The sequence below is a fragment of the Saccoglossus kowalevskii genome, chromosome 7 (genome assembly GCF_978046115.1).
Source record: "Saccoglossus kowalevskii chromosome 7, keSacKowa6.1, whole genome shotgun sequence".
In the NCBI taxonomy this organism is placed as follows: Eukaryota; Metazoa; Hemichordata; class Enteropneusta; family Harrimaniidae; genus Saccoglossus; species Saccoglossus kowalevskii.
This window is the reverse complement of record NC_140647.1, coordinates 9,978,376-10,050,464: the sequence shown is the minus strand read 5'-3', so window position 1 is coordinate 10,050,464 and position 72,089 is coordinate 9,978,376. Positions and strand designations below refer to the sequence as shown.

Genomic DNA, 72,089 nt, shown 5'->3' with positions numbered 1-72,089 from the left:
GAACTATTTGGGGCTAAGTACAGTGATCTCGTGGAGGCAATAGATCTGGCAATGCCACCACAAACACCAGGCTTTTAGTTGGAATTCTAAACTCTGTGCTGTTCTAGAAAGCTGCATTTCGAATGGCGGTATACGCCAAGTGACAATAATTTTGGTTATGTAAGAAAGACAGAGAGTAACAAGGTCTTGAATATTAATACGGTCATGTTGTTTTTGATATAATTACATGCACTAGTAACTGACTGCCACATTAAAGCAGGGGAGTCATCACCTGCGCATACGTCAGATGGCCACAACGTGTCATTGTTTACAAACAAGCGTCTACCCATGAGCCTTTGCGTTTTTAGCGCGTGTTATCGTCGCTTGTGTCTCAATTCCAGCGTGTGCGCAGGTGACGACCCTCCCGCTTTAATTGTGTTGTGTGGAATTATTTATAAACATGTTTTGGGTGCACGCTGTCGAAATATCGTTTACGCAATATTTGTCTTCCAGTTTTACTTATTAGGATACACTCGTGCCATTTGGGGGGGTTAATATTTTGCCATGTCTGCTTTCATTTTTGTCAATTCAAATCCTTGTATCCTTCCTTCAACGGTATGTGTTTGAACTAAGCTTGGCGCCAGTGTCGTAGATGATGGTGTAACTTCATTGCCTGACATCACTTGTGGCGACCACCAAGTAAAATTTCATTAATTTAGATTTTGTGGTAATTATGCATTTTCCGAATCTGTACTTGTTTCCCCTCTTTAGTTTTTATTGTGAATTTCATTTAACAGGAATTGTATCTGCGTTTTTTGACATTTTTTTAATAGTGAGCCAATATAACGTTTCTAGTACTTCAAAACACAGAAAAAATGTCTAGCCATGCCAATGTTAGAAATTCAAATTTGGGTGAAGAACTTTGTTTTACATCTGTGAATTAAAAAAGAATTTGTTGTAAAACATCTTTGGAATGTTTGGCTATTATTTGCATTCCATGTCAAGGAAAATAACACATGAAACAGCAATATATTAGCTAATGTATAAGGCCTTCTGTTGAAAATAAATTAGAATTACTCATAGAAGCTATAAATACTACAATGTTTGTATTTGGGTACGGTTAAATTTAATGCACAGATATATATGCTATGACCTACAATAACACAAATATTCATGCTACCCGACTAAGTAAAAACAAAACGATCTGGGAGTTCTATTCATTGAAAAGTATGTGTTTTTTATCCTCAATATTACTTCAACTGTGTTAATCCCAGTTGTCCCTCATGGAATACATCCAAGTTCCCAAACAATATATATATATATAAGCAACATTTGACCCTGGAAAGGGGGGGGCGACTAACATTTGATAGACCAAAATATTGTAAAAAATTATTTATACATCCCATTACAGGCAAGATAACAAACTATAAACTAAAATGTAAATATGTGGCTTGCAGCCTGTGGTTTAACCATGGAAGGTACTAACGAAAGGAGCCACGACGCCAATCAAGTGGCCACTTAAGCCTCTTAACTGGCTTATTTCCTTTTGTTTCAACCCAACGCCATTGTCTAGCTCATCTTTGATGTCCATGATAGTTTGCGATTGTTTACACAGGTGACGAGTTAGCGGAGTATGATACAACCCCGCCATTTTTTTAATGTGACTATAAAATATATGTGTATTATGAAACTACGGTCATCACACATGCGCACTGGGTTTGTTTAGGTGTAAAAGGTCAAAATACGTATTTCACAACTGGAAATTCAACTGATGAACGTTTGACTTCACAAATTTCCCATGTTTTAAATATTAGCAACTGTAACTAGAACAAGATTTCGAGTGCATACAACAATTCCTAAGGATTCCTAAGAAATATTATCACAGAGAATGTGTCGAGGCATGCTCTTCTTTCGATACTATCTTTTCTGTTGGTGTTCGCCGATGTCCGGTGGTCAAAAATTTCGACAGTTTCGGGCGCCAAACCCACGCACTGACAATGGTACCATTGAATAATGCAATCGTCACAAGAATTCATTGATTAACTCTCATTACCATTACAAAATTCACGATATTTCATCAGAGTTTCTTCAATCAATGTTACATCTGACAATTTTCCATTAAAGTTCGCCTTTTTCAATATTGTGCATGCGAGGTACGACTATCGCTTCCGAACATGCTCCGAATATTACCGAATGCTCGAGATTAGCATAACCCATTGTACGAAGGTGTTAAAAGCTAACAAGAACAATGTTTGTGAACAAACACTAACAAACGATCATGGGGTAAAGTTAAAACAATAGCGTCGTGGCTCCTTCCGTTAGTACCTTCCGTGCAAACCTATTCATAAAGTTTAAATTGAGTAATTGAAATTGCCTAATTTATGTAAATTAGGTATTTAATATCCATGGTTTCAACCTCAAACTGGTCATGAAAGAGGATTACCACCAGAGCACCTACGCACTCACTGTTGAGTGGTTCCCAATAGGAATCAATTTTACCCAAAGAACACAATTCTTTAGAATCAGTTTCTTTTATTGCAAACTGATAATTTACCAATACAGATAGTTTCTTACTTTACCTTCACTGGTCAATCAGGCAGATTCTCTTTTGATAAACATGTGTCAGAATGTTACTACTTTCTTTTTAATAAGTCTAGTGGGAATCAAACCACGCTTCTTGATCATCCACTCTATATCGACTGAGATAAGTAGCTGATTGATGATGGAATGCAATGAATGGCCCATGATTATACATGCATTACATCAGGTGTGCCATGTACATGGGGGTTGAGTTTTCTGAACTGATTGGTCCATTCATTATTCATCCGCACAAAAGGAGAAACATAACATATGCATGCAGCAACCACGAAGGACTTTGTAGAAAATTCACCCAAAACTGGTGATATTGATTATAAAAACTAGTAAAATTCACCAAATTTGTGGTACAACTTAGTATCATACTTGTATTCAAAGATTTACGGGAAAGCATTGTAGCGTTTTAGGTGAAACTCCTCAGCCCTGCATGCCTGGACATGATTTTATTTCCATAAATATCCTCACACTTCTATTTTTATTATCGACAATACTACTTTTTGAATTGTCACTTTCTAACAGCCCTCTAACAAATGGTAGTAGATGATTTTTCTTCATTATTTACTTGGAAAATATTTATTTTTTTTGTTCTCAACAATGCCAGTATACTTGGAAAGTACTCTTTCTTTGTTCCATACAGCACCCAGTTTCATTGTTCTCAACAATACCCATTTATTTGGAGAAGACTGAACTAGGTTGTCACGCGACTCAGATGCAGAGCATAATTTTCCCTTACTATTTAACACATTTTTTATGCAGAAACACCTTTGATTCATACAGACCCTGTACATAACACACAACCTGTGATGGGACTGCAAAAAGCTATCTAAATCTCACCAAATATGCAGTGTGCTGACTCACAAAAATAAATCTGTTTGATTAAAATCGCATTTCCTATGCCTCCTTAATGCCACTGTGTTGAATAATAATTCTATCAATCATTATTTTTACATTGTTAAACAAATCCATCAATCTATGAAATGCTATCACTTTGCTAGATTTGATTCTCCGCCAAAGTTTTACACGAGACAGGTTTTAAGAATACAAGTTTTTGAGTTACGATATTTAAATTTGTACTGGACCAGAGACAGTAAGTGTATTTTGTTGTACATCAAAAGACCCAAGAACAATAACGACGAAGAAGACTATATTGGAACCATGTTTGGTACGAGTAAATGTATACTGCATTCCCAACTAAAGATGGAAAAAAAAACACCCAGCAATTTACATAACTTTTGTTTATTTGTGATTAATCATAGTACTGCAACCTTGTATTTTGAAAAGCATGAATCCTTCCAACACTAAGAAATTATGATTTATCATTGGGGGGGGGGGGAGCAAGCAGTACCTTAAAGGGTCACCTTCCAGTTAAGCTTAATTTCACAACTAATTTACTTTCTGGATTAAAATAACAATGGATAACAAAAGATAGATTAACATTGTAAACAACATAAACAATAGTGATGATTCTTTGGTGCAATCCATGGGATTGAGCGGTTTCCCTTTAAACATCTTAGAAAATATATTATTCATTCAAAAAAATGAAAATCCTATGCCCTTTATCGCTGTCACTACACAGGACAGCACAATATTTTTTTTATAAATGAGACAATATATAAAATTATTTTTATATTTCTCATTGCCGTTAAATCCCATTACTAACCGTACACTTTATTGAAAGTCATATGAGCAAAAATTAAAAACTACGATTTATTCAATATAAACCATGTGGATTGGTGGAATATTTTCAGAGTGAGATGGTAACGCAAAACACATCCCTCCATCCCCATGAACACTGATCATACTGGCAAGTCATTTGATGATTTCAAGATGTTGGCAGATGTTGTTCCAAGTTGGCAGTGATTCTCCCTTCAAATTTAATGTCATTAAATCATGAATGAATAATCTTATCAAACTTCAAAATTTGTAATTTTCTGTGTGGAAATTCTAGTTTGAACTTAAATATTATCAATAAGAAACCACACCCAAACTTTAAACTCACTTTTGTTGTTGCAATAAAAATGTGGTTAATAATAGGATTTTAACGCAACATCAATTCAAATTTTTGTACCTTTCATATATATTCTAAGTGTATTACATTTCGTAAGTTGAGGCACATGTACATTTCATAAAATATGATGGCAGAAATGTACCAGTAAAGGATATTCTGGAGTATATATAAACAGAAAATATTTTTTGATCAAATATATACCGATAGTTAAATTTGTACAAAGTAGTCAGTGCTACTACCTCGCTAATATCATTGTGTTTCAGCTGGTAACATGTCACAGGTAAAAAAGTACACCATTGAGGATAACTACAATTGGAATACACATACAAAGGAGAAGTAATATCTTCGCAGATATTTAATGAATACAAATAAAGCAAGTCCTATTTTATATTGTTAGCAATTCTGAAGAAGAAAAAAAGTACTTGAATCAGTCAAATTTATGGATATACTAGTATTTTGTGCTGCTTGTCTGAAAAACAGGAATAATCCAAACATGAGCACAGCCAACTTTTCCCTTACAACCATATATATTTTACATTCGGTGGGATATTTGCAAATCAGAATTATAAACACCCGTTAACATTATTACCACACGTTATCATCCATCACATGCCACAGACCCATAATTTACACACACCATTGACAAAATAACAGTCCACAGGTTGCTAGGTAATGGTAGGAATGATAGGAACAATTCAAATTCTGGCCATCCAGTATAGAATTGTTATTTTTCTTATAAGATGACCTCTAATATTTAATTACAATGTTGGTTTTTGAGAAATGACATATTTGGATAACCATTCCCATTTACCATAGTATAACTATGTGCAGTTCAGTGGTGATACAGTGAATTGGGGCGACAGTCAAAAAGTTATCTATTATGAAACACGCTACAGTAAGAGTTTACCCATTCCTGCACTAAACCACAGTCTATAGAGGGACTGTGACTAAACGCAAACCAGTTCTTTAGCAGTCAGGGAAACTCGAAACTATTTTTTTTCCAAAAATTGAACTGAAGAAAAATAAGATAGCTTTTTATCATATCTGATTTGTGTGTTTTGAATAACAAATTTAGATATATAAATATTTGTACATTTCAACAAATTCCCAATACCATTTGTCAAGAGAGAAATATCAAATACTGTAAAGGGGGTAATTATTCACTGTGTTTTAATTTGGCTTATTTCGCTGACTGGAAAATACGCTAAATTAAAACTCAGTGAATTAGTAAAATTTAGCATAGAACACACTATCTAAATGATAAAACCGTGAATTTAAAACCCACTGAATATGCCTGAAATGGCAAATCAGTGAAATTTAAACCCAGAGAAAATTAGTCATATTACAGTATCAGCCAGTTTACATAAAAATATAGATTTCATTCCCAACCAAACTACACATTATTTAGAACAAATAAAATAATTATGTCGATTAGAAAATAAAAAATTTTACCTTCCAAGCACATTACATCAAAAAAAAACATTGAACTTAACTGATATAAGAACAATGGTACCGGGGTATATCAAATTAAGAATATCTGCTGTTTGATTCACAAAAAAAACAGTCCAAACAATCAAGCCCTGAATAACCAGTACATTCACTATAAATTATTGAAGTGACATTTTCACATCACGGACTAACGCTAGTGGATAAATACAGGCAGGTAGAAATGCAGCCAATGAGGAATATTTTGGTATTGGAAAAGTGAATTCAATATTCTTAATTGCTCTACAAATTTTGCATAAAAATAATTATCAAATTTGCATTGTGATTTGTTCTTCTCTGTGCACCAGTTCAATTTGGAAGAAACAGATTCTGATTCAGGCAGAGTGGGCGTCAAGGCTATATTAAATAATTTTTTTAGATAAATTACTAAATTAATAACTGTTATTTGGATTTCAAACTAAGAACCTCCAAATCTGAGTAACAATTAAATTCTCAAAGCATATGTAAATGTCACTGATTTCAAGTAACCCCCAGTATAAAAACTTTCAACATCAAAGTAGACCCACACTTCTTGTTTAAAATTAGTTCATCTACTAATATTACTTTCTATGAGTTTTCAAACTGGGTGTATCCAACATCATCTTTCATTAGGCCTGTAAGTAAAACAGGACGCATTTTAGTCATCGTCGTCGTCTTTAATAAGGCCTGTGAAAGTAAATGGAGGGTGGGATTTGACTTTATTGATGACATGCAGCAAGCAATGCAAGATGATCAGTTAGTATTAGGTACATACACCATACAATTAGTAACATGCAAGTAAAATGGCACCTAGAAATCAAGAACTCTGGTAACACACAATACTAAGCTTTCACCACCATGTGTCAGAAAAACACATTCACTTTAGTAGATTCAATTTCATATCATTGATAACACTAATTCTGAGCCGTCTCAATTCCTATACATTTTTCTGTAAGATAGCCAAATTGTGACATTTTGTCAAGCTGAGATTGGTGGTGAAATTTGTCATGGGTGTTACCAGCAGAATCTTTCATTTAAACTGGTCTGTGATTGATCAAATGGGTTGTCTATCAAACTGTCACCATGATAATTATCTCACTATTAGAGTAGAGTAGTGGTACTTAAACTGTAGCTACATGTATACTACCCTCATGTTTTGTACAGGAGTGACTATTACAATGTAAAATGAATTACTTTTACTGCATTCACTGATCATGCTACATTAACACCAAAACTAACTGCAGCACTGTGATTTGAGGAATGGTTTGCAACATGCAGCAATTGTTATAATGTAGGCTACAAAAAACTCACCATATTTTTTTCTGATTTCATCATTCTTGGCCTTGCGTTCAGCACGTCTACACAGAAACACAAATAAACATTAATGAAAATATTATCTGATCATAGACGCATACAAATGGTCAGATTAACCATACATAGTGAATACATAGTTACATGCAACAATTTCAGTAAGAGAATTTCTGATTGGCCAAACAAGATTTTCTATATCACAGTTGATCAGATCTAGCTATGTTGCACATTCTTTTAACAGATTACACATACCCATACCTTTCTTCTTGTCTCATTTTTCTTTCTTCTCTTTGGCTTTCAAGTTTAGCATCTTCTCTGGCATATCTACAATTAAAGCAATTAGGGCAAAAATAAGTAAAGTAGGATCAGTTTTTCATTTCTCCGGCAGTCATGCACAACATAGACTACTGTAATCTGTTGAATTTTTTGAGGCAACCAGTTCATTTTTATATATGCATTCTACATGAGCACCAACCACCCAACCATGGTTAAGACTTGTACTCACTCTATTTTGCTATACCTGCTTGCAAGAAAACAAGAAAAAACCTATCATCGGATTATGTCTTGTGACCATAATTGAAATGTACAAAAAAACTAGATGCATGCACCATTACCGGCAACAGAACTATTTCTGTATTTAAACCAACCTGTACAGCGACATATAATTGGATAAAAAAAGGCAATACAATATGATAAAAGCTATTACTTAATATCTAAAAATTCAGCTCGTGAATAGAATTGGTTCATTTCACACACAAAAAATTTAACCTTCATCTAAAAAGCCTGCCAGATGCCAAAAATGGTTGATTTTTAATAATAAATAAACAATTTAGACCAGAGTGATGGACAACAGACTACATGTCACTTAAAATTATATATCAGTAATATATCAATACAGTTATTATGCAATGCTAATGTACAAGCCCCATTGGTGTTTTGTGAAAGGAGGGTTTAGGATAGGATATGATTGCTAGATAATTCATTTAAATTGATGGAAGACAATCAAAATCAGCATTCAGCAATAGTACCGGATTCAGCTGATACCCCGCCCATCCTAAACCCCACCCATGGGCGATGTTTCAAATAGTAGGCAATGTTTTGGTCCACACATTGCCTGACTGAACCTACAAACATTTTTACAGACCCAATTTTCCTGTCCGACATCTTGTATCGAGCGTACTATTTCAAATATGACGCTAAAAATAATTCACTGTGAAGTCGAAAAGCATAAAACTCCAATAAAACCAATTATTGTTGCGTATTATTACTCGTTAAAATAATTTCACTTATGTTTATTAGACTCGAATAAAGTCTACGCTTGAAAAGAATGTTATTTACGAAGTTTAAAATAGCCAAGCCTTCCTGATTCGAGCCTCTTGGTTGTTATCAGTAATGTTTAATCTTTGTCTGTATCGCATTCCAGACAAAAAGTTCAAGATCGGTAAACAAGAAATGGGTGAACTAAAATGTCTCCTGCATTTCACATGCGACATGATTATTAAAAAAACACAGAGTTAAGCGATCAAGTACGTTCTATAAATCTAATGTGCACACATAATCTTGTATTTACGTGTTTTTTGTCCAAAAAAGATGTTTCCTTTCAGTTAACCCCCAGTTAACTCTTTGCGTTCATGGTATTTGTGAGAGTTGAAAGATTTTTTGAACACATGACAAGTAACTATATTGATTTGCGTCAAGCTGGATGGCCCGAATTTAAATATCAGTGCGTGAACTCTGGAGGTCATTGCCCAATGCCGCACGTAATTCAAACGTGTGGTTATACGAGTTCAGACTAAATGTACGTGAATATTGCGATCGAAGTGCGCTGTCCAGAGTTTATTATATTATAGTAAAATTTAACTTGACACATAGTATGGTTTATATTACATGTTCACTTCATTTCGAATAAAATAATTCACCATTGGAACATCGATGAATCACAAGTATTTAAAATATTTTCTTGACTTTCCGTAGATACGAGACTACTATCCTTTTTAATGATTTAAATGCGCCCATGTTTATGTTTGCGTAATTATTATGAATGCAACGCATTATCAAGTCATTAATATTGAAATATTCACAGACTCAATACCCCGGGTCAGCATCCTAACAATAGTAAAAAATAACTTTGCGTAATTATCATGAAAGCAATACATTACAAAGTTGAAATATTTAAAGCCCGTGAAATATTGTAAACAAATTTGCGTGATTAGAAAAGCAGTGAACTAAGTAAACGACGTTGATATATTCAAAGCCAGTACAGAGTTGCATACAAGTTGCGTAATTACAGTACCGTCGGATATAATAACAATTTTACTAGATCAACGCGCGGAACACAGAAGAAAAAGGTTGCTAAGGTAACGCGCCAGCTCAGTGCGTGACTTGGGGTCAAACATCGGTCAACACACACTTGATGTCAGCATCGCCGCGCAGCAAATTTCGCAAAGAAGTACTTGAAGTTCAATTGCGTCCCAAAATGATGTCGCTGATCACTCAGTTGTCGCAGCTTGTGTTGTGTCATGTCTATGATGCACCCCGTTTCGACTTTGGCTTGCTTTCCCTTCTTAGTGCATGTTCTTGTTCACGTAAAATGCGACTTCTCACCAATGTATTAAAACACTTTGAATTTATACTTTGCATGATTATATTTGGTCAACGCGAAACATTATTTTTTCTAAACATTTTCTGAGACTATTTTTATCAACGCAGGATTATTTTTCCAGACAATATGGGCTTCGTAATATCTGCCAAAACATCGCCCGGGCGATCTTTTGGTCCACATTTTTCTATAAAAAAAATGGAATCCTCCATAAGATCGCCCAGGGCGGGGTATCAGCCGAATCCGGTAGTACTGTAATTGTGCTTTATCAGAAGTGTTTAGGATTACATCAATTACATATCCAGTAAGACAACACACTAGAGATGAGCAAATACAGTAGTTTGTTTGTTTGTTGAACACTTACTTTCTCTTATTTCTACCAGATCTACAACAGCAGCAATAAACACAGCAGCAACAGCTGATCAAAAGTACACCAGCAATCACTCCCATAGATATCAACAGGGCTTCGAAATTCACTGTCAACAAAAAAAAAAATGTATATCTCGTTATTGAAGTTAATAATTTTAATTAGCAAATAAGGGTGCCTGATTTCACACTTGCAATCAATATTAAGAGATATGCAACATTTGTAGTCTTTATAATACATATTATATTTATAATAAATTATAATACAAAGTTATTGGCCAAATACTTGTAAACATTATCTACTCACACCAACATACAAGCCATCTTGCATCTGAAAGAGGACATTGTTTGGTTGGAAGAATATCACCCTTGGGGTAATCTCCACATCCTGTATCGTCTTTATTACACCAGTAACACTGAAACAACAATTTGATGAATTGTTAGAGATAGTGCATGTACAATAGTGTCATAGAGTTGCTGTCCAACATTCTCTTAAGACTACAGTGAATAAAAATATGTGAGGCCAAATAAAATGTATGTAAAATGCATTGAATAAATATATGTATACCTGGTACATGTAGGTAGGTAGGTAGGTAGGTAGGTAGGTACAACTTGTATTTATTGCTACACTATTTGCTCCTTCAGTAGTGCATGCATTTAAATAAACTACAAAAAGCAGCCATTTTGGAATATTTTGCAAAAGAATCCATGTAAATACATTATGCCATAGATATCTTACATATTAATATTCAAAATTCTCCAATTTTTGTGACCCTTATAACACTACAAAACATTTTTTTAGCGTAGGTTACCAAACATAATTTTGAGATATAATGGAATGTTTCTGCCATAGGAACCAATTGTAATCATTCAACAAATTTTTGACCATTTTTCCAAACTTGGTGATCATGTATTTCTATTTCAAAATGTTGAACATTACAGTAATCCAACCCTCTGGCTGAGATTTTCCAAGTATTTCCACTATTATCGTACTTATCCGGGTAAGAGCCCATGCCTGGGCAAACGCCCACCCGCCACTTTAGACACATTAAAGAAGTTGAGGTCATATCCGGGCACACGCCCATGGGGTCTTTTCCTACACAAAAAATAAAATAAAACTATTTTCTATTCGTTGACTATGGTTGTATTAACAGTTGACTTTCTTGAAGTCTGTCGTGATGCTTATAACAATTATTTAAATATAATTGTTGATTGCATAAAACAAGGGGTGAACACGAAATAGCTGTGACAGCTTTCTGCTTTCGGGCATGGAGGTAAATTTCTACCTCCATGCTTCAGAGCAGCGCGTTCACCGCTGATTTTTTTTTCAGTATCATAACAGTCAGCAAGTCTACAAAAATATATATTAAAGCAGAAACGGTAGTTCTCTTTTTTAAATATGTCGTGGCCCTAAAAATGGCCGGTCGTTTGGTTTGTGCTTCCTTCGAAACGATTCAAGCAAATCGTATAATGAGAGCCGCAAAGCAAGTGTCGCACTCGTTCGGCTTTAGAGCCGTCGACAATGAAACCAATGTTGCAATATTGTAGCAACCCGTACCTGGGAGAGTGGTTGAATTAACATTATTTTGGCTTTAAAAAATATTTTGTAGCAGCTTGCGAATCCATAACTGGGGCCAGCAACTGAATTTTGCAATGTCACGCCGAAGAGTACCAACTTTTTTTACCATCTTTCATCACCGCTATTGCATTTCTGTCATAAAAACTATTCTTCTGTCGTTGGATAAAAAAAAAACTTCCTATTTCAAGTCCACCGCGATATCCATATAGTGAGACATTCCAACCGCCGGAACTTGCTGAATGATAACTTTCACCGTGATTGATAAGCGTCGAGTCTGTTAAGAAAGCAATGTCACGATTTGACCTTTATAAAGGTCAAAGATGATTGCTAGACTGTAAACAAAAGCATCGTGTGTCATCGCAGCAGAGCGACCCCATTTTTCTTGTCTCTTTATTGTGATTGAACACGAATGAAAAATGCCAAGCTGACAGACTGCGAGATCCGTGAATTAAAAGTGCTAAGTCCAAATTGTGTGGGACAATATCGAAGAACTTCAGGAATAAGTTGTAGGGATTTTGTTCGACAGCTACAGTGACGCCGACTTGGACTTTGAGGGTTTTGAGTTTGACGAAGATGGCAATGAACGTACAAATAAAGATCTGAGAAGTATTTTCAAACAGCTATGAATTTTTATAATTTTTACTGTGTAAATTTGTAAATTATTATTGATCTTGTATGACAGTTGACTCGTAACTTGTCGAGACCGGAAATCATTTTACGCAGTTCAACCCCTGACATTTTAATTAATTTTGAGTTCACGCGTATTGGGAGTGTATGTCGGCGGGAAAATCCTAATTCAAATAATTCCTCACTGACGATTTTTATTATTTCTGGTTTATTTGTCACATTATAAGCAATACATTAATTTTGTTTTACTTCTAGTGTTGCATATTGTTCATTTATTTCCGTTGCATGTTTCCATTTGCTGTTCTATTCCCTGCCGCAGTTCGATCTGTGTGTTGTCAATTTTCGAGAATTTTCGTTTTTTCTGCCGGGGATCTCCTGGCAAACGCCCACCCCTTCTTTTTGGCAATTTTCCATGTTCAGGACTCTGGGCTTATACCCGGATAAATACGGTATTGTAGCAACCTACCTTAATAGAGGAAATATAATGGTTTTCAATTACTTACTTTAGTATATTTTAAGCATTCATCACAACTTGTCAAAGAAATGCACTCTGAAAAACACAAACAATACAGTGTTAACAGTAACTGAAAATCTCAAGCAACAATCTATGTTTCACGTGTGAGTGTGTAAGATTATTCAGTTTTATGATAATGACATCCTCATACATGTCATATTTTATAGCTGCACTATAGAAGCAGTGTAGGATAGGAAAGTAATGTAAATAAGCTCCAAGTCAGAAAGGCCAAAAAGTTCCCAAAACTCAAGGACCTACACACCAAGACAGAGATGGTTCTGATTATTTTTATCACACAAACTGATATTGAACAGGTTTACGCCACAACCAACAAACCCAGACACTTATTTTTTTATTCACTGATACATGTACATGTATGCACAATAATTTTTTTTTATTGACACAAGTCAAATTTGTAAGAGAACTGAAATACTTGGGTATCTTAAGTTCAATAAATAACAAAACTTAAATAGATCAATTTGATATTTTATTTTGTAAAATATTGCGATCCTATTACCGGTAATATAGATCAAAACTACAGAGACTAAAGCTTAGCAGAATGATTTTCTTCTTGGTGGGGCCCCTTACTAACTTTTCATGGCTATTAAGTGACTGTTTGTCCTCATAATCAATTGGAACAATGATTCTCTGTAGTCAGGCTTCTAACCAGTGCTCCTTCTAAGCCTTATTTTCGCTCAACTTTCTCAGATTCAATTGTAGTTTCTCAGTGAAATGTTGTCTTTTGAGAAACTTTCCATGCATTTTGTATGCAGAAAAAAACATTTCAAGGGGAAAATGGACAAATTTTCACAGTATTTTCAAGATTCAAAAAAAAATAAAGGCAACAGTGCTTCTAACACCAATTTTTAACATCATTTTAGAGTTAGAGTTTCGCCTTGCATTTTTGATGAAGTTCCCAATTTGCAATTTTGACATATCTGCAGAAATACATTTGGGAGTACATGTAGGTGTTTATTTTGCTTACATCATTTTGGTTGTCATTTTAAACATCCCTCCAGTAAACAATATTTGATTTTAATTGGATATTGTATTGTTGATATGAAAATAAGACGCAAGATGTATCTGTTTTTTTCTGGTTGGTGGAGAATTGATCATATGCATGATGCACATAATGCAGCTGAATAGCAACTGTACAGGACATATTTGGAATATACATTTCCTGATTGATAACACTGCAAAAAGTGAGAAAAATTAGAATATATTTTTATAATCTCTCTACACGATTATTAGAAGGATCTATTGTAACTTTGAAAATGCAAGTTTATGGCATGTTTTTTGTATCTGTCAAAAGGTCCTGTTGGTTTTCAAAACTACTGGTCCTACACAAAATCAGTCTGTCTTGGATCTTGAACGAAACAACATTAATTTTCGACACTGTTATAAGAATTTTTTACCAATTTCATTGACTTGAATTCGAAAAAAATATGTCTGACAAAATTACAGTATAAATTCCGGCTGCAATAAAATAATTCATTGCAATATTTTTATAGCAATAAATACTAGTTACCATAAAACGTCTACTATATATCACAGTCATCTGGAGAGTCTGTAACCAAAGTTAATATTGAATGATATATATCACATGAAAAACCTGACAACAATATTTGCACTACAAATGCATATTTGCATTGACCACCACAAAAAATTATTCAACCAGTTATAAATTGAATTTTGTTGACAGGTTCTCATAATTAATAACATACAATAAAACACTATCTTGAACCAAATAGAAACAGATTGAAAGGTAACCTTCCTCAAGATTCATCAATTTTTAAAAAGCGATCAAGGTTCTGTTTGAGTTTTCAAACAGGCATTTAGCAGAAACTACAATATATGCAAAAAAATGTGTTGGATACCGTACATCAATGCTTGATTTTAAACTGCAAACCATGCCAGAACATCTGTATAGACTCCTAAGCTTATCTAACCCCAAACCTTAACTCTTAAATTCAAAATATCACATCATGTGTTTTCAGTAATTCAAAACGACAAGACAACCAACCATATACATGTAACATTTCCAACAGTGAGTTGACATGATAACATCCAGATGTGTACACTCTAGACATGTAATATTGTTAATCATTAAATTTTCACCACTAGAATTGTACTAGATTTCATAATTCGAAGGTTATTGAAAGAACAACATTTTATGAAAGTCGATGTGTACAATCTCCACTGTTTTGATTTTCGCGCAAGTCTGGTTTATACAATGTACAGGACGTGAGTAATAGCCATGTGTACTCCCTATGATGATCTTCAATGTTAAGTCATAATTCAATGCCATGTCGATAGATATATTTTTTCCTTATTTTCTACACGATTTTATACGCAGAAAAACAAGCCTGGTGTGGTAATACGTACTTGTGTACGAGGTGAAACAACTCACTGGGTGGGTGCACGCGTGACGTCGTGAGCCATATGCGACAGTTTCCGGTAAAAGTAAAACGCATTTGGAGTTTGATTGCATTGTTATTAAACAACATCTGTGGAAAAATATCTGCGTCATTCTATCAACGAATGTGCTGGAAATGAATCGTGTAGTATTATCTATGAATACAGGTACAGACAGTGAACCCACGAGAGAATATTTTACAAACGTTCTCCATTTTGAAACGCCCCTTGCTTCCCAACTGACATTTAAAGAATGTTGTTTTAAATAAACAACTGTCCGCGAAAAAGGCTAGAAACACGGAAATATGGCGTAATATCAATAAGTGTGCTGCAATTACAAGGAAACTGTACAATGTAAAGCGAGATATTCGTTCAATGAAAACAATAAACAAAGATGTCGTCATGGTCAGACATGATTGCGATCGCGTGACACTAACCAAACAAAAGCATCGGTAAAACTGTAAATAGTTTGACACGAGGGACTTGTCCGCGGTATGAAATCTCACTAGAGATTATTTTCTACCAATGTTATAGATCAAATGAACGCATAGAAGAAGAAAAAAAATATAAATACCTGGTTCTGGTGTCGGTGTCGTTGACACTGCTGGGGACGATGTTGTGTTTGTCGACGCAGAGTTCACAACCACCCCGAAAGAAAAAGTAACGAATACCACCAGTAAACTGATATGTGTATATCCCATCGCGGCCAATAAATATATAATTAGATAGAAGGCCAAAACGGTAAAAAATCAGTAAAACAAAAAACTTCAGTAAGAATCTCTATCCCTATATGTATTTCCAACGTGACTCACTGTCTGTATGTGAATAGAGATGTTTTGCCTGATCACTCGCGTACTGATATTGAACTGCATTAGTATTATTTTTGCAAATAATTCACGCCAGATGAAGTGCATTGCAGATAATTTTTCTATACATCATGCTTCTATGTGAATTTTTATATTAATAAATCATATACAACAAATTATAGTGTAGGTCCTTATTTTAATACTGCGGATGAATATACTACCTACGTGGTGCATGAACTCGTTCAGTGACGTATTAGGTCATGTCATAGGGAACGTCCGATTAATGATTGACCGACTAACATAGTTTATTTAATATTGATCGCCCGGTTTAACTGCTCATGCAATATTTGAGAGTCGGTTACTCCACAACTTATGTAGTATTGTGAGCTACGCCCAATATTATTTTATTTTTCATAAATGACTTTTTTGTATCCTTTAATTTATGGCAACGTGTTACTCAAAAATATTAAATGATGTAGTTTTATTATGACTTTTAAGTTTACAAAATTTGAAGAAATTCGCATAATATCATTATCATTGTACATGAATATTAAATCCATTTGTAATGATGCAAATTACCATGGACTAATAGATTCTCGTGAAATTAATAAACATTGATGTAAAACTAAAAAAAATAGTTCAGTGGAAAAATGAAATACTAGTATATGATGACAATAAAAGAAAGAAGAACGGAAAAAATAAAGTAAAAAACAAAAAACTTAGTTAAGAGGATTATTTGACAAACACTGAAAATATTGAACTCCAGTAATTAATCAATTAGTAAGTTTCGTCTAAGTAATCATTCACTGAGAATTCAAACAGGTCGCCATAGTCAGTTGTCAGCAAATAAAACGGTACTGTAAATTACTTTATATTAGCTGGATTAAATTTTTGCTGAAAGACTTTTTTGGGTGATTTGTATGGAATTTATTTTCACTGAATTTTGACGAGTTGAGTGTAAAATATAGGGAAAAAGTTGTATTCCGTCGCTGGATTTTATTTTCACAGTCAGCGAAAACAGCAATAATCAATTCGAAGCGAAATTAAGGTATTTTAAGGTACGTCTTCTCCAAGGCGATTGGCACGAGAAGGCGCCGTCCGATCTGAATGAAACGTTTTGAAGTCAGTCGTATGTAGCCCACCAAACAACAACAACGTCTCTCTTACGAACAAATGAAATAATTTAGCGATTTCTTCACAGAATAATTCTTAGCAAAATATAGAAACATCACATAGAAATATTCATTCTCTACTTGTCTATTGTCTATTTTATGTTGGAGTGAGTTCTACATATGATTTTATTGAAGTTGCGTTCAAAATATCAATTTCATACTGCGCATGCACACACACAGTGATTTCTCGAAATGCTTACTAATTCGGTAACTTGTCACTGGTAAAAGTTATTGGAAACATTTTGAGCAATATTACTAGAGTGAAATATCAACGTGCTTCTGCATTTTTCATGAATTTCGTAACTTGCTATAATCACGTTACATAAAACTTGAAAACCTGTGGAGTCTGATAAAAAAAACGTGTCTCAAAAAACACTTTTACATCAGTTTTTTGACTATTTTTTCAGCTCGTAAAAATAGAATCAGCCAATTTAGAACTATCATGTTTGCTATAGGAAAACATTATAGCACAATTTTACTAAAAAGACGAGTTTTCATTGCTCGTGAATATTAATTTATGCAAATGCAACCGATCATGTCATGCAACTCCCCCGGTCTTCTCCGTGACACAAATTAGATTGAAGATGAATCGCATTTTATGATGTCTTGCCCTGTTTGTACCCAACATATAAACATTGGTGTCTTCCAAATTCTTGGATTTTCCGCCATTTTTATTTTTTATTTTTTTTTTATTTTTTTGTTTTTTTGCTTTGTCATGTCACTTTTAGTATTTTTTTGTCTTGTTTCGTTTTGTGCATTGTATCCATTATCATCCATTCAAATGGATGTTAAGTGATTAAATAAAATAAATAAACATTTTGAATTGCAAAATGTTGACAGGTTTAGTTCATTTTACCATTGCTTACTGTTATGTCCAAAATATACATCTCAGTTTAATCATTGTAAGCCTGAAACCATGCATGTTTGGTGATCACGCGTCCCTTTAGTAATCACAGCCAGTATCGCTATAGTTTACGATAATAATAGTTCAATGATTCAACGATGAATTAGTCTGTACTAGTATTTTCTATGTTTGAGGGCGCTATTACCGTTGTTATAAATTTCCCTTTTTCAAGTGGAGCTGTATTTGTTTCGCCTCCGGAATGATAGTTTCTGTGTGAGCGCCGTCAGCGCCGTTCTGTACCCTCGATACTCAAACAGAGCTTGTGGCGCTCACATATAAACGAACACTCCGGGGGTGGGACGAATGTCGATAGCAGCAATAACAAATCAGCTCCTAAAACTGACAAGCGAATTTGTGAACTTCGTGAAATCAAATAAATTGACGATGATCATCACTTTAATGATGTTCTGAATACTTTACAATATAGTTACAACAGAAGATGTAACACTTTGAAACAACATCCAATTCTTTCCTCTCGACAACAAACTAAAACACGTTAACATTTCAGCACTCGTTCTCTTCCTTGCCCATTGAATAGAATACTATCGTAAAGAAAGTTCCTTTTTGGTATATACACGACAATACTGATTTGGTTAGAAAAAAGTTAAAATGTCAGCAGAAAATGTCAAAGAAATGGATGGTGAAATAATACAGTTACTATGAATTTCATAATGAAATAACATATCTACTCTGAAAGAAACTGTTCTTGTATTTCACAGGCTGCAAAAATGTAGTTCTCTCCGGCCTCCCTTTCTTACAGTTTTCCAAGCTTTTTCCTCTTGCTCACGATGACCTCCCGACCTCTTCCAATCATTTACCGACTTTACCTTCCACCAACGGCCCTTCCCAGCAACCACTTGTTTACCGGATCTCTCACTCACTTTACACTTTTCCCAGTCTACGAGCTGTCTCGGGAAAATCCCCCCAGATTTCGAAAAAAATCTTGTTAACTATTGCAGTAGACCACAATTCAGAAGGGAACATTCATGATATACTAGACATTCCGAATACATTGTTTTGATTTTCTGGCGATTTGTATACGGAATGGGTTCTGTTTTTGCTCACTACGTAATGGTGTACCACAAACACGGAGCAAATACAATTAACACAAGACGTTGAAAGATGTCATTGTGAATATTGTCGGCAATGAGTAAATGGCTTAATGACGTCAATATATACTTATAGATAGATTAGCAATGGCAATCCATCTTCTTAATACACCAACTACATGTCCATGCAGATAAAACAGGTATTCAAGATTCAATGGACTACTATATTTTTCCCCTAAGAAACAGGCATGCTGATTTTTTCTCCCTGTTATTGATATATCTCTGCAGGATTTTCCCCCATAATTTTACTTTTATTTTTCAAATCTGCCACCTCATGCCAGAGTTTCTATTTGTCCATATGCATTTTACTTAGTATTTATTTAAGGTAGAAGCCTACTAATATTTTTTGAGAAATTTGGTCATAAATCACATGACAATGTTCATTGGTTTATTATGTAAAATCATGGAGCTATTGTCCCATGGCACCATGAAATAGCATTCTATTGTGTGTTACAGTGACCTATTTTGAGAAACTTGTACTACATTTTTTCAAAAATAGCTATTTTTAGAACAATTCCATAGAGCGCAATGTTAAACAAAAATTGCATTTTTCAACACTTTTTAAAACCCAGATTTTTGAAAAAATTCAGGAAAACAAAAAGTAGGCCATCATTAACAATATATTATTTTTTCAGCCTATGTCACCAGCCTACAATTTGAGATATGGCATAATATCTCTGCCATAGGAACCTATGGTAAAAGCACTATAATACTGCCAAAATGGCCGCTATCCACTTAAATACAACCATGATTTTCTCGAAAATTAACCTGGTGACCCCCATTTTTTTCAAAGTCAATATTCTTATATTGCCTGGAAGTACAATATATTAAAAAATTAAGAAATTCTGGGGTTTTGAAATCATGAGTAGGCTTCTACGTTAATCTATAGCTGTGGTTAGGATACTAATTGTCAATACCACAAGCTATGACAATAGAACTTAAATATTGTAGAATACTTTACGCTTGGAATTTATTTTCGCTATTTTCGCTGAAGGGATGATTCCGTGAAAATGAAATCCAGCGAATATACTTTTTTTCCTATATTTCACATTAAACTCATCAAAAATCAGTGAAAATAAATTTCATACCAAACACCCAAAAAGCTTTTTCAGTGAAAATTAATTCCAGCGAAAATAAAGTATTCCACTTCCTTGGCTTCTACTATTACTACCTACTCCATATATCAATGAGTTACAAACTGTAAAAGTATCATATAATACATTTTATATCACCAAAACGTGTTTATCAATCAAAAAATTGCATTTATTTCATACTGGACAATTAAAATAAGACTTATTAGACCAAGATAACAAGTTCCCAATCATTTTTCCCCCCAAACCCAAAAATAAAATCTGTTATCAATCCCTATCTATTGAAAATGGCATTCCATTCACAGAAAATAGATAATTTTCACAAGTTTTTCATTAAAATAGTGAAGAATTAACTCAGATTGAATTAATTCAAAAAATGTCATTTCAGTTTGATGTCTGCTGTTGTATGTCATGTGACCCTAAGCAATCAAGTGATAATTAGTCACTCTGATCACAAACATCTCACATTTTCACACAAGTGATAATTAGTCACTCTGATCACAAACTGTATTGAGTGTGTACTGTATATGAGAGATACAATAGGGGACATCTCACATTTTCACACAAGTGATAATTAGTCACTCTGATCACAAACTGTATAGAATGTGTACTGTTTATGAGAGATACAATAGGGGACATCTCACATTTTCACACAAGTGATAATTAGTCACTCTGATCACAAACTGTATAGAGTGTGTACTGTATATGAGAGATACAATAGGGGACATCTCACATTTTCACACAAGTGATAATTAGTCACTCTGATCACAAACTGTATAGAATGTGTACTGTATATGAGAGATACAATAGGAGACATCTCACATTTTCACACAAGTGATAATTAGTCACTCTGATCACAAACTGTATAGAGTGTGTACTGTTTATGAGAGATACAATAGGGGACATCTCACATTTTCACACAAGTGATAATTAGTCACTCTGATCACAAACTGTATTGAATGTGTACTGTATATGAGAGATACAATAGGGGACATCTCACATTTTCACACAAGTGATAATTAGTCACTGATCACAAACTGTATAGAGTGTGTACTGTATATGAGAGATACAATAGGGGACATCTCACATTTTCACACAAGTGATAATTAGTCACTCTGATCACAAACTGTATAGAATGTGTACTGTATATGAGAGATACAATAGGAGACATCTCACATTTTCACACAAGTGATAATTAGTCACTCTGATCACAAACTGTATTGAATGTGTACTGTATATGAGAGATACAATAGGGGACATCTCACATTTTCACACAAGTGATAATTAGTCACTGATCACAAACTGTATAGAGTGTGTACTGTATATGAGAGATACAATAGGGGACATCTCACATTTTCACACAAGTGATAATTAGTCACTCTGATCACAAACTGTATAGAATGTGTACTGTATATGAGAGATACAATAGGAGACATCTCACATTTTCACTTCACACAAGTGATAATTAGTCACTCTGATCACAAACTGTATAGAGTGTGTACTGTTTATGAGAGATACAATAGGGGACATCTCACATTTTCACACAAGTGATAATTAGTCACTGATCACAAAGTGTATAGAGTGTGTACTGTATATGAGAGATACAATAGGGAACATCTCACATTTTCACACAAGTGATAATTAGTCACTCTGATCACAAACTGTATAGAATGTGTACTGTATATGAGAGATACAATAGGGGACATCTCACATTTTCACACAAGTGATAATTAGTCACTCTGATCACAAACTGTATAGAGTGTGTACTGTATATGAGAGATACAATAGGAGACATCTCACATTTTCACACAAGTGATAATTAGTCACTCTGATCACAAACTGTATAGAGTGTGTACTGTATATGAGAGATACAATAGGGGACATCTCACATTTTCACACAAGTGATAATTAGTCACTCTGATCACAAACTGTATTGAATGTGTACTGTATATGAGAGATACAATAGGGGACATCTCACATTTTCACACAAGTGATAATTAGTCACTGATCACAAACTGTATAGAGTGTGTACTGTATATGAGAGATACAATAGGGGACATCTCACATTTTCACACAAGTGATAATTAGTCACTCTGATCACAAACTGTATTGAGTGTGTACTGTATATGAGAGATACAATAGGGGACATCTCACATTTTCACACAAGTGATAATTAGTCACTCTGATCACAAACTGTATAGAATGTGTACTGTATATGAGAGATACAATAGGAGACATCTCACATTTTCACACAAGTGATAATTAGTCACTCTGATCACAATCTGTATAGAGTGTGTACTGTTTATGAGAGATACAATAGGGGACATCTCACATTTTCACACAAGTGATAATTAGTCACTCTGATCACAAACTGTATTGAATGTGTACTGTATATGAGAGATACAATAGGGGACATCTCACATTTTCACACAAGTGATAATTAGTCACTGATCACAAACTGTATTGAGTGTGTACTGTATATGAGAGATACAATAGGGGACATCTCACATTTTCACACAAGTGATAATTAGTCACTCTGATCACAAACTGTATTGAGTGTGTACTGTATATGAGAGATACAATAGGGGATATCTCACATTTTCACACAAGTGATAATTAGTCACTCTGATCACAAACTGTATAGAATGTGTACTGTATATGAGAGATACAATAGGGGACATCTCACATTTTCACACAAGTGATAATTAGTCACTCTGATCACAAACTGTATAGAGTGTGTACTGTATATGAGAGATACAATAGGGGACATCTCACATTTTCACACAAGTGATAATTAGTCACTCTGATCACAAACTGTATTGAATGTGTACTGTATATGAGAGATACAATAGGGGACATCTCACATTTTCACACAAGTGATAATTAGTCACTCTGATCACAAACTGTATAGAATGTGTACTGTATATGAGAGATACAATAGGAGACATCTCACATTTTCACACAAGTGATAATTAGTCACTCTGATCACAAACTGTATAGAGTGTGTACTGTTTATGAGAGATACAATAGGGGACATCTCACATTTTCACACAAGTGATAATTAGTCACTCTGATCACAAACTGTATTGAATGTGTACTGTATATGAGAGATACAATAGGGGACATCTCACATTTTCACACAAGTGATAATTAGTCACTGATCACAAACTGTATAGAGTGTGTACTGTATATGAGAGATACAATAGGGGACATCTCACATTTTCACACAAGTGATAATTAGTCACTCTGATCACAAACTGTATTGAGTGTGTACTGTATATGAGAGATACAATAGGGGACATCTCACATTTTCACACAAGTGATAATTAGTCACTCTGATCACAAACTGTATAGAATGTGTACTGTATATGAGAGATACAATAGGGGACATCTCACATTTTCACACAAGTGATAATTAGTCACTCTGATCACAAACTGTATAGAATGTGTACTGTATATGAGAGATACAATAGGGGACATCTCACATTTTCACACAAGTGATAATTAGTCACTCTGATCACAAACTGTATAGAGTGTGTACTGTATATGAGAGATACAATAGGGGACATCTCACATTTTCACACAAGTGATAATTAGTCACTCTGATCACAAACTGTATAGAATGTGTACTGTATATGAGAGATACAATAGGGGACATCTCACATTTTCACACAAGTGATAATTAGTCACTCTGATCACAAACTGTATAGAGTGTGTACTGTATATGAGAGATACAATAGGGGACATCTCACATTTTCACACAAGTGATAATTAGTCACTCTGATCACAAACTGTATAGAGTGTGTACTGTATATGCGAGATACAATAGGGGACATCTCACATTTTCACACAAGTGATAATTAGTCACTCTGATCACAAACTGTATAGAATGTGTACTGTATATGAGAGATACAATAGGGGACATCTCACATTTTCACACAAGTGATAATTAGTCACTCTGATCACAAACTGTATAGAATGTGTACTGTATATGAGAGATACAATAGGGGACATCTCACATTTTCACACAAGTGATAATTAGTCACTTTGATCACAAACTGTATAGAGTGTGTACTGTATATGAGAGATACAATAGGGGACATCTCACATTTTCACACAAGTGATAATTAGTCACTCTGATCACAAACTGTATAGAAGGTGTACTGTATATGAGAGATACAATAGGGGACATCTCACATTTTCACACAAGTGATAATTAGTCACTCTGATCACAAACTGTATAGAGTGTGTACTGTTTATGAGAGATACAATAGGGGACATCTCACATTTTCACACAAGTGATAATTAGTCACTTTGATCACAAACTGTATAGAGTGTGTACTGTATATGAGAGATACAATAGGGGACATCTCACATTTTCACACAAGTGATAATTAGTCACTCTGATCACAAACTGTATAGAATGTGTACTGTATATGAGAGATACAATAGGGGACATCTCACATTTTCACACAAGTGATAAATAGTCACTCTGATCACAAACTGTATAGAGTGTGTACTGTTTATGAGAGATACAATAGGGGACATCTCACATTTTCACACAAGAATGATCAGTGAGCCTATTTATTTTTTTGGCTCATCATTGAATTGACAACCAAAAAATTATATTGATAAATTATACATGAAGAATGTATGAAAACTACCATGTTTTGATAACTTATTCCATGTTCTACTAAACCACCCCACACTTGTCACCTTCTGAGGCATGCATATCATCAAAATCACACAGGACACACATTAGCTGGCGAAGATGAGGCATGTATAGTCCAATTCATTTCTTTTGCATCCTCTGCAACATTTTTAATGAATACTAGCAAACTAATTTGCTGGTGTTTTGTCTAAATTAAAAATTCAAATAAAAAAAAGAAATCTTTGGTGGGGAACTGAACATTCATGGGAGCATACAACTCATAAATAAATCACATTTTCTGCGTATCTGTAAATATTTTTTAATTTTAAAACTTGTATTAAAAATGTAATAATGCATTTCCTTGTGGTTTACTCATAATTTCCTACATTTAAAAAAATCAAACGCATATTTTATTAACTCTTACACAATTCATGAATTTAAAACAACAAAATAATTTAAATTTTTTTGAAACTGTAAATTGTTTCAAAAGTGCACGTTTTTTTTCTGCAACAATACCATGATTTTCCTGCTCAGATCCCAGGAATTAATAGACATTATTTGTAAAATATAATTTAAACAAACTGTCAAAACACTATCACATGATAAACAAAAACAGTTGTGAATTCAAGCAAAAAGACCCAGGAAAGTACTCAAGGTACTCATTTGGACGGATTCAACTCTTGCAAGGTTCAGCACACGATGCAGTAAAAGTCATCTTTTTTTAACACTAAACCACGGCAAAATGAAACTAAAACTAATCTTTTCAAAGAAAAAGTGCTGGACCTACTTTATGCTAATGATCATCTCACACTACATTCCCGGAATTTAATGTACAGTAATTTTTCTGGCATCTCCCTGGCAGGATGAGCTGGACAGAGTACAGTCATTGTAACTACAGCAGGCAGAAATCGTTCATACATCATACACCATGTATTTCTAAGTTCTAAGAATGAATCTTCTTCTGTCAATGATAAGTTTCTTTCACTCTCCAATCATCCAATAAGAAACCAGCATTTAGATCACTTAGGCACAGGACTGCTCTGTGTTTGACCATATAAGGAAAATCAATCACAAAAACAACATGAATGCATTCAGATGAAATGAAAACTGAATTCCTGTAAGTTACAACTTTTCTATGAAATCACTTTCTGTTTGAATACTGCTTGAACATTACTTCTTCAGGTAGATATTTGTTTTCTATGTCGTCACTTCCTGTCTGTCTATTTTGTTGAATGGATTGCATGGTGGAACAAGTGTCACCATCTTCGACATGTGTGATAGCCGTTTGTGTGGAGATGAATTGGCTGGTATTGGTAATCTCCTGAAAAAAACAAACAAAACAATATATTTGAGACACATAATGTATTGTTGCTACATAATTTTATAGTTTGAATATGTATCTACAAATGTATATTCATGGCATTCACTGTGACTTCCTCCCAGTAAAATTGACAATGATTCTGTGTCCTTAAAAAAAGTCACTGTGACTGTCTGTCTTAAAGTTGCATTGTTGCAATGTGGTGATTAGGATTCTGAAAACTCAACACCAACCAAAGCTACGGAACTGCTTTGTGATGTTCGGGTATTGGCAAAGGAATACCGGCTGTAGCAGTTGTATTCATTACAGTACACATATTATCAATACGTCAAAGGTTTCATATATAATTTTGACGAAATTATATCGTTAAGAGCCCCAGTAAAAGTCACTGCGACTCTGTTCCTAGAGACACTGTGAAATAAAACTTTTTTTTTTATATTTTGCCAATAGAAAGATGCTACATAATGATGTGTGATGCTTACGCATGAACTCTTGCTGTACTCTGGGGAGGAGGAGTTGGCATTTCACTGTTGGCAGGAATTCGACTTTCCCAATGTGTACATCCAGCATAACCAGGAATGTTTGGACGACTGGAAAAAACAAACAATTATTAGAAAAGAATGCAATTGCAGATAAGAATATTATGATGTTATTACGAGGATAGCTCAAAGTATGCACGAAGGCAGTACAGCGAGAGTATCGACTGACGTGCAGTGGAGGTCGATGCAACGGCGTACTGTCTGAGTGTATACTTTTAGGTATTCTCGTAATAACCTTATTATTATACATCTTTTCCTTCCAAGGATACATCATGGGAATGCCGAAATCCAAAAAGTTTAGAACAAAATGAGCGAACTTCTTTGTGTGAAGTATGGTCAAACTCTTGTGGCAGCCATGTTTGTTTTTATTATTAGAGGATGCTTACGTGCGTAATCAATTCATATTAAAAATACGCATTTCCCTATATGGTTGGATGAAAATACCCTGCAAAGTACCACAAAATTAAGACACGCTGTAACTTATAGTGTTATGGTGACAGATGTATAATAAATATTATTATTGTGAAATACTTTATTTGAGCTGAAATTGATTTTCGCTAAAAAGACAATTTGGGTGATTTTTATGACATTTATTTTCACTGATTTTTGATGAGTTCAATGTAAAATATAGGAATGTATGTTATAAATAAAATAGGAGTCAGTTTGACACCTTCACACTTATTTTTTTATATATACTGGTACAATGTATACTGGTGTTAATATTTTCTTGATCCAAATCATTCTTTAATTCATGTTTTCAAAAACAATATTTAATAAATGTTAAATTAAACTGCATAATTTTTAATAAATGTTAAATTAAACTGCATAATTTTTAATAAATGTTAAATTAAACTGCATAATTTTTAATAAATGTTAAATTAAACTGCATAATTTTTAATAAATGTTAAATTAAACTGCATAATTTTTAATAAATGTTAAATTAAACTGCATAATTTTTAATAAATGTTAAATTAAACTGCATAATTCTTAATAAATGTTAAATTAAACTGCATAATATTTAATAAATGTTAAATTAAACTGCATAATTTTTAATAAATGTTAAATTAAACTGCATAATATTTAATAAATGTTAAATTAAACTGCATAATTTTTAATAAATGTTAAATTAAACTGCATAATATTTAATAAATGTTAAATTAAACTGCATATTTTTAATAAATGTTAAATTAAACTGCATAATTTTTAATAATGTTAAATTAAACTGCATAATTTTTAATAAATGTTAAATTAAACTGCATAATTTTTAATAATGTTAAATTAAACTGCATAATATTTAATAAATGTTAAATTAAACTGCATAATTTTTAATAAATGTTAAATTAAACTGCATAATTTTTAATAAATGTTAAATTAAACTGCATAATTTTTAATAATGTTAAATTAAACTGCATAATATTTAATAAATGTTAAATTAAACTGCATAATATTTAATAAATGTTAAATTAAACTGCATAATTTTTAATAAATGTTAAATTAAACTGCATAATTTTTAATAAATGTTAAATTAAACTGCATAATTTTTAATAAATGTTAAATTAAACTGCATAATATTTAATAAATGTGAAATTAAACTGCATATTTTTAATAAATGTTAAATTAAACTGCATAATATTTAATAAATGTTAAATTAAACTGCATAATTTTTAATAAATGTTAAATTAAACTGCATAATTTTTAATAAATGTTAAATTAAACTGCATAATATTTAATAAATGTTAAATTAAACTGCATAATTTTTAATAAATGTTAAATTAAACTGCATAATTTTTAATAAATGTTAAATTAAACTGCATATTTTTCAATAAATGTTAAATTAAACTGCATAATTTTTAATAAATGTTAAATTAAACTGCATAATTTTTAATAAATGTTAAATTAAACTACATAATTTTTAATAAATGTTAAATTAAACTGCATAATTTTTAATAAATGTTAAATTAAACTGCATAATTTTTAATAAATGTTAAATTAAACTGCATAATATTTAATAAATGTTAAATTAAACTGCATATTTTTAATAAATGTTAAATTAAACTGCATAATATTTAATAAATGTTAAATTAAACTGCATAATTTTTAATAAATGTTAAATTAAACTGCATAATATTTAATAAATGTTAAATTAAACTGCATAATTTTTAATAAATGTTAAATTAAACTGCATAATTTTTAATAAATGTTAAATTAAACTGCATAATTTTTAATAAATGTTAAATTAAACTGCATATTTTTTTTATTTTCTGGGACAGGAAGCAAAACATTATTTTGGTCTTATATGTTTTAAATAACTGGAATTTTTCACTCTAGATTTTAGCCTAGCTAGATATAAATGCCACTGAGCCTTCTCTTGATGACTTACTGTGCAGTCTCAGAGTACCAAGGTTGGTTTGTTCTAAGTACTGTAGTTGGTAAAAAGAACTTCTTAGGATCATCTTTTTCCTGTGGATCATCACCACCTATGCTACCACAGTATCCTGGAATTTGGTCCACTTTCCTACTATGGCTGCAGCTGTAAGTTAAAATATGTTTATTGTTAGAAATTAACTTCTAGAAACTTAGGGTGGGAAGATAGTAGAAAAAATGTGCAAATTAATTTTTAAACTTTACTTAATTTTGAATTTGTTTTCCGCTAATATGTTTGGGATTTTGTGAAATTGCTCAAAGCATCAATGACGTAAAATTAATGTCAGTAAAAATTATCTGTTGTACAGTATTGTACTGTATTTTTATTGAAACATAAAATAAACCTTTAAAATAATATGCTTGATAAAACTCACAATTCTATTGGTTTCTGTAAATGATAGCCATTTCTTAATTGGAACCAGTCCCAAGACCTGCCTAAATTCTGAAATAAAAATAAATATCATTAATACAAGTTTAGAATTCTTGCATGACAATTTAACAAATTACAAAATTTGTATTTGTTGATATTTATTATGGCTACAAAGAGCCTCAAAATTATTTTAAAAGTATTGTGTCAATAATAATGTTTTTTATAGTCAGTATAATTTCATGGGTTTCTCATAATTGAATTGTCATATATTTGTGTGAAAACATTTACTCCTAGCATGAAGGTATTATACCTCCATGCCCCTAGTATCTTCTAATCTTTATGGACTGGATACAACTTTTGTGGCATGAGGTCTGTGATGGAAGCACCCAAGCTTGCAAGAGTATGTAAGCTATCCAACTGACGGCAGCAAAAGCTGTTTCCAGTCCATAAAGTTTTTAACATAAACTTTAAGGGTGTAATTACAATTTTACCATGGTATGTTCTCAAACACATGACGTAATTTAGAATTGACGCATTTTGTATGATGAAAGCCAGGCCAGCCGGGTGTGATACAGGAATTTTTTTTGTCCTGATGTGAGGGCGCACTTCCCATAGCGTTAAAGGGCTGGGCAATATGAGGTACATGGGTACATTAGCATTGTCAACTTTTTGTCAAAATCAATGTTTGATTCTATGTAGACTCAATAACCATAGTACCAGGAAGGATGCACCAAATTAAAATTAGTCTATAATGTGTATGTCGATTTTGTTTTGTAAACATGCTTCCCTCCATAAAATGGTAAAACATGTTGATATGCTCAACTTATTATTTTACATTAATTGAAATATTAATTTTTGATCAATGTCTGTGTTAGCAAAATTCAAAAAAGATACAAATTAGCAAAAGTTTTCCAAGTTATCAATAATTAAAAACATTAGTTGAATTTCAATTTTCACTTAGATGTTGAAGATCATTAACTTTTATCAAATGTCTCATGTTAAGGAAAGTTGTAGCAGGAAACATTATCTTAGTTGACCTTTGACCTTCCAATTATGAAGTCATGAATATTTATGGCATAAAAATTGAATGTTTTCACAGTTTTACAGTTCATACATGTAATTTTTTTTTTGCAACAGGTCATTACCCCTAATTGGAAATGGAATCAACCGTAACAGGTCAAATTTCTTGATACCTATCGCTTTCATGTAGAGTCTCGCTGGGGTGGAATTATCATTACATGATTGTCAGACAATAATAAAGGTCTCTTAGATACGCAGCAATAATAAACATGATAATGTATCACAAACGCACCTGCCACGGTTCTGCTTCAGCTGCATATCGTTTGTTAATCGTAAACCGATGAGACACCATATCTGGTTGACGTTCTAATGTTGCCTGTGGTGGTTTCACTTTTGGTGCCAGCATCGAGTCCCAGTCAACATCGTCATAAGCCCTGTAAGATTTTTTTTCAATAATTATTTATTACCAGTTCTTAATAAAAAGTGTGTTATAATATTGTCGCTGTAATAAAATGATAAACAACCAGACATAATTTTCATATAATATAGACTAATAATTCTTTGAGAAATAATAATTTCAAATGCTTAGATAAACCTATACAAGACTGTACATTTCTTTTCAATTTCAATCAATACAGCATTATGAAATAACATTGAAAACTATAAAAGAAATTTTAAAGACACAAAAGAGAAAGTCTTTGCGAACAAAAAACATTATTTCATAGTTACAGACATAAAGTACATAACAGATAATGACCATTCTAATTATCTGTGGTTTTTACTCAAAAGAAAATGCCATGGATACTATTCAAAACATAATTTAGATGATGATATAGAAATCTCAAATTTTCAAACATCATCATTTCTAGGTATAAATAATCAGTGTTTTTATTCTAAGTACAAATGCTATATGTTGATCATATCAGTAGATGTAGTAATTATTTTAGCCAATTATTTTTCGTTTATTTTTTTATACACATATCCATTTGGATACACATATCCAAAAATGATCTTTGTGATACAGAATGAGTAAAAGCATTTTTCAGGTCATTTGACCTATACACTTGTTCATTAAGAGCACACAAACAGCCACATCTAATTTTCTTGTTTTTACATGGATTAAAAATATATGAACAAATCTACAGAAATAACAATAACACCACCACTATTCAGGGTAGACATTTATTCCTGACATATATTTTATCTACATCACTGTAAGGTAAAAATCAGAGGAGGAATCATATGTGTGGGGACCTTTTTTTGAATGGAGAGTATTTTCCATCATTACCCATCATGTTGTGTTAGGAGTGACATCCAGTGTACATGTTTAAAGTTGTGTTGTCTCTTATTTTAATTGGAAGGCCTTTGAAAATGTGTCAATTTGCTACATCAACCAATTAAAACAAGTGCGGCATTCGCGAGAAATCGATGCTCAGAGCCTAAGTCATTTTTAGTCTTGAGACTATAAATCCCATGATGCAATGCTGCTTAGTGCGCTGCTTCGGGTGAGTGCGCAGTCATGCGAACCAAGGAAGTACTACAATTTGCTGTCGGCCATTGTATTGTGCACGTCTTACAGGAAAATATAATCTGATTTGAAGTTCGCGTGCAACTGTAATAATGAAGAGAGGCAGGCCACCAGTTAATATAACTGATTCGGCAAAGAAAAGACGTGAAATCCAAATAAACAACCGACAAAGTCGAGTGCAAATTGGGAATCAATTTTATCGATGGAAGTCGTTACGGCTTTAGCTTGCAAGCCAGGGAAGGGGATGTCATTTTATCCCTTAGATATTCAGATATGATCAACAAACGTACTGCTGAAAACAGTTTCAAAATAACTGAAATGAATGTGTTGGAGGATGACAGATTACACTTTAAAGTCATTCAAAATATTTAAAATAAGATATGGTGAAAATGATGTACATACAGTCGCTTTAGCAATGAAAAATGTGGGGGGGGGGGTATACATACTTCATTTACTTCATGGGTAGTGCATTATAGATTATTTATAATACCATTTACAGTATATAGATACATTTTATGAGACAAATATAGTAATTGCAGTAGTCTGTTTGGTATTCAGCAAATATTAATAAAATATATGCTTGCCATATTAGGTATTAAACACTTTGAGTCAGTCACTGGAAACATAGTAGCAACTTGCACAATAAATCAATAATTTTATAGTTGCACCATGTCTAATTTATGGTCTGATGACTTTTCTTTCATTAGTAGTCATAGAAACCCTTTTATTATATCACCAAGAATAAGAATGTTGCAGAAATATCACAAAAGTTAATTTATTACCATGACAACAGCATTTTACGCATTACAATAAATTTCACAATGAATAATTTACTATCGACTATGGTAGCCATTTGGTGAAACCAATATTACAATAAACACAAACAGTGTTTAACAGATATTGTTTTATCCTGGCATTTAACAAGCAGAACAGTTAGCTATACAATAATTTTAAGAAGACTAAGGTCCCATTTATCATCTTCACAGAACCTAATTAAAAATTTACTACTAGTCATGGATGCAATAACTGCTGCCAATATTGACTTTATAACAAAACAAATTATTTGCTTTTAAACCAGGTGTCTGGCATGAGAGCCAAACTACTGCATGTGGGTCATGCATTGCTCTATCCTGGTCACAAATACAATATATATACAATTAGCATGAAGACTAACTCACCTCTGAGTGGATGATGTATACCTATATCTTAAAGCTAGTTTGTTCCTCCAGTCCTGGCCATCCTCTTGTAGTGACTGGCTTAATACATTTCTCTGAAAGGAAGATAGATTTGTATGTGACCAACAGCTTTAAGAATTCTGGATCAATTTGAAGATTACAGTATTTGCTCTATTACTGGTAGTGGTGCATCTGCCTTATAGATATTTTAATGTAATTTAAATAAATAAAAAACATAAATTCATAGACATGGGCAAGGTGTAAAATGTAATCAGCTATTTTATTCGTCCATAATTTGTACAAAGCTATTAATTTTTGTAAGCGTGTAAAACATTTTCCTAATCAAATGTCGTAATTTCAAATATTGATTCTTAAACTCAAACTATCCAAAATATTATAAAAACGTAAATTGTAATTATGAATTTGCTTTATCTGTAAAGTGTAAAAATCTATTTCTTTACTATAATTGGAATTTTCATTTTATTTCCTGTCAAAATGTAAAATGCTGTTTTTATTTCTTGTAACTTGTACCAGCTACCCCCCCCCCCATAGAAAGTACTGTTCTCACTAATTACTGTGAAACCATTTACTATTTTTATGTTTTGACCTATTTTAAGTTCATGAATTTGCCATGATAACAATGGGTCCTACCTTCATTTTACATGTTCATAGGAATTATATTCATCGGATTTTACTTTATCAGTGAAAATAGTGAAATAACATCCATTTACAAACAAATTAATCCATTTACAGTATTTAGACTGAAAGTTAGACTGAAACATTTAGAATGCTAGAATTATGTACAAATAACGTCTCTATGACATCTTGATGACTGACAATCAAACATTCACTTTTACAGACACCGCTCTCCCCCCTTAAAATAGTTTGTACGTGCAATGTAATAAAACACTCCTTTTTGAACACTAATATACACATCAACAATTGAAGTGTGTTGAACCTGTTGCAGCCTTTACAAAGATGTCAGACTTAATCAGGATCACCCTCATTCAATCATGCACAATAAATGTCTTCTTTTGATAGTGCATTATTCATACGTAATGACCTGTACTGTACGTAATAATGCCACATAATATCACTGTGTATACCAAGTAGGCGTTATAATGTAAAAGTTACAGCAACAGCTGTACTTTGATAGTGCATTATGGGAAAAAAAAACGCAGATCTTATATTAAGCAGCTTACAGAATAATAACATATTAAAATGAAATATTGAAACTGGTGTGCATTTTTGTTTCTCATATGAATAATTGTTGGCATGCAAGCAGGTTAAGTGCCAGTGGCGAAAAACTCAAATATTATGGTGTTACCCTAACTTACAGATACAAATGTACAAAAAGGAACAAATTTCAATTCCATTGTTATTTGTCTCCAAGACTGAGTTTGAGGTGATGAAAAAAAATGTTGAATGATGAATAACTTATTTTTATTAAAAAGGGGTTTTAAGTTTAATTAATATGTACTCTATGTTAATGTTTTTACAAGTAAGTACCAATCCACAAAGGGAAACAAGCACCATGGTTTTGTCACCTTTGAAATCAACACAGATGCCTTTATTTCAAAATAATGACACATTGAACATGAACATGGTAGTTAAGGTAGCGGGACTATTATTTGCATACTTGTTTTCATCTTCTAATTGTGACCAAACTACTACAAATAGACCCGGGAAAGTATATATTTTTAGAATCGCCAGTCTTCAAGCTTTTCACAAGTGTATTTTGCATGCCCGTATCTGCATTCTACGACACGTTACTCAACTAAAAGTGAAAAATTACTTTTTCTGTAAAAAAAATAATTACGCATTTATGCTGGCGATAAGAAGTATTTTTTTTCACTTTTCCTAGTTGTTCAATAGTCTGGTAAATTGAATGTGTCTGGTCAGTTTTATTCAAGCAATGCATTTTAAAAAATAGTGTGCTGAATTTCAATTACTGTTTTAGTCGCATTGCCCCCAACTCAAACCACAACTCGTTGGTAAATAATCGATGAAATAGTTTGTCTGGACACATTCAAGTTCCTCTCATTGTCACCTTAAAGCTGTGAAAATTTGGTGTTAATCCGACGACAATAAGTATACGTTATTTTTTGTTAAAGACCTTGTATTTTGAAAAAACATAAACTCCTAGAAAACGTCCATGAAGTAACAGCAAAGATTGTCAAGCTTGTTTATCGGCACAATCAATTTGTTTTCCCATCAAGGTCTGTTTTACCATGTGTAGGGACATCCAAATGTGTAAGGCTATTGGAAACCAAAAAAATAAAGGAATGGGGCAGCTATAATTGGATAAATTCGGCATATGAAAACACCAAAATCAATGATTTTTTTCAGTGGCTGTGTGACCTTGTGTCTGACACATTCATATGCAAATGACTAATCTGTGAAACAAACAGGGGTGGAGACAAACCACTCAAATGTTTGGAAACACTCATTGTGTGTCAGATAGCTACTGATAACACATCCTAACATTGCTTTGTCTTGAGTTTATCTTTGAAACTTATAGGCACACAGAGTAAACCTGTGTTGTTGATTTTGGAAAACACTACTGAGGCTGCCTTGCTTCCCTTCAGAAAATCCACATTTTAACCAACTTACATGACATTCTATGTTATGTTGACTTTATCATATGAAAGTTTATAGTGCATTTCATCAATTAATAAATAAATGTGAAAATCGAAATTTTCAACACAAATAATAGTCTCACTACCTTAATACCCTCATAGGTGAATGGCAATCTACAGGGAACGGTATTACATTGTACTTCAATAAAAAGAAATGTTCCTGACAAGTTTAATTCAGTTTCTGTGATTCAGCAGTCTCTTTCAAAGGACTATTTGTCACCAAAGTGGCACCCAAGTTTGCTTCACTTTTAAACCTCTATAGTCTCCTTTATCTATTCAAAGCTTTTCACTTGTGGAGTACAGTTATAGTACACAAATACAACAGTTATGGTACCGGTATCTATAAATTCCTTTGTGAGTTTTCATAATCTTATTTTGCCTTTAACTGACTGAACCACACACAGGTATTCTGACAGTCACAGTTAATTCATATATTTAAGATTTTTGACAATAAAATTGACGATTTTTCTTTAAAAAACAAACAAATCAAAACATGGTCAATATTTGAAACAACATTTTTAACATCCCAAGGAGAGAATTCAATAATGCATCAAATAGGAATTTCCAGGAATAAAGTTGATAGCTTGAGTTCAACAAATGGTTCAGACTCAGATATGTTTATGTACAGAATCTATCGTTGAAGCTAGTCTTTTCAAATCATCTTCAGCATACTAGATATATAACAATTAAGGGACTTGTGTTCATTAAATCATGAGTTATAAACAAAATATTCTACAACAAGCATATTATATTAGATTTTACGTTGCTGGTTTATCTTACTTTAGGGGATGAGCATTAGCAAACTCTGAAGTGGTACAAAAACTATACAAATTTAGTTTTCTTTTACTAATTAAATGCATGCTGATCATCTCCCTTGAATGTTTAATGATCAGCCCCTTTGTCAGTGAAATTAACTCTTCAGTAAAATAAACCATGCGACGACTACCACGCTTTAAGTATATTGAAATAAAAATAAAATCTTACATGATTTTGTTGAAGCTGATCAAAATGTTTTTGTCTTTGTGCTTGCTCCTTGGCAACTTCCCTGGGATCTCTATCACTAGTCCAACCTGTGTGTAAAATAGCAACAAACAAGAATATATTAATTTATCCAGTGGTATCCTAGCAATAACACTGCAGGGTTCAAATGTGAGTGATACAGTTTACCATGACACATAGAGGGAAATAAATTATTTCAATTTATAGTGTCAAAATAAAAAGTTATGATATAACATATCTTTGATGTAAGTATTTTAATTCCCACCAAGCCCGACCATTATAAAGTGTTTAGTCATGCGTGGTAACTTTGTTGCAAAATCAACTGTTAACAGCCACATTGTCAATGGTTAATCGAAAGTTTCATATATAGTTAAATATATATATCATAAAATAACGGAACATATAGCGTACCACCAAGCTGGGCTCGTACCCAGGCGTCGTTGATTTTCCGACCACACCACGGCCCAGGGTCGGTGATATGATGGTGGTAAGGGGGTGCTGTGTAAGGTGGTTTCGGCATCACGGCTTCGGCTGGCGTTCGCTTCCTCGAGTCCAGACCGGTCTTGGATTCTCTCACTTCAATCGACGTCTTGCCGAGTGGATCCGAAGGTACAACCTGATTTGGTGGGTTGTCGATTTGTTGCATGGTTGGCAGTTTGGCGACTCCTGTCAAACGATCCACGTCTCCGCCAGCGGATATAAATCCCGACGTCGGGTCCAAGATTGGGACATCGTCGCGAAGTGGAGCCAGCGTATCGTCGTGATACTTCACAAACGCGGGATTTCTAGGGTATTGGAAGCTGTCGACGTCGCGTCGACCATGCATTGGTGGAAATTTCATTTGTCTCAATCGTTGTTCATGCAAAATCTGTTGCATAGAGTTGCCTCCGCCATTTGCATCGCTCATGATAATTGTTTGAAACTCCGGACGTGGCCTCTGAAATGATTCCGTCATACTTGCTGTTAACTTTGAGCTCCCTGCTCCCTCAATATGAAAATTTAAATTTTCTTGAAAATCAATTTCTCTCTAGAAGACCGAATAGAACCAAAGTTGCCAAGTATCGGACACACGGAGCACTCGAACAAGTTTCCAATGAGACAACAATCACGCTGGTGTAGGCCATTCACCGCGCTAATGACAACAACCAGTTGCTAGGTCTGAAGATCCGCGAAGTATTGTTTACAAGTTACCATATAAGGATTGCTGGGTATAGTCCATTCAAAAAGTAGGGGGTGCATATGTGTGGGATATGCAAATGAAAAGTCGAGCAGATAAATAAAAATAAACACAAGAGTCAATAAAACAAAGAATATAACTACTAGTAATCAGTAAATAATCCCCATTATTGGACATTAATACTCGTTATGTTTTCTCTTTTCGTGAATTTTCTCGAAAATTGTCTACATCTAAGATAATAAGCTAGTGCAGAACATACGCATGCATATGTTAATTAAAACTGAGCATGGCGGCCACAACATGTTTTTTGATAAAGGTAATCTAATGACACCTCTACGTAAGAAGAAACTCATTACATGCATATACAAGGTCAATCAGTCAATAGCTAATCAGTGAATCTAGTTGTTGAGACATATACACAAACTTAGCTCAAAAGTAAAATATATATTCCAAATTTTAAATCCCATTTTACGGAATTACCATTGACGTAGATTTAAATTGGTGAAGCTGCAATAGAACTCTGTGGTTATATACACTGTTATATTTCTAAACGTAGTACTACTAGTATACCATTACTTTTGTGTTTGTAAATGAATCACGATTATCATCACTGTTGATTTTTGGAACTTCGAAGAGAAAAAATTATGTGCTCGAACTAGTTTGTGAATTCGCAGTGAACTTTAATTTGACAGATTTGAGCGTATTTTGGTAAAGTTTCAAAAAGGAAGTCAGTGAAGGCTTAGGTTATATTGAAATCACAATTATTTACATAGAAACTAGTTCGAGCACGCCAATTTGTCTTTGGTTCCTTGTCAATTATTTTAATCGAACTTTTTGCTGACCAAAATATCAAAAATGTGTTGAACGTTACATTCAATTTCATGTCGTAAAGCTTTTATTTGCAAGCTCTGCTGTAATATTCTTTCACTGTGACGCCTGGAAAAGTAACAATAAACGGGAAAAAACACGATTTGTATCCGATTCAAGCAAAAAGCTCTGTGTATACCCGTGCTCTCTGAGAACTGTCCCACGTATACAGTCAACTGGCAATGGTGACGGGTGTATGAAAGTAAACATTTCTTTATCTGGAACCGATATAGAAAGCTGATGCCACGGTGGTTATAGTAATTATATATCCATTTTTATTTCTAAAGAGGATATAAAACAAACCATGGACTCTTAATATCAGCATTATTTATTTGCAGTACTAGGCATTGACTCGTCCACAGCTCCTCTATCATGTTGTTGGTAAATTAAATAGTTATAGACATCAATAAAAACTACCAAAATAAAGGAATATGAAAAATATGTCTATTTACCGACACGCTAATCACCGTGACAACTTGTAATAAATAATAAATAATTATTCTAACTAAATAAGTAACAGAAGTACTAATATCGTGACAGCGAGCGTGTTATTGCAAAGCAACATCGTTATCTAGTATCATATAGACTGGCCCAGTCGGGGCGATTAATTTGTTTTTATAGTTCGAATAAAATAAAAAAAATCGCGAAATGAAAATTAAAAAATTCGCGAAATGAAGGTGTTAGCGCGAACACCTCCATTTCGCGTTTTTTTAAATTTTATTTAAACTACAAAAACAAATTAATCGCCCCGACTGGGCCAGTCTAAGTATCATAGTACCCCATGCTAATATCCAGCGATTTTTTTATGAATTACAACGACCAGCAACAGCGACAATATGATTATTTCTGGTGTTAGGTAAAAGCCTGGGGGATACTCACGTTGAGGGGGCTCTTTGGCTAAAAAATTAACTTTTTCCCTCCAAAACAGCCAAAATTTTCTGAAATTGTCAAAAATCTTAAAATTGGGGTTCGAAAAAATCACCTCGACATTGAAAATGAGTGTCAAATCATTGACGCGTACGTGTATACTTCAACTACGAGCGGGGAGGGGTAGTGGTAAAAGGAACATCAGTTTTGATGGACGGACAGTTGAGAGCTCCGAAAGCTGTAAAAGGGAAAAAACGTGCACCAGAGCGCTTTCCATCTGGCACTTGCCACTATGGAAGAGCTAATATACTTGTATAGCTATCTCTCATATTTTTTCAAGAGAAATAAAACCTATATTGCCAAAGACTGAAAAATGTAAAACAATCAAGAAAAAATAATTAATTTAATGTACAGGTATAAATTTTAGTAGCGGCATTTTAGATGATTTTTATGATTTCTAAGCAATATTTTGACACAATATGTAAATATTTAAGTTTATAAGTTTATAATATATAAGTTTTTCTAGTTAGTAATTTTTTTTTTTTTTTTTTCATGCTAGACCCCATCAGCCATACAATATATCGTCAGGCCTATGTGAGTTTAAATGACCTGTGAATAACAAAATAAATATACAACACAATCAATGTGAATAGAATAGACGTGTATATCTGCATGCGTAGCGTACCTGGCAACCACACGTGTGCATAGGGTCGGACAAGAACCAATCCGTGTCTGACGTCACGAAGATCGCTTAACCGGGAAATCCAAAATGGCTGCCAAGAACAGGAAACATCGAGGCTCCGAACATGAAAGTCAAAACCCTCAACAAAAGGCGCACCATAATCGATCGAAAGGTGTGCACAAAAGAGATAGACACAAAGTACGCTCGGAGAAGGATGACGGTGGAATTTCGTCGAGCAACAACACCAGCAAAGGACGTTTAGCTCTCATCATAGTTATCGGTAGGTTGCACACAAACAAGGTATGGCGACTGTGGTAACGACAGAGGGTGGATCTCTGCGAAGTAGTCGTCAACTGTCCAAAACATTTTGCATTTTAGTCGTAGTACCCGGTTGTAGCTGCCAACTTAGCATATAGTGCTTAAAACACTCTTTTACACTTTCCGATTAAGAATAATTAATATATATTCATAATTTTTTTTTATAACTTTAAACAATAAAATTTTCCAAATTTGTTTCAGCGGTGGTCGTTGGATATCTCCACGGGTGAGTGAAATTACTATAATGTTTTTCTTTTCTTTTTTCAATTTTTATATTGTTTGTAACATTATAAATTGATTGTGTCTCCAAACACTTAGATGATATCTCATTAAGGTAGAAGCCTACTCATATTTGTTGAGAAAGTTGGTCATAAATCACATGACAGTGTTCATTGGTTTATTATGTAAAATCATGGAGCTATTGTCCCATGACAAAATAAAATATCATTCTATTGCGTGTTACAGTGACGTATTTTGAGAAACTTGCACTCAATTTTTTCAAATAGCTATTTTTAGAACAATTCCATGGAGCGGAATGTTAAACAAAAATTGCATTTTTCAACACTTTTTAAAACCCAGATTTTTGAAAAAATTCAGGAAAACAAAAAGTAGACCATCATTAACAATATATTATTTTGTCAGCCTATGTCACCAGCCTACAATTTGAGATATGGCATAATATCTCTGCCATAGGAACCTATGGTAAAAACACTATATACTGCCAAAATGGCCGCTATCCACTAAAATACAACCATGATTTTCTCGAAAATTTACCTGGTGACCCCCATTTTTTTCAAAGTCAATATTCTTATATTGCCTGGAAGTACAATATATTAAAAAATTAAGAAATTCTGGGGTTTTGAAATCATGAGTAGGCATCTACCTTAATAGACAAAATAATAAGGTTTTATAACTGAATTCATCCTTCATCAGACAGGAAGTCTTAGTGACTTATTTCAGTTAGTAATTTACTTACTGTTAATTACTTTATTTTAACTGGAATTAATTTTCACTGAAAATACTTTTTGGTTGTTTTCTATGGAGTTTATTTTCAACAATTTTTGAATGTAAAATATAGGAAAAAAAGTATATTCGTTGGATTTTATTTTCACTGAATCATTCCTTCAGCGAAAAAAACGAAAATTAATTCGAAGCGTAGATATAATATTTTACAGTATACTGCAGTACTATATCAATTTGGTTCATAGTCTCAAAAATAAATATTGGGAAATTTCAGTGAGGTTGAAATCAATTGCTAACATCTGTTTAAAAACCTCCATAGTCATAAAATAATTAAATACAACTGTAGGACTCCTACATAAAAGTGGTTGTTTTGCTAATGAGATGCAGACAATAAACATGGCGGTTTAATTATCTAGTAATTGAATTCTAGTATGAAAACCTCATTTGCCACATGGTATAACATGAATACAATATTAACCCAGTGCAGAATATGCATAATATGTTAGGACATTACTTATTTATTCTCTGGGGGTTTTTTTCCTCCCACTTCGCTCTTACCTGAATGCACAAAATTAAAAAAAAACAGTAAATATTCAATATATAAACCACCGTTTGTATTGTTTCCTTCATAAACCAGTGAATTTAAAAGCTAATGGATATCTCTACAGTATCAAATACACCCAAATATTAACTCAGGGAATATTCTTATCGTACATTAATATGAATAGCTTTGCCATACTTCATAACATATTGTAAATGAATTTTATAAATAACTGTTGCTAAAAAGGAATTCACCGTCTGTTCACAGTAACTTGAATTGTAATAAAAAATAACACTCAACCAACCCTGTATTCGATATACCCAATGTACATGTACATTGGAAGTCTGGAAACAACTCTTTAGTATTTTGACTGTGTACTTTAAAACCCACAAGTTCAAACCCCAAAATGATTAAAAATTGCGATATCACCACCTTGATGCGTTGGTGATATAAGGGCCATTCTGAAATACAAACTTGGCTTGAATAAAACCAGTTTACATCTGGAGATATTGAGATATTCACACTAAGATCCCAGGTACCAGTATGTTTGATGTCAATTCCTCCTGTTTTTCATTTCATTTGTACTTTATGTGCCTTTACCAGGTATGTGCTTTCTATTTGATGTACTATTACATGTACTTAGTTTTATTATTTGTAACACAGAAAAGTTCTTGAAAAGATCACAGTAATAAAGGTCAAAATATATTCATTTCATCCAAAAGGTGCAAAATAAAAAATCATAACTGTATTTCTGGTCCACATACCGGTAGGTAGAATTGCAGAAGCTCGACTCAACAAGCCCCTTCATCTCCGAAGATGTTTTTTTTAAAATTATGCCTTGAATTTGTGTACAATTTTGAACAAGATGAAAAAAACATTAATCAACTATTTAAGGAAAGGATATTCCATAAAATCTCTTCCAATCAGTTTGGTGTATTAGAATGAGAGATGACAATATGTTGAATTTCACAGCATGAAATGTCTGAATACTATGTCATACTGTTCATTGTTGAAAACAAAAAATTGTTGAACAGTGTTTGTGGTATGACTCCTGCTGATAATGTAATACTGTATATGGTTCAATAATGTAGTCTTTATATTTTGTATCTTATATAATTATTTTTATAAGTGAGCCAATAGCATTCATAACTAAAGCAACATCACAGGGGTTAGTTAAAACTCTCTCTACACAAAACATCCATTTGGATTTTTTAACAGGATACAAAATGTATAATATGTCCTGCATTTTCCTATTAGAATTGCTTGTACCAAATATTGTATTTATTGTAACCAGGATCATTGAATTCAATCATTTACAACTTTCAATCATTTACGTATTGTAAGCGTATGTGCTAATAAGGCCAAAACAACTTATTGCATACTGTTTTAAATAATATTATTTTTTGTACAAATGTAATAAGATTATTTACTATTCCAATAAAAGATATATTTTTTATATCTATATAAAACTATAGCTTTTGAATATATGCATTAAATGTTGATTTGCATCACTGCTAATGAATTGCAAAAAACTGACACATGCAATGATGAGAAGCAAAAACTGTTTTTTGTCCTAATTAAGCTATTACAGTATAGGTCATTTAGTTTATGACTGGATGATCCTAATCATGCAGGCTAGCATAGTTTGTAGCTTAAACTGTCAGATTGAGTATTCGACTAAACTTATTTCACTGTGGATGCTGTGAACATATTAAATTATGCTATCGGTGTAGTAATTTAGGAGTTACCGTCTGTGTAGAAATTGTCATACACATGTAATGTCAAGGAATACTGTCACACATTTTATTTGGTGCCTATGCATAATATGTAATTTATCTTGATGCATACAATATTTGTTTTTTCTTGCAGCAAGCATGTCTCTACCTTGTTTGAAAATGACCGCTTCTTTTCACATTTGTCCGACTTGGAGCGAGAAATGACATTTCGAACTGAGATGGTAAGGTAGCAAATACTTAATACATGTATGTCATACAATACAGCCTGAACGTAACGTAATGTAAACACTATACAAAATATGTTGAAATTATTGAAAATGATACTCACTTTAAAAATTATTCTGTAAAATCTGTATTAGAAGCCACATCCCCAATAGAAGTTGCACCTATTCTTTTTGAATAATTGAGAACTAAAAATTTATCATTCCTCATATGTGTAGTTGCTCTAATAGAAGCCGCATCCCTTCTATTGCATTGTACCATTTTAATGCAGATTTTACAGAATAATTTTTAAAGTGAGTATCATTGTCAATAATTTCAACATATTTTGTATAGTGTTTACCTATGTTACTAATTTAGGCAGATTACTCTGCAATATTTAGATATGTGGCACTTTTGAAAGCTAGCTTTGCTATCTTTATGCCAGCTAAAAGCAAGCTAAATGTTAAGTTACTGTACATGCAAGTACAGTATTTGCATATCTCCAATACTAACGCTCATAAACCAAAAATTGCATGCATTGTATGTTCATTTGACAATAGACATCCCAGTATCATGTGCTACTTGTGTGTATTATACAAAATTTGTATTACATCATACTGTGTTCTACACACTCTAAAATAAGAGATAGATGACCTAATTTACAAATGATTCTCTGCTTTGATACTTGCATTAATAAGGTAGGTGAGTGTCACATACAAAAAAGTAGATCAATCTATGGAAATTCCATTGTCTAGAACATTTAGTAATTACAGTTGCCCCATGCTAAATTGTGGTTGTAGGGATCCAAGCAAAAACTGTGAGTTATCGAGGGTCACAACTTACCAAAGGGTCTCGTGAAAGGGGGTTTATGCATTGAAAAAGGATAAAAAGCACATATACATACAGGGATATATTTATAGTATGTTTTCTTTCTTGAAACACTTCGCAGTGTCCATGTCCACATGGATTCAACTCATTGCAGCGAGTTTTATAGAGATTTATAAAAGAGGACCAGCTGAGAAGTATGTAAAGTCGTGACTTCATACCCCCGTCAACATCTTGATACAGGCCATCGTCATTCTCTGTATCTCAGTAATTGATGGCCAGTAGGTGTTAAGTTGTCTCCTCCAGCTCTTTAACGCTCATTAGTTCTTTTACTTCAAAACTTCCAGTAAAACACAATAAAATGTTTGTGACTTAGCGGAAACCATGACTTGCTGAGGCGCGACTTAGCTTAGGTTACTGTATATCATTTTATATCAGAATGTATTTATGAGTCCAAGTAGTTAGGGGTTATTTTGAACGCCAATCAAAACAATTCATTGAAATTGATTATATGGTTGCATTATTTGACAAGTCTGTAAAAAATGGAATTAAATGACATTAGTCAATGTATGTTTAAAAATAAGTATGATCATGTGTGCTTTTACTGGTAATGTGCTTCTCGTAGATAAAATATGGTCCATATAATGTAAGACAGCAAACATTTATATTGAAGTCAGTTGAATGATTTCAGATTTGTATTAAATTTAGCATGTTTCATCTCTGTGTTTCCTGTCTGTCAATATGATCTGATCACATTTTTGTTTCTATTTGTTCATTTTCAGGGATTATATTATTCCTACTATAAGACAATGATTCAGACTCCTACATTTCTGGATGGACTGAATTTAGTAATGAAAGATAATATAAGTGAATATCCAGACACAATCAATGTACTCAAGAGATTCAATTTATACCCAGAGGTGAGTTTTTAGCTCCGCTGTCGACTTTGTTGAGTGGAGCTTATCATATGAGTGATTGTCCGTCGTCGTCCGTGTCAATGTTTTACTTTTTCGACTTCTTCTTGACAACTACTAGCCTGAATGCTTTGATACTTGGTGTATATGTACCTTGGGTAGACCTCTCTTAGGTTTGTTCATTTCATGTTGATATCTTCAATTCTCTAATTTTGGTGAACATTTTTGTCATTTTTGGTAAAAAGTGATATTTTCGACTTCTTGTTAAAAACCACAAGTCCAATTGCTTTGATATTACATATATAGGTACTACATGTGGACTTCTTTCAGATTTGTTCGTTTTGTAATGATATCTTCAATTCTCTAAATTTGGTGAATATTTTTGTCATTTTTGGTAAAAAGTGATATTTTCGACTTCTTGTTAAAAACCATCAGTCCAATTTCTTTGATATTACATATATAGGTACTACATGTGGATCTCTCCCAGATTTGTTAATTTTGTGGTGATATTTTCAATTGTCTAATTTTGATGATTATTTTTGTCATTGTTGGTAAAAAGTGATATTTTTGACTTCTTGTTGAAAACAGCAAGTCCCATTGCATTGATACTATGCATATTGTTTATTTTCTAATGATATCTTCTGTTCTTTAATTGAAATGTGCATTGCTAACAACGAAGCTATCTCAAACTTTTGCAGGTAGTTCTAGCAGCAAGTTATAGAATATTTGATGCAGTCACCAAATCCTTCAACATAAAAACCAAATTTTGTTTTGTTGTAAATAGAGGTGAAGGTCTCTCACCAGTTCCAAACTGTGAAGGTAAGTCAGATTTGAATTATGTGTACCGTGTGTGGTGAACTTAAGAAAGCAGGCTGTAACATTGTATTATTTATTCATTGTAAATATTTTCTGTACAATATTTGATCAGAATTTTGACAATATTATAATTTGAGAGATTTTCTGAAACTAAATTTTTAGAGCATTACCATATAAAACCATATCACACAGCAACAAAATTTTATAATTCATTGTTTCATGGAAACTCAAACACAAAACATCGTACAACATTAGTAATGATACTAAGCCGCAAAACACTCAACAAAATGGTCCCTATTTTTTAATGTGAACAGCTTTTCTTTGTATTTTCTTAGCTGCACAGCCTTCTAGCTTGTACAATAAATTTCAGAGAAGATTTTATACCTTTAATTGCAAGCTCAATCACTAAGACCTTACACTTTAAAATATATTAATGTTTCATTAAAACAATATGTTCAATGAGTTTACAAAAAATACAATTAATAGCACTCAAATTTAATGTCAACTCACGAGGGCACTCTTCAACAGATTTGTAACTCATGTAGATTCAAAGATGTTTAAGCCTAAATAACACTTCTTTTTTTAAAGTTTACTTTAATGTACTGCAATGTTTTCTCCCCATTAAGGTATTGGTGACCCTGCTTATTTTTATATCAGTGGTGTTTTTATTGAGAATGGTTTAAGTATGAGTGTATTCTTTTTATATGCTACGTATTTGAGTAAAAGCATCATGGGTGGTATACTTGCTGTTTTGTGTTTCTTCTACAATCATGGAGAGGTAGGTATATGTCACTTTCTTACAATAGAGTAATACATTGTAGTGTACGAGACAGTCAGTACAGTACAGTAGTTAAAGTTAGACTGCATAAAATGAATATGCTGTAACAATTATCCACTGAGTTTAATTAGTCCTCATTATGCGCATCCATGCAGCTGTCCACACCTGTATTTAGAACATGCCTGGACTGATCAGCTGTCCACACTTGTATTTAGAACATGCTTGGACTGATCAGCTGTCCACACCTGTATTTAGAACATGCCTGGACTGATGAGCTGTCCACACCTGTATTTAGGACATGCTTGGACTGATCAGCTGGCCACACCTGTATTTAGGACATGCCTGGACTGATCAGCTGGCCACACCTGTATTTAGAACATGCTTGGACTGATCAGCTGTCCACACCTGTATTTAGGACATGCTTGGACTGATCAGCTGGCCACACCTGTATTTAGGACATGCCTGGACTGATCAGCTGGCCACACCTGTATTTAGGACATGCCTGGACTGATCAGCTGGCCACACCTGTATTTAGGACATGCCTGGACTGATCAGCTGTCCACACCTGTATTTAGGACATGCCTGGACTGATCAGCTGTCCACACCTGTATTTAGAACATGCCTGGACTGATGAGCTGTCCACACCTGTATTTAGGACATGCTTGGACTGATCAGCTGGCCACACCTGTATTTAGGACATGCCTGGACTGATCAGCTGGCCACACCTGTATTTAGGACATGCCTGGACTGATCAGCTGTCCACATCTGTATTTAGGACATGCCTGGACTGATGAGCTGTCCACACCTGTATCTATGACATGCCTGCACTGATCAGCTGTCCACACCTGTATCTAGGACATGCCTGGACTGATCAGCTGTCCACACTTGTATTTAGAACATGCTTGGACTGATGAGCTGTCCACACTTGTATTTAGAACATGCTTGGACTGATGAGCTGTCCACACCTGTATTTAGGACATGCCTGGACTGATGAGCTGGCCACACCTGTATTTAGGACATGCCTGGACTGATCAGCTGTCCACACCTGTATTTAGGACATGCCTGGACTGATCAGCTGTTCACACCTGTATTTAGGACATGCCTGGACTGATCAGCTGTCCACACCTGTATTTAGGACATGCCTGGACTGATCAGCTGTCCACACCTGTATCTATGACATGCCTGGACTGATGAGCTGTCCACACCTGTATTTAGGACATGCCTGCACTGATCAGCTGTCCACACCTGTATTTAGGACATGCCTGGACTGATCAGCTGTTCACACCTGTATTTAGGACATGCCTGGACTGATCAGCTGTCCACACCTGTATTTAGGACATGCCTGGACTGATCAGCTGTCCACACCTGTATCTATGACATGCCTGGACTGATGAGCTGTCCACACCTGTATTTAGGACATGCCTGCACTGATCAGCTGTCCACACCTGTATTTAGGACATGCCTGGACTGATCAGCTGTCCGCACCTGTATTTAGGACATGCCTGGACTGATCAGCTGTCCACACCTGTATTTAGGACATGCCTGGACTGATCAGCTGTCCACACCTGTATTTAGGACATGCCTGGACTGATCAGCTGTCCACACCTGTATTTAGAACATGCCTGGACTGATAAGCTGGCCACACCTGTATCTATGACATGCCTGGACTGATCAGCTGTCCACACCTGTATTTAGGACATGCCTGGACTGATCAGCTATCCACACCTGTATTTAGGATATGCCTGGACTGATCAGCTGTCCACACCTGTATTTAGGACATGCCTGGACTGATCAGCTGTCCACACCTGTATTTAGGACATGCCTGGACTGATCAGCTGTCCACACCTGTATTTAGGACATGCCTGGACTGATCAGCTGTCCACACCTGTATTTAGAACATGCCTGGACTGATCAGCTGTCCACACTTGTATTTAGGACATGCCTGGACTGATCAGCTGTCCACACCTGTATTTAGGACATGCCTGGACTGATCAGCTGTCCACACCTGTATTTAGGACATGCCTGGACTGATCAGCTGTCCACACCTGTATTTAGGACATGCCTGGACTGATTAGCTGTCCACACCTGTATTTAGGACATGCCTGGACTGATCAGCTGTCCACACCTGTATTTAGGACATGCCTGGACTGATCAGCTGTCCACACCTGTATTTAGGACATGCCTGGACTGATCAGCTGTCCACACCTGTATTTAGGACATGCCTGGACTGATCAGCTGTCCACACCTGTATTTAGGACATGCCTGGACTGATCAGCTGTCCACACCTGTATTTAGGACATGCCTGGACTGATCAGCTGTCCACACCTGTATTTAGGACATGCCTGGACTGATCAGCTGTCCACACCTGTATCTATGACATGTCTGGACTGATCAGCTGGCCACACCTGTATCTATGATATGCCTGGACTGATAACATTCAAACTTCACACAGCATGGGATACATATTCAGATTCATTTATCATACGATCTGATTCAAGATGGCATTTCTGCCATTCTGGAACCAGATCTTGGTTATACATGAATAGATTCCTATTCAGTGCTTATTTTGAACATCAGAGGACCTTGATGTAAATTATTTCGTTTTGTACCCAAATGGGAATTTTTGCAAAGTTGCATATAAAAGTAGAGCCTTTCTCCGATAAATAACTAAGTTACATATTTTCACAATTATATGTATTTACTGATACAGGCTACACGTGTACAATGGACACCACCTCTCAGAGAAAGCTTTGCCTATCCATTCTTTCTTCTACAGATGTTTATAGTCACTTATGCACTCAGGTAAGATTATCATTCTACTTGTTTGAGTCACAAAACAAAATTAACAGAAAATTAAGGTACTCTTAAATTGCATGATTCTCTTTCATTAGAAAAAAATAGTTGTTTTTGATTGTGTGTAATTTTCAACACATACTTTTCTTGCAGGATACCTAGGCCTAATATGAAGCATACAATAGCTATAGCTATTTCAACAATCTGTTTTATGTTACCATGGCAATTTGCACAGTTTGCTTTACTAACACAGGTGAGAAATGGCTTTATCATACCTTCATATTGTAACAATAAAAACATGAAAACATGATTATTGTTAATATACCCGGTATGTGGCCAGTTGACAATTACGTAACATAGATACAATGGGTTTACGGAAATAGGAGTAGTGGTAGAACAATGGGTCACATGACCAAAAGGAGTGTTATAAAAGTCAGTTTAATTTTTGTATTGCTCTCTTAATTATGACTTCTATAATATATTCTATGATCCACAATAACAATTTTTTTTCCAGACAATGGCAGTGTTTGGTTGCTATGTGTTGGGTTACATTGGTTCCAGTAAAATCAAGTGTATACTATTTGGACAGTTTGTAAGTTATCTACTACTAATAAATCACTAGTTATTCATGTACATTAATTAAGGTTCTATGTTACCCTATTATGTTTTGTTCTGTGTTAGTATTATTATTTCATTTACCCCAAAATTGAAATATTAATACTTTCTATATACTAGTAGATAGCCAGATATTTCTTCTGATGATAGAGTTTTTAATTACGTACATGACATACTTGCAATCATTGTGGTGTACATTTCAAAAGTCTAATAAATATAATGTGCCACTAAAGATGGCTAATTTTAATCTGATGAGAAAGAATCAATGCATCAGATGTTTAGATTTTAACATGCCTTAAATTTTGTCATTCACACGATCAGATCTCGTCTTATTAGATAGAACACCTTTTCATATTTATGTCTGAGTCAAGACTTGATTGTTTTATTTTTGAATTATAAGTTTAATATCATAAATTTTTCTGTTAAAACTTTTTTACAACATTTCGCACAATTTTGTGTTTTTAGCTCCGCTGTCGACTTTGTCGAGCTTATCATATGAGTGATTGTTCGTCGTCGTCGTCCGTTGTCGTCCGTGTCAATGTTTTACTTTTTCGACTTCTTCTTGAAAACTACAAGCCTGAATGCTTTGATACTTGGTGTATATGTACCTTGAGTAGACCTCTCTTAGGTTTGTTCATTCCATGTTGATATCTTCAATTCTCTAATTTTGGTGAATATTTTTGTCATTTTTGGTAAAAAGTGATTTTTCCAACTTCCTGTTAAAAACCACAAGTGCAATTGCTTTGATATTACATATATAGGTACTACATGTGGACCTCTCTCAGATTTGTTCATTTTGTAATGATATCTTTAATTCTCTAATTTTGGTGAATATTTTTATCATTTTTGGTAAAAAGTGATATTTTCGACTTCTTGTTAAAAACCGCAAGTCCAATTGCTTTGATACTACATATATAGGTACTACATGTGAACCTCTCTCAGATTTGTTCATTTCGTGATGATATCTTCAATTCTCTAATTTTGGTGAATATTTTTGTAATTTTTGGTAAAAAGTCATATTTACGACTTCTTGTTAAAAACCACAAGTCTGATTGCTTTGATGTTACATATATAGGTACTACATGTGGACCTCTCTCAGATTTGTTCATTTTGTGATGATGTCTTCAATTCTCTAATTTTGGTGAATATTTTTGTAATTTTTGGTAAAAAGTGATATTTTCGACTTCTTGTTAAAAACCAATAGTTCAATTGCTTTGATATTACATATTTAGATACTACATGTAGACCTTTCTCAGATTTGTTCATTTCGTGATGATATCTTCGATTCTATAATTTTGGTGAATATTTTTGTCATTTTTGGTAAAAAGTGATATTTTCGACTTCTTGTAAAAAAACAATAGTCTGATTGCTTTGATATTACATATATAGGTACTACATGTGGACCTCTCTCAGATTTGTTCATTTTGTGATGGTATCTTCAATTCTCTAATTTTAGTGAATATTTTTGTCATTTTTGGTAAAAAGTGATATTTTCGACTTCTTGTTAAAAACCAAAAGTTCAATTGCTTTGATATTTCATATATAGATACTACATGTAAACCTTTCTTAGATTTGTTCATTTCGTGATGATATCTTCAATTCTCTAATTTTGGTGAATATTTTGGTCATTTTTGGTAGAAAGTGATATTTTCGACTTCTTGTTAAAATCTGTAAAGTTTCATACAAATAATATTGTATTAATTTTTTTCAGATTGGTTTGTTCTTTAGTTACCATCTAATGTTTGGTAATGAGATGTTGTTGACTTCCTTCTATGCCTCTTGTTTACTGTCAGCTTGGGTAAGTCAAAGTGAACATTTGATGAAAGTCATTGCAATACTTAATCTATAAAGTTGTAGTGCAATACTCACTGAAATCTGACTTCCTGACAAAATTGAAACCGTTCAGAGTATTTCTAACAGTTTTTTTATTAAAATTCAATTGAAATAATACATTGCATACATATATTTATACTCAGCTGATGTTCAATATACTTTTTTTACTTCTAAGTGCAAAGCATATAGGTGCCTTCAGAGGACAATGCACAGACCTGATTAGTTTGGAGTTGAAATCTGTGCGTTTTAATTTCATAATCAAATAATCATCACATATCATTGAAACTTGCTCTGGAGTAATCCATGGGATTAATTTAATGTTGAAAACAATACTTATTGATTATCTTAGTTATATTAGCCTATATCTGATATCTGAAAAAATCATGTTTAAATTTAACTTGTAGTAGAGGTGCTCTATAAACTAGACTGCAAACCACAGATGTACAATTGAATTATATTTTCTGTGAATAAAATAAATTAATAACAATGTTTTCATGTTGTGCATCTCAAATAGTAGACCTATATTAGTCGCCAAGCTTCTTGTTTAAAGGGCCAGTCTTAAATTTTAATTAATTTATACATGTCTCCAATACTCTCAGCACATTGGAGTTCTTTCTAAGCTTTCTTTGATTTCTTCTAGGCTATTGTCTATGCAGAGTCTATTCTGGAAAGGCTAAACATCAGGTTACTCATATGGGTGAGTTTAGAATGAATCTACTCTCGGCCAAACATGTGTAATATTATTATGTTTTACGCAAATTTCTACAACATGAGTACATGCTAACAATAACATACTTGATGTGATGTGGGAAAACATGAGTACATGCTACTAACAATGACATACTTGATGTGATTTGTAAAAACATGAGTACATGCTTCTAACAATGGCATACTTGATGTGATGTGTGGAAACATGAGTACATGCTACTAACAATGACATACTTGATGTGATGTGTGTACACATGAGTACATGCTACTAACAATGACATACTTGATGTGATGTGTAAAAACATGAGTACATGCTTCTAATAATGACATACTTGATGTGATGTGTGAAAACATGAGTATATGCTACTAACAATGACATACTTGATGTGATGTGTGAAAACATGAGTACATGCTACTAACAATGACATACTTGATGTGATGTATGAAAACATGTGCACATGCTACTAACAATTACATACTTGATGTGATGTGTGAAAACATGAGTACATGCTACTAACAATGACATACTTGATGTGATGTGTGAAAACATGAGTACATGCTACTAACAATGACATACTTGGTGTGATGTGTGAAAACATGAGTACATGCTACTAACAATGACATACTTGATGTGATGTGTGAAAACATGTGCACATGCTACTAACAATTACATACTTGATGTGATGTGTGAAAACATGAGTACATGCTACTAACAATGACATACTTGATGTGATGTATGGAAACATGAGTATATGCTACTAACAATGACATACTTGATGTGATGTGTGAAAACATGAGTATATGCTACTAACAATGACATACTTGATGTGATGTGTGAAAACATGTGCACATGCTACTAACAATTACATACTTGATGTGATGTATGGAAACATGAGTATATGCTACTAACAATGACATACTTGATGTGATGTATGGAAACATGAGTATATGCTACTAACAATGACATACTTGATGTGATGTGTGAAAACATGAGTATATGCTACTAACAATGACATACTTGATGTGATGTGTGAAAACATGAGTATATGCTACTAACAATGACATACTTGATGTGATGTGTGAAAACATGTGCACATGCTACTAACAATTACATACTTGATGTGATGTATGGAAACATGAGTATATGCTACTAACAATGACATACTTGATGTGATGTATGGAAACATGAGTATATGCTACTAACAATGACATACTTGATGTGATGTGTGAAAACATGAGTATATGCTACTAACAATGACATACTTGATGTGATGTGTGAAAACATGAGTACATGCTACTAACAATGACATACTTGATGTGATGTGTGAAAACATGTGCACATGCTACTAACAATTACATACTTGATGTGATGTGTGAAAACATGAGTACATGCTACTAACAATGACATACTTGATGTGATGTGTGAAAACATGAGTACATGCTACTAACAATGACATACTTGATGTGATGTGTGAAAACATGAGTACATGCTACTAACAATGACATACTTGATGTGATGTGTGAAAACATGTGCACATGCTACTAACAATGACATACTTGATGTGATGTGTGAAAACATGTGCACATGCTACTAACAATGACATACTTGATGTGATGTGTGAAAACATGAGTACATGCTACTAACAATGACATACTTGATGTGATGTGTGAAAACATGAGTACATGCTACTAACAATGACATACTTGATGTGATGTGTGAAAACATGAGTACATGCTACTAACAATGACATACTTGATGTGATGTGTGAAAACATGAGTACATGCTACTAACAATGACATACTTGATGTGATGTGTGAAAACATGAGTACATGCTACTAACAATGACATACTTGATGTGATGTGTGAAAACATGAGTACATGCTACTAACAATGACATACTTGATGTGATGTGTGAAAACATGTGCACATGCTACTAACAATGACATACTTGATGTGATGTGTGAAAACATGTGCACATGCTACTAACAATGACATACTTGATGTGATGTGTGAAAACATGAGTACATGCTACTAACAATGACATACTTGATGTGATGTGTGAAAACATGAGTACATGCTACTAACAATGACATACTTGATGTGATGTGTGAAAACATGAGTACATGCTACTAACAATAACATACTTGATGTGATGTGTGAAAACATGAGTACATGCTACTAACAATGACATACTTGATGTGATGTGTGAAAACATGAGTACATGCTACTAACAATGACATACTTGATGTGATGTGTGAAAACATGAGTACATGCTACTAACAATGACATACTTGATGTGATGTGTGAAAACATGAGTACATGCTACTAACAATGACATACTTGATGTGATGTGTGAAAACATGAGTACATGCTACTAACAATGACATACTTGATGTGATGTGTGAAAACATGAGTATATGCTAACAATGACATACTTGATGTGATGTATGAAAACATGAGTACATGCTACTAACAATGACATACTTGATGTGATGTGTGAAAACATGAGCACATGCTACTAACAATGACATACTTGATGTGATGTGTGAAAACATGAGTACATGCTACTAACAATGACATACTTGATGTGATGTGTGAAAACTTGAGTACATGCTACTAACAATGACATACTTGATGTGATGTGTGAAAACATGTGCACATGCTACTAACAATTACATACTTGATGTGTCAAAACATTTTATAATGAATATTCTTGTGCTGTCTTCAAACTCGATGATGCTCTCTCTTCTCAATAAACAAACTAGATCTATGTTTTCTCTTCCTGTTCAGCTTGTACAAGGTATTCTACTAGTAATTGGTACTATGAGTATAAAGACTCTATTGTCTAAACTAGTCAGCATTGAAGATGATGTAAGTCACTCTACTACTTTTTATTAACTATCTATAAAGGATGAGGTGCACCTTTTTAAGCATGCTGTTTTTTAAATGAACTCATTGATGATAAAGATGACATACAAGACATTTTATGTTAAACAAGTCTTGAAACATAGCCTGTTTGAGATATCACAAAATGCTGACACTGTATTATGGGAAAGCACAATTCCTATTATTTCGAATTTAATTTTGAGTTGAGTGCCCAGATATTAGCTAATTTGCATAATCACCCTGCTGGTACCTGAATTGCTGTATACCATATTTGAATGCCTATAACACCGCTTGAAATGATGTTTTCTAAGTCTAGCAAAAAGTTGTGGATAGTAAACTGTGTTGAGACATTTCTCGTGTAGATGGATACTTGTTTGCAGTTCTTTTGAATTTTGAAAGTCACTTAAAGCAGTGCAAACAGTGCAAGTGCAAATTCCAGGGAATGTATAATATATAGGTCCATCAATTACTTTGAAACTTCACACATACATTATACAATACATCTGCACATCAATTTGTTTTACAATCTGATTCAAGATGGCCGAATGACAGCCATTTTTGTGCTGGAAAATCATCAAATCAAGCATTTCGGACATTCCGGAACCGGATCTTGGTTGTTTACAGTTGGATTTTGTTCAAACTTGCTACATACATATGTACATTGGACATATATGGGACTTTGATGCACGTCATTTTGTTTTAATGAATGCGGTTCTAATGCCATATCTCTGATATGCTTTGACTGATTATGTTCAAATTTTATATATTTGTTATACATCCTAATCATAGATGTACAGACTTATTGGCTTGACAATCCGATTCAAAATAACTGACCGGTGGCCATTTTGTTTTAATTATATTTCTCAATATGGATAAGTACTCATTTGATGATCAGATACAAGATGACTGAATGTCAATCATTTTAAATTTATGTTAAAAAGATCAAGCATCAGTTTCTGGACTCATTGCTCTGACATGTTTATGTTCAAACTATATTACCGGTACTATAAACAGAATTATATATCTGAAATTTGACCGAGACTGGGACTGTGCCTTGTGTTCTTGATCCATTTTTGAGTGTGTTCCACTGAAAATAAAAAGTAAAAATGTAAGTTTTAATAAAAAAAAGTGCTTAAAATGGTGTATCTCATTCTTATAGTTGTACCCTGAGGAGATTTACATCTGAATTATCATTGTCTTGCAAATTTTACATTTTAGAATTGTTCACTCGCATTAACAGATAAAAACACTGGCAACCCAGCACAGTGATCCCATCCCATTCCTTTACCAATTCCTTGTCATTTTGTAGGCTCACATATTTGATATCTTCAAATCCAAGTTTTCTGATTATAAAGACTTCAATACTATGCTATATACATGTGCTGCAGAGTTTGATTTCATGGAACGAGAGGTAACGTTTAATACTATATTCATGTGGTATGCTTTATAAATATCAAAATTGTCTTACCGGTATATACATTACTATCAGGTACTTGAATAACACATAACTGACACTATTTGACCATATGAAATGCCCGTGTGTCTTCTTAAACAGGTCTATCACATAAATGTAGATTGAAACTGTACAACCATATCTTGTGATTTTTTCTTGCTTTAAATCAAGATGCATGTTTACTGAATACTTAATATGTTTGTGGAGAAAACTAGAACCAAAGAATGTTCATGTTTATTTCATATAAACTAGAAGTTTTCAAAATTGATATTATACTTGTACTGATTTGAGCCTAGATTCACACCAGTGAGAGGAGGGGGGTACGCCTACCTCGGTGTGAATATTAGTAAAATTTCGATTTTGTAGTTTTCCAGTACCTTTTTCATTTACTGGTACATACAGCTGTCTTCCAACATTCTACAGTACAGTTATTAAGTTCTTTTTTCTTTTCTTTCAGACACCTTGGAGATTTTTGAAAACACTTCTTCTGCCCTCTAGTCTCCTTGCCATTGCTGTGTCAGGTTTCTGGGTAAGTCCATGGTTTTCACAATATACATTGGATTATATCAATGCTTTATTTTTGATAACATTGTAGTCACTATTTTAATACATGATGCATGAGAGACAAACATGAAATTGACACATTATGGATTTGAATCATTACCACAGGGTACATACCACAATGTACTTACCACTAAGACTAACAACTGGCCTGGGGTTTGTAGTGATAATCATATGTTCACAATGCATTGTAATTCTTTCTGTATTTTTTTAGTTTCTACGTAATGAATACTATGTGTTCAAGGAGTACTGGTATCAATCAAAGTCATCAGAAAAAGAAAATTCTGAAGAGGAAACAGTGGATAGGTACAAAACAGACATCAATTAATGATTTGTAAACTTTATTTATTGAGTGACTTAAATAACCATACAATAAGCTGTGCATTTGATTCATGTAATAGAATATGCAAAATGTTTTCTATCAATCAAACTTGTAGTTATGGCTCTCTTGTCAACTGTATTGTATTTATTTATGTGTATATAAATTGTTGGAAACTAAAACGAAATAGGATGTGTGAATTAAACTTCAAATTTTACAGTATAGTACACACAACACAATTGCCAGTCTGTCATGTCATAAATTTGATTGTCTTATCTTCATTATGTAGAGCATGGAGATCTAAACCCAATGCAGAGGTAAGATTTAAAGTTGTCCTGTCTTGTACATTTCATTAAAAGCCCCGAACATATGAAGTAATATACCTGTAGTCTGTCAACCAGATTCAGTAGTTATGGCATTTATGGCTAGAAACACTCTGAAATCTTATTCATGAAAAAATAATTATACATATAATTAGATCAAACAAATTGAAATTCTTTTATTCAAGTTTACAGCTTTACTAATGTCAACAAATTTCCAATATTTATTCAAAATGGTCACCATGTGGACTATGGGGAGGATAGTAAAATAGAATTTCCATGGAAACTGTTTGCTCATTCAGACTTACATGATTCAAAGGATAAATGACAAAATTATTGAAAAAAACTGCATATGATATCTGATAATAGTCTATATTTTGTTTGTTTTTATCATAGGTCTTGTACAATTTATTGGAAACCATTGCATTTACCATCATGGCTCTTATCATTATGAGACTAAAGCTATTTTTTACACCACAATTATGTTTAATGTCATCATTGCTGGCAAGTAGACAGGTAAGATGTAAAACATTCCTTGACTTAACTATTATATGTACCAGTCAAGTTGTCAGAGACTAGCTTACATAAATTATGTGCAATGATATATGACAGTTGAGATTATAGATCTGAAAAATGATCTAAAATTAACTCCACTTCAATTATGGTTGATGGTTATCTTCTCAGTATTTTTGTAAGCCCTTACCAGCAAAACAAGGTACATGATGTGTCAGTACCAGAAATTTGCATGTGCCATGTGATGCTGCTACATCAAATAAACGATATTTAGGCCTATGCTGAACAGTGATTTGCTGCTGTGCTTCACCTCAGATGGACTTAGTAACTTGCTCCTATTGACTTTGCATGCAGGCTTCAGTTTCAGCTACCAACTGGATCCTTCTGTCAACTCTAGTTTTTATTTGACTTTAATCTGCTATGTGTCATATATGTAGTTTTTTGGTAGGATTGGTGACAAGGCAAGACACTATGCCATTGTGGTAGCTTTGATAGCCCTGATGAGTATTGGTGGTATTGCTAATTTACAACATCAATGGAGCATCAAAGGCGAGTACAGTAACTTGCCACAGGAACAGTTATTAGAATGGGTCAAAGCAAATACCTCGCCCAGTAAGTACTACTATCACTTTCTTTATATCTCACCATAGATATTACAAGAATATGAACATGCATCTGTGGTTGATGTTTTACAACTTTAGTTGACAAGTAATAATCATATTATGTCTATTATAACAATGATGCTTGTTTTTTTACAGGTGCAGTATTTGCTGGAGCTATGCCGACAATGGCGTCCATTAAATTATCCACCGGTAGACCTATTGTTAATCACCCACACTTTGAGAATGCTGGACTTAGGTATGTACATTGATATTCCTGCACTTTATAGTCATTTATTTGTTCGTTCATTCATTCATTCATTCATTCATTCATTCATTCATTCATTCATTCGTTCATTCATTTGTTTGTTCATTCATTCATTTGTTTGTTCATTCATCATTTATTCGTTTATTCATTTATTTGTTTGTTCGATAATTCATTTCATTCATTCATTCATTCGTTTGTTTGTTTGTTTGTTTGTTCATTCATTCATTCATTCACAGAAGCTGTTTAGCAACTAATTCTAAATATATTTTTCCTGAATATGATTATGTTAACAGTGGTTCATACTTGGAGGCTGTAGTCTTTCAAGGCATATTCAGCACAATATTTCCTCTAAGCCCAATTTTCATGCAGTTTCTTCAGTAAGGTGCGCAGGTTTCTCAATGAAATGTGTCAGTCTGAGAAATATTTCTTTTATTTTATGTATTTTGTTTTCAAATACACTTGATTGAAGATGAAATCACAACACTGAGCAGTATAGAGAACATTTTTTTATGCTTCTACAAAAAGATATAAGTGATCTTGTCCCTTTTGTAATAACTGATTACTGTAAAAACTATGAATTTCGACCACTTTTCAAAAGTTAATTTTGAAAATTGGTTCAGCGTTTAGAATATAAAAGTTAATTTTTAGAGTAAAAATCATTGATTACAAAAATATTTGAAGCCATACCTGGTGCACCATTTGTTGTCAGAAAAGTAACGTTTCTGTCAAAACACAATTTGATGTTTCATGGCCCCAAAAAAAGAAACAGGGTCTGAATACAGTTTTATCACTGTATAAGAGACTTGCAAATTTATTGCATTAATGGGTAAAATACAATTCATCTGTTTAATATCATCATGAAAGCTGTTAAAACTATTCCAGTACACGTTTTACCTATTCACTACGTTCAATTACCCACCATAGACTCCGGTCAGTCAAAATGACTATTTTGAACTGTAGGCATTAATCAGCGATTCTGCCGGTGACGGAGAGATATAATCCAGGTCAGGGGAAGCCCCATGACCTCAAGATTCTTTTACCCCTTACGTCACGAACCCACGTGACCGAGGCCACCTGGCAGCGCCACAGGTAGCCGTCCATCACTCTTAATTTCTCTTTGCCTCGAGTGGAGATGAAATCTAGCGAGCTCTGCTGGATTGCCTGCTTTTTTTTTCCTGTACGGATTTCTAGCTTCGGTTGTTGCCGCTGCACGGCATCCGACATTGTAGCTGGTAGGATAAGTTTTCTTTGTCATTTTTACCCTCGTGTCGTTTTCCCCTTTGTGTGTAGTATTTTTCACAACAAAGAAATTAAAATCCGGCGCCACTGCGCAACCAGTTGGTTTTCGTGGCGGCACCTTTTACAACTGTAATTCGTTTCCCTCATGCATTTCGTCTTTTATTTTCAATGTATTTAGCAATATATAGATGTAATGACAGCACCAGGGCTCGCTGCCGTTTTCTTTCCCGGTTTCCTCGTGTTTCGAGTCGACCGTGCAGTGGTTATATTCAGAATTTACCAGCATAGAACCCGCATTCTAGATACTTTGTCGTAGCTACGTGCGGGTTTCGGGGTTTTTGCGTGGAAGCGTGTTTTTTTTTTTTTTTTCATTGGAGTTCTGAGGCCTGAGATTTTCTTTCAGAGCCATCAAAATCGCTGAGACTGACCGCGTCACAGCAAGGTCGCGCGTGTTTTGCATGAGTGGAAAGTCCTCACGCTCGGCTACCGGTACTTCATGTACCGGGACGTCGAGTAAAAGGCCCGACGGCGGAGGTACCGATATTTTTCTCGACCTCCCCTGCTGATCGGAGGGCATCCTCACAGTCTGTTTTTTCAGGCGGTGTTTTACCCGATTTTAGCGGCTGCAGTGAGGCTGTGCCCCTGGAGGCTTTCCTCCTATGGGGCCCGTTGCGGGTCTCTTTGTGGACCCTTCCTCGCACGGCGCCGGGTTTGCCTCCGAGTTGAGGGCTTTGGTCGAAGGACTGTCGAGGCAATTGTGTCCCTGGCAGGCGGGGTAGATCAGACGCAGTCGGAGCGAGCTGTCTCCACTGTGTCCCCTCGGTGGGCAAGCAGGAAGAGACACGAAAGCATGTTTGCATTCAAACACGTCTCTTCCGGGGAATACCCATTCCCAGGCACGGCTCTCCCACTATTTTGGGGGGTGGCCGAGGCTCAGGCTAATTGCACCGGTCCTTCTCTGGATCCTCGGGCACTGAATGCCAACGGGTTGCTGGCAGCCAAGTCTCCGATCTTGGGGCAGGGCTTTCAGGGCAGGGCACACGTTTACCTCCCCTACTTTCAGCCAGCTAGGGTTCGTCACGCGGTAACGGTAACGAATTTTTCCTTGTGTCCGGTCCCCGCTGTGGGTTTTGACTCTTTTCTTACCGACCCACGGGCGTCCCCAGAGGGAACCGACCCTGTCATGAGACGCACAGTCGAACACGCTCCCTCTCACATGTTTAAAGTGAAAGGAGATGCAGTTCGCTCGCGTCGGATACAGCCGGTACTCCGGGCAGTCCCTCAGAGTCTTCCATCTGTATGACTCGGTGAGCCACGCTTTTGGGGTGAGGCGGAGTATCATCGATCCCAGTGATGCGATGTATATACCCCCACCCTTGATCCTAAAGCGACCACCTAAGGTTGCTTCAACGCTTATGGGATCACAGGCGTCGGGATCCAAAGCAACGCCGTTGGCAAGTCTCTCCCTGTCCGCCTGAGTGCGGAGTGGGGCGCAGAGCACGTAAACGGTGTTGATGGGCGGCGTTGGTCAGTCGCGGAGGATGTAATGCTTAGGGCCCCCGGGTGGGGATAACGTTAGGCAACACTTCCCACTGGACCAAACACTACCTGGTCGGTGTGGTTTCGGGATCAGACCCCATAGCGTGGGATGAGACCAAAACGCCCCCAACCGGATTCCAAGGCTCCTTTCCCAGACCCCGGTACCACGAATTTGGCAAACCGGGCAAAGGGGGATAGCCACGTTCCATGGGTGTCTTTGCCAATTGAAGACGATCCATCCAGCCCTGAGGGCAGAGTTGCTTGAGCACATTATTATGCTTGACCAGCACTCTGGAGACCTTGGAGGCAGAACGCACCAGCCTCCTGGACCAAGCAACATTTTTACTGGTGGGCCACCGCACATCTACATGCGACACCCCCTAGTGTCGCCTGGCTCACTTGGCCAGGGCCACTACTGTGCTACGAGACGCGGCCTTAGACACACGTGTTTTCGACGACAAGCTGAGCCGGGGTATGTCCCCACCTCAGTGACGCAGACTGGACATCCTCCACCCTCTTTGTTCAGGGAATGGTGGGAACAGTCTCGGAGCTTCGGAGTGCAATGAACCAGAGGGTTCAGATCGAATCCGCTAGCCAGTTGGTCCTGCCATGGGCAATCGGAGGGCACCCCAAGCACAGAAAACACAATGCCCTAGGCCGTCGTCCGCTAGCCAGAGTCAGCCAGGAGGCAAGCGCTTATATCCTTCCATGGGAGGGGAGGGTAGTGGCGCGCCCCAGGGAGGTAAGAACCAGGTGGTGGCTCCTCACCCTCCCTGGGCAGAAGTCTACCCGGCAGCAGGGGAGGCATGTTTGACGCTCACCTCTGCAACCGGGGGGGGGGGGGGGGGGGGCACGTGTTCGGTGAGTGGCCAGGTCACAACTTAGTGACTACTTCAGGCCTTGGGGAACTCACCTCATGGGGGAAGGGAGCACCCCCCCCCCCCCTTGCAACTGCCGAACACATGGCCACATATCCCTGTCGTTCACAGATTGTGCCGGTGTAGTCCGGTTTGGAGACGGCGGGTGACCGACCCCTGGACCTTCCCAGGTGGTGACATCCGTTTACGGGATACCGCTGAAATCTCCAATTCCCCCCGTCAGTGTCTCCCCTGTTGGGCACTGCCAGGGGACTCCCGCAAGGCGGAAGCAATCATTCAGAAAGTAGCAGTTTGCTGGGGAAACTAAGGCCAGGCTTCTACCCAAATGTGTTCGTAGTACCAAATCTACAAGTGGCAGGCGTCCAGTTTTGGACCTAGGCAGACTGAATCAGTACGTGCTCCTCGATCGGTTCCACATGGAGACACCATTCAGGGTTCTTCTCTCCATCCACCGTTTTGACTGGCTAGCCCCGCTAGACTTAAGCTGGGCCTACCTGCACGTACCGATGCACCCAAAGAGTTGCTTCGAATCGCCCAGCTGGGCCAAGTATTCGAATTTCGGGTGCCCCCCGTTCGGGTTAGGCACAGCGCCCTATGTGTTCACCAGAGTGATGAAACAAGTAGTGCTGCTGCTTCACCAGATGTCGGTACACCTCAATCCGTACCCAAACTTCCGGTTACCAACAACCCGGCAAGGGGTAATAGTCAAACGCATCAGGCTAACACGGGATTTACTTCACCAGTTGGGCTCGTTAGTAAATCGACAAGTCCCACCTCGACGCAGTTGGTGTCCCTGGGCATGGAGTTTTGACACAGAGGTAAGCTTGGCTTAGCTATTGCAAGCTTATTGCTTAGCGCTAAGCAGCCTAGCCGAATGCCTAGTCAGCGTTCCCTCGGTGTCCCTCTGTGAACTAATACGGATCATCGAAATGATGACCTCGGTTCGAAGGGTCGTTCCCCAGGCCGCACTATGCAGCTGCCCGGTATAACGCTTGTTATAACGCCGAGCTCTCCTATGGGAACTAGATAGGCGGGTTTCGATCTCGAACCAAGTGAAGGAAGCCCTGTCCTGGTGGTCGTTACTGGCCAACCTCGGACAGGGGAGCCCCTTGGGCCCGCTCGCCGCAGGTATGACTCTGGTAACAGATACCTTTCCCCAGGGTTGGGGAGCTCATCTATTGGGCCAACAAGCCCAAGGATATGGCCCCCGCATTAGTTTCGGGACTACCATATCAACCGGCTCGAACTGAGAGCAGTGTACTTAGCACTACCACGCTTTCTACCCGTAGTTCGAGACCACAGAGTCCTGCTCCGCACAGGCAACGCAGCGGTGGTCTCCTTCAAGAAGGAGGGGGGACGCATTCCCCATCGTTGTCAGTCCTAGCGGAGCAAAATCCTCCTTTGGTGCCTGGAATACAATGTGGAGCTAACCGCACACCACCTTCCAGGGGTGAGGAACAGTCTGGCGACGCCTTTTCAGGGCGGCTCCGTCTCCAGAACACGGAGTGGCTGATACCCCAGTGGGTAGCCTCCAGGCTGTTTCGGCTGTGGGACGGTCCAAGGTTGGACCGTTTTGCCGCACCCCGGAACGCCAAGCTCCCGACGTACGTAACACTCCTGCTGACTCCAGGAGCCTGGGCCAGGGTCGCTTTGCTAGCCCCATGGACCCACTTAGTTGTGTACGCCTTTCCTCCCTTCCCGCTAGTTCACCGGGCACCGGAGAAAACTTCGACAGGTGCACACCCGCATATTATCATGGGTTGCACCCAATTGGCCAAGCAAGGCCTAGTTTCCACTTCTGTTGGAAATGCTAGTCGAAGCACCAGCAGTGCTTCCGGACTTACCGGACCTGCCGTCCCAACCAGACGGCGCACTACCAACGAGCCCAGCAGGTATCACTTACATGCATAGAGACTCTCAGTAGACCCGCACATACGAAACCCTTATCTGAGCCCGCTGCCAACGTCCTGGCCAGGGCGAACAGGGATTCCACCTACGCGGCCTACATTTCTTGGCTGCAAGCTTACACTGATTGGTGTAGCGGAAGGGAGATTGATCCATACCATCCCTCTATTGGCCAGGTAGCAGGCTCCTTCGTCCACCTGTTTGACGAAGAGGGTTTGTCCTACACAGCGAGCGTTGGCTACAGGTCAGTCTTGTCCCCCACCACTCAGAATGTACGGGAACAAGACTAGCCGATTGTCCTATTATTAGGAGACTATTTACTGCTTTCCAGACGCCAAGACCCCATACAATGGAGCCGCCCAACTGGGACTCGTCGGCTGTGTTGTCTGCTCTAAGCAGACCGCCCTTTGAGACTCTCCAATCAGCACCACTCAAATTTTTGACGTGGAAAATAGTCTTCCTACTGGCCTCGCCTCAGGTAGGCGCCGGTCAGAGCTAGGCGCGCACTGTCCTTCGCGGACGGTTGTGTCGCTTTTATGGACAATCAAGTTGTACTAAAGACACGAATCGGGTGTCTCGCCAAGAACCAAATCCCAGGACACAATCCTCAACCGATCATCATCCCCCGGCTGGCAAATATTGTCGGTCCAGAGGATCAGGAGGAATTGCTTCTCTGCCCGTTCCGAGCGCTGAGTTGCTACGAGTTTTTGTGTTACGGCCCTGGCAAACAGGATAAGCCGGCTTCCCCGACGTCCGTCTCCAGGTGGATTACTGCGACCGTACTGGAGATCTATAATACACTATCCTCCTCAACACAGACCTTGCAGAGACACCAAGTACGAGAACGATTGCTAACTCACTAGCGCTAGCGTCAGGTGCCCCCTCAAACACATTCTGAGGGCAGGCTTCTGTAGAACGCAGAACATCTTCATCAACTACTACCTAAGAGACACCCAATCTATTGAGCAGGGTCTCTTCAGGTTAGGCCCCGTCGTAGCGGGTCAGGCCTTGTTTGCTGACCCAGCCCGAACGACCGCAGGGGCCTCTGCGCATAGGCGATAAGTCAGTCTCGGCATTTCCACTAGCACTTACTGGAAGCTCCCAGGTTTCGCTTCTGTCGACCTACGCCCTCATGCGAACTGTTTCGGTCCTACTTCAAGCTTATCACCCCCGAATTCGGCTAGGGTCTAGCTTTCCCGGGCACACCGAACCCTGTCACCACAGCAGCATTGGCTTCTTGCTTCGGGGACAGCACAGGCAAGGTAAGACACCACCCTTTTTGGGTCTTAACTTAGGTTTTTGGGTTTGTTTTCATCCCGGACTGGGGAAAAGTCTTTCATCGTTCTCCTTTTTTTTCTGTTTGCTCGGAAAAACCCGCCACCTATTGGTGTCTGACTCTGCCTACAGTTCAAAATAGTCATTTTGACTGACCGGAGTCTATGGTGGGTAATTGAACGTAGTGAATTTAGGCGAGGGTTCTCCGAACCCGCCTATTCACATAGTTCATACTCTTTCCTTCGCGTTGGTCTAAGTCCTTGAGGCGGAGAGAAAGGAACCAGAGTGATGGACATCTACCTATGCCGTTGCCATGTGGCCTCGGTCACGTGGGTTTGTGACGTAAGGGGTAAAAGAATCTTGAGGTCATGGGGCTTCCCCTGACCTAGATTCTATCTCTCCGTCACCGGCAGAATTGCTGATTAATGCCTACAGTTCAAAATAGTCATTTTGACTGACCGGAGTCTATGGTGAGTATGAACTATGTGAATAGGCGGGTTCAGAGAACCCTCGCCTAAAACACTTGTATCTAACAAAGGCAGTTTAATTTCTATTTAAAAGTGTTGTACAATGTGAGTATTGTATTTTAAAAACATGCATCCACATGTCAAAATCTGTTTACCTTTGCACTGTATTCATGGCTCTCAAAATAATACCTATCCCAAAAATGGATGAGGAAAGTTGTTAATGAGTATATCTTGTTCATACACAGGAGGAGGACCAAAGACGTATATAAAGTATATAGCAGGAAACCCATGTCAGAGGTGAAGCTGACCTTGGAAAGTATGGGGGTAGATTATCTTATCTTAGAAGAATCCTGGTGCCTTAAAAGTAGAAAGTAAGTTATAAGGCATTTTTTTGTTGAAAAACTTTGATTTTTATTTCAACTTCATATTTCATTTAAATGACTGTGATGATCCTGGTATATTACGAGAGCTGTGAAAGTTGGTCTATGCATTTGTAATAATTTGACAATATCATATCAAGGTCTCCATTCTGAGTCTGCATTCTGAATCCGAGGGCAGCTTTACATGCTTTATAGTTATTACTCTGCTCAAAGCTAGTTTTTTTAATTCTGGAATTAAAATAACATATTAATGTAAAAAATCAAATTGCCGACTAATTCTGAACTCTAGTAAATGAATTACTGATCACAAAAATATGTGTGAAAAACTATGCTTAGACAAGTGTTCTCATCACCTAATTAAACATAATATGTGTATTGCAGTCACACTTAGAAGTATTCTTAGACCAATACATTTTTGACTCCCATGTGCGAAGCACAAAAAGGGAGTCTTTGCAGTTAGTGTGTTAGACTGGCGCAGTCGGGGCGATTAATTTGTTTTTGTAGTTTAAATAAAATTAAAAAAAAATTGCGAAATGGAGGTGTTAGCGCGAAATCACCTGTAACTTCGAAATCACCCCGACTGGTTTATTCTGCATGGCCCTCTATCGACACTGCAGGAACCCGTCGATTTTTCAACGGGTAATTATGTTAATGAGTGTTTTAATTGACAATCATCTAGGCCAATCACAACGTCTCTTCAACTGACCTCTGACCGAGAAGACGTCTGCTGATTGTAGCAGCCGTTTTTTTTTTATTCTACAACTAGTACGAGTTATTTTTTTACACATTGTGATGAATTAAAAACAACGACTACGACAAACTCAAATTTCAACGTGCCGCCATGTTGGGTCTGCAGTGTGACCTTTACCAATAGACATCATTATGCACGTATTTCCGCACCCACCTCATAATACGTGCAATTCATGAATATTTAATAGCAATACATTTTCTGCAGAATAAACCAGTCGAGGTGATTTCGCGCTAACACCTCCATTTCGCGATTTTTTAAAATTTTATTTAAACTACAAAAACAAATTAATCGCCTTGACTGCGCCAGTCTATTAGTGTGTGTGTGTGTGTGTGTGTGTCTGTTCCACTGATATCTCAAGAACCATACATGTACATTGATTTTTGATGAAACTTGGTGCATAGATGCTCTGGGCCAATGCGCAGATTTGATTAGGTTTTGGTAAAAATTCATGCATATTAATTACCTAATTTGCATGATAATTAGCTGATTTTTAGCTGTTCCATGACTGTTCCACTGATATCTAAAAAAACACTCATTGGATTTTGATGAAACTAATTTGCATAATTAATTTATTTTCAGCTTCTTAGCTTTCTTTAATTAGCATAATAATTCATAATTTTTTTGTTCTGTTCATATTAGGTACCTGATTTACATAATTAGTTTTCAGCTTTTCCATCAATATCTCGTGTACAAGTAATTTTGAATTTTTCAATACTCTCAGCACACAGGAGTTCTTTCTAAGCTTTCTTTGATTGTAACTTCTTTCTCAGAACTGGTTGTTCTCTTCCCGAGATCTGGGATCTGGAAGATAAGGAAAATCTTGGCAAACCACCAGTGTGCTTGCTAATGGTGAAAGATGCTTCACCATATTTCAAAGAGGTGTATAAAAACAACATCTATATTGTCTTCATGGTTCATCCTGTAAAAGAGGAAGTCATCATACCGAAGAAAGTAAAAAAACCAAAGAGGAATTAATTACTCTGCAGTTTGCTCGAACAGGAAGAGTTAAAACATCAAAATAAAAATTTGTAGTATAGGCTCATCAGTCGGGTTTGGGATTACTTCTGCCTTTTTATCACTAACCACAGCTACATTCCTATTTCATTATTATCACTGGTTTTTATATTTCACTATTTCCATATATAAATTTGCTAAAATAAATCTACCTGAATATATAAAATAATATATTGTTTTTCTGCTAAATTCATGAACTTAAAACCCGATGAAATGGCTCAATGAATCAACAAAGTGAAATTAAATTAGTCTGCCCAGATGTTTACACCATTTGTAATTAGAATCTGGCCACCTAATTGACTTGATTGAAAAATTTGCCAGTCACGTCATAATGCTTTTGATACATTCTGTCTGCTGAGTTGTGTCATGCATTTGATCCAGTATGTTCTATTTTTTCAATAAGTAAGTACCGATACACTTCTGGATACAAGTGACCTAAATCCTAAAACTGGATTTCAATTGTGTTTTACCTCAGAAACTAGACCAGTCATGTTGGCAATGTTTTAATTTTAAATTAAATTCTTTAGTTTGGTGTTTGATCATGATATCACACATTATTAGATGTCCCAAGTGGCCTCTTCATTAAGTCTATATTACTGTTATTGTCAAATTTGATAGCATAATGAAAAAGTGAGTGGCAATATGTTAATTTTTTTTTTTTTTTTTTATAAATGTTTTGTTTCAGGCGACAGTTCTGAACATTGAATGTCACTGTTGTCTCTCCTGACTTTTTTTTGTAAGTGCAAATTGCAAGTGCATTTTGCCACAGAAGTCATATAAATGTGTTGGACTACATGACAGGGCTGTGTGGCCATCGGACCTTAACCAAGGTTCCCCCACAGTCACATTCGTTAGTGAATGAATCTGGGCCAGTGGAATTGGCCTTCCCATTGAGTCTGTGGCACACCCACCGAGGGTAGGGGTCGACCCTTTTGATGTTCAGCCTAAGGTAGGATTTGAACTTGGGTCTACCGATCATGAGTCTGATGCGACAACCACTATGCTACCAGTGACTGGTAATATGCAATATGCTAATTAGGTGGTTGGATTTTATTGTTGCCTAATGACAAACGCATAAATACAAAAAGGATGATATATAATTCATTTCAGTAGAGAAAAAAACCTTCAGTTTTAGACTGATATGCAATAAATTCAAGAGGCTAAACTAAATTTATTATTTTATTTTAGTAGAGAAAAAAACTTAATATTTATTTTGTGTTTTAAGCTAGACCAGATCTTTTAATTTTCAGTTTTACAATTTATCCTAATGACTCCTGGGGAGAAATTTCTTATTTTCAGTTTTACAATTCCTAAACATTTCCTACTTAGTTTATTTTGAGGTTAACTTTTTCACCACCAGTTCCCTCTTATCTTCACAAATTCACAAAATAGTCCTGTTTATAGTCTGCACTTTCCTTCAGAAGATTGGGACTAATTTATAAAAATAGCCAATTCTTTTGAGTGAAAACTGATTAACATTTTGTCAGTTGGCTCTAAGATTAAAGTTCATTTCTAGAAATATTGAAGAATATGGAGAAAAAATTACAGACAAATTTAGGTGAGAAAGTCTGGTGGAATCAAGAAAACATGGACATGCAACATTGTTCATCTTGGGTGATATATGCATGTTTCTTGATCAGATTCAAGGTGGCTGAACGGCGGCCATTTTAATGTTGAAAATTTTTCAAAATCAAGCATTTGGTCGTGTTGTGTATCAATGGATAGGTATGAGCAGAAATCAACTGTAACACTGAACTTTACGATTGACTTGTGTATTACCATTAATGTTTTAAGGAGCCAATTTAACAAGCTTGAAGTTTGATTATTTTTCTTTATGTAAAATTTTCTCACAAATTAGAATTATATTTTTTGTTCATTAAATCGT

At 35.4% G+C, this 72,089-nt stretch overlaps 4 protein-coding genes across 6 annotated transcripts in view; 2 read left to right on the top strand and 2 right to left on the bottom strand.

Annotated features, from left to right (window-relative positions):
* Nucleotides 1-944, top strand: part of LOC144349564 (uncharacterized) — a 9,391-nt gene extending 8,447 nt beyond the window's left edge. For both annotated transcript variants that reach the window (XM_078008115.2, XM_078008116.2), the window contains exon 2: nt 1-944. This exon is cut by the window's left edge and continues 297 nt beyond it. In XM_078008115.2, the coding sequence (XP_077864241.1) occupies nt 1-78 (78 nt within the window). In that variant the 3' untranslated portion in view covers nt 79-944.
* Nucleotides 945-3,794: 2,850 nt separating this feature from the next.
* On the bottom strand, nt 3,795-16,289 carry LOC100367113 (pituitary tumor-transforming gene 1 protein-interacting protein-like). 2 transcript variants are annotated; one of them, XM_002733430.4, is made up of 7 exons: nt 16,032-16,289; nt 13,032-13,078; nt 10,630-10,738; nt 10,321-10,432; nt 7,616-7,681; nt 7,358-7,404; nt 3,795-6,681 (listed from the first exon to the last, which is right to left on the bottom strand). In XM_002733430.4, the coding sequence occupies exons 1-7, from the start codon at nt 16,156-16,158 to the stop codon at nt 6,635-6,637; spliced, it is 555 nt and encodes a 184-aa protein (XP_002733476.1). In that variant the 5' UTR covers nt 16,159-16,289; the 3' UTR covers nt 3,795-6,634. The 2 variants fall into 2 exon arrangements, with proteins under 2 accessions (XP_002733476.1, XP_002733475.1); XM_002733429.4 differs by having other exon boundaries at nt 3,795-6,733; nt 16,032-16,288.
* A 9,584-nt stretch (nt 16,290-25,873) lies between these two features.
* On the bottom strand, nt 25,874-38,329 carry LOC100367356 (protein SPMIP7-like). The gene is made up of 8 exons (XM_002733431.4): nt 37,614-38,329; nt 37,188-37,273; nt 33,568-33,659; nt 31,154-31,295; nt 29,846-29,913; nt 29,428-29,577; nt 26,991-27,098; nt 25,874-26,511 (listed from the first exon to the last, which is right to left on the bottom strand). The coding sequence occupies exons 1-8, from the start codon at nt 38,155-38,157 to the stop codon at nt 26,388-26,390; spliced, it is 1,314 nt and encodes a 437-aa protein (XP_002733477.1). The 5' UTR covers nt 38,158-38,329; the 3' UTR covers nt 25,874-26,387.
* Nucleotides 38,330-40,882: 2,553 nt separating this feature from the next.
* Nucleotides 40,883-70,373, top strand: LOC102807724 (protein C-mannosyl-transferase DPY19L1-like). Its single transcript, XM_085501769.1, has 21 exons — nt 40,883-41,075; nt 41,315-41,339; nt 44,487-44,574; nt 46,162-46,299; nt 46,992-47,112; nt 47,736-47,887; nt 50,598-50,689; nt 50,834-50,933; nt 51,195-51,272; nt 53,007-53,093; nt 53,769-53,825; nt 56,628-56,708; nt 58,033-58,134; nt 58,634-58,705; nt 58,952-59,043; nt 59,346-59,373; nt 59,773-59,892; nt 60,327-60,501; nt 60,648-60,747; nt 68,305-68,430; nt 69,961-70,373. The coding sequence occupies exons 1-21, from the start codon at nt 40,883-40,885 to the stop codon at nt 70,163-70,165; spliced, it is 2,232 nt and encodes a 743-aa protein (XP_085357895.1). The 3' UTR covers nt 70,166-70,373.
* Nucleotides 70,374-72,089: the final 1,716 nt, after the last annotated feature.

Bases quoted from the DNA above. Each gene is read 5' to 3' on its own strand.
- LOC100367356 (XM_002733431.4), bottom strand. From the start codon at position 38,157: ATGACGGAATCATTTCAGAGGCCACGTCCGGAGTTTCAAACAATTATC. The intron at 37,274-37,613 runs GTACGCTATATG...TTTTACACACAG, and splicing joins GGTACGAGCCCAGCTTGGTG to GTTGGACTAGTGATAGAGAT. The intron at 31,296-33,567 runs GTGAGTTAGTCT...AAAATCTTACAG, and splicing joins TATACATCATCCACTCAGAG to GGCTTATGACGATGTTGACT.
- LOC102807724 (XM_085501769.1), top strand. From the start codon at position 40,883: ATGGCTGCCAAGAACAGGAAACATCGAGGCTCCGAACATGAAAGTCAA. The intron at 59,044-59,345 runs GTACAAAACAGA...TTCATTATGTAG, and splicing joins GAAGAGGAAACAGTGGATAG to AGCATGGAGATCTAAACCCA. The intron at 60,502-60,647 runs GTAAGTACTACT...GTTTTTTTACAG, and splicing joins CAAAGCAAATACCTCGCCCA to GTGCAGTATTTGCTGGAGCT.
- LOC100367113 (XM_002733430.4), bottom strand. From the start codon at position 16,158: ATGGGATATACACATATCAGTTTACTGGTGGTATTCGTTACTTTTTCT. The intron at 10,433-10,629 runs GTGAGTAGATAA...TTTTGTTGACAG, and splicing joins AAGATGGCTTGTATGTTGGT to TGAATTTCGAAGCCCTGTTG. The intron at 7,682-10,320 runs GTAAGTGTTCAA...CTTTAATTGTAG, and splicing joins TCTGGTAGAAATAAGAGAAA to ATATGCCAGAGAAGATGCTA.